The sequence below is a fragment of the Cherax quadricarinatus genome, chromosome 1 (assembly GCF_038502225.1).
Source record: "Cherax quadricarinatus isolate ZL_2023a chromosome 1, ASM3850222v1, whole genome shotgun sequence".
NCBI lineage: Eukaryota > Metazoa > Arthropoda > Malacostraca > Decapoda > Parastacidae > Cherax > Cherax quadricarinatus.
In genome coordinates this window covers 45,200,312-45,272,400 of record NC_091292.1, presented here as the reverse complement: position 1 = coordinate 45,272,400, position 72,089 = coordinate 45,200,312, and the positions used below count along the sequence as shown (strand labels likewise).

The 72,089-nt window shown below is 44.6% G+C and overlaps 1 protein-coding gene across 1 annotated transcript; it reads right to left on the bottom strand.

Moving 5' to 3' along the window:
* Nucleotides 1–63,767: 63,767 nt before the first annotated feature.
* Nucleotides 63,768–69,380, bottom strand: LOC138852264 (uncharacterized). The gene is made up of 2 exons (XM_070082043.1): nucleotides 69,309–69,380; nucleotides 63,768–65,154 (listed from the first exon to the last, which is right to left on the bottom strand). The coding sequence occupies exons 1-2, from the start codon at nucleotides 69,363–69,365 to the stop codon at nucleotides 64,366–64,368; spliced, it is 846 nt and encodes a 281-aa protein (XP_069938144.1). The 5' UTR covers nucleotides 69,366–69,380; the 3' UTR covers nucleotides 63,768–64,365.
* Nucleotides 69,381–72,089: the final 2,709 nt, after the last annotated feature.

Sequence of the window (72,089 nt, the reverse complement as noted above, 5' to 3'; positions counted from 1 at the left end):
AACTAATTTTAAAGATGCAACACATAATAACTCTGAGGTATATGTCAAGTTTCACATGGGGAAAAATTATCCCAATTCAATTCAATTCGATTCAATTCAAGTTTATTCTCTATAAGGGTTACAATGTGGGGTTTACAAGTTATTGGTATTATGTGGTTTACATGTTATAAAATACTAATTACAGAGGGGGCCACTAGGACACCTAGCATGGCTAGGTATTTCGGGCAGACTTAGATTAATTCTTAACATTAAATCCTTACAGATTATGGTATTAAGGCTAAGTGACTACATCATAATTTGTGATTTTAGCAATGTGAATGCTTTTGTTTTGGCACAATACAAAGTGTCTATATTAGAGTATCATAGGCAAACTTATGACTAGTTAGGATTTATTATTTTAAGATTAAGATTAGTATTTCTGGGTTTATAGTCAGTGGGTGAGTGTAATTGTGAACCACCAGGTGGTTATCGTGTAGTTAGTTGTCGGGGTGTATCAGGGAGATAAGATGTTTTTTAACTGTAGTTTTGAAAGTGATGAATGTGTCTGCAGTTCTAGAGTTTTCAGGTAGGGTGTTCCAGATTTTAGGTCCTTTGAAATATATTGAATTTTTGTAAAGGTTTAGTCGAACACTGGGAATGTCATAGAGATGTTTGTGTCTGGTGTTATGCCTGTGGATCCTGTCACAACTATGAAGAAAACGTTTAAGGTTAAGGTTAATATTGAAATTTAAGATCCTGTAGATATAGACTGCACAGTAGTAAGTGTGGATGTTCTGAGTAGGGAGTAAGTTTAGATCTATGAAGAGTGGGGGGGGGGGGTGTTGCCAGGGATGGGATTTAGTGATTATTCTTACTGCAGCTTTTTGTTGGGTTATTATTGGCTTTAGGTGTGTTGCTGCAGTTGAACCCCAAGCACAGATAGCATAGGTGAGGTATGGATATATAAGTGAATGGTATAGTGTGGAGAGGATCCCCACCGTTTTGGATACTTTTTTTGTTATATGTTGGATATGGCTGCTGAAATTTAGGTTGTTGTCGAGGTATAGGCCAAGGAATTTCCCCTCATTATGTCTGGCAATTAGAGTGTTGTCGATCTTAATGTTAAGTTGCGCAACACCTGCTCTGCTACCAAACATAATATAGAAGGTTTTGCCAGTGTTAAGTGTAAGTTTATTGGCTGTCATCCACGTCGATATTTTGAGCAGCTCCTCGTTAACAATGGTGTTGAGGGTGGCAAGATTAGGGTGGGAGATGATATAAGTCGTGTCGTCAGCAAAGAGAATGGGTTTCAGGTGTTGGGATATGTTTGGAAGATCATTGATGTAAATGAGGAAGAACAGGGATCCAAGGACACTTCCCTGCGGAACTCCAGTATCAAGTGGCCGTATTGATGAGGCTGTGTCTTTAATGGTGACATACTGATACCTATTAGAAAGGTAGGATTTAAAATGTGACATACTGATACCTATTAGAAAGGTAGGATTTAAAATGTTAATAATCAAAATCCATTTCCTAAAAAGAGTTGCATAGGTACATATCAAGTAGCAGGAATCAGAAATAATGATTCTCCACAAGGTAAGAAGTATAAGTACCCTCCTAAGAGTAGCCCATTTAATAAGAAACCAGTCAAAGAAAAGAGAGATTGTCTCTTCTGCAAGGGTGCTCATTTTTCTCAGAATTGCAATGCATACAATTCATGGAATGATAAAGTTGAAAGATTGGAAGAACTTGACAGATGTATCAGATGTCTAGGTAATCACATTGTAAAGGATTGTCATGCCAAATTAAACACCTGTTATCAATGTCACAAAGGAAGACACCATATAGTCATGTGTAAGAGTCTATATGATAATGTTGATAATAATGATAATGTTGACAATCCTGACACAACAGTGGCTAATGTAAAAATTGCTGCTAATGTTAATAATGATGGTTTTGCTGAAGTAGCCTTACCTGTGTTACAGGTAAAAATTGATGATAAAAAGCATAAATCAAAAAATGTAACTGCATTATTGGACCAGGGATCCCAGTGTACTTTCATAAGACGTAAATGTCTTGATGGTATGAAAGTACAGATGGGAGATCCTACAACTTTAAAATTATCTGGTTTTCTCTCGGATAAAAGGGCTCAATTGTATGACACTGTTTATGTAACTGTCAGGTTGGACAATGAGAAAAAAACGTGTTAATGCAGTAATTGTAGATAGACTTTCAGAGAAAATATCTACAGTAGGGCTTAGTAAAGCTACAGAAAGACTCTCACATAATGTAAATTTAGCACCTTCTGGTGTAAACGATGATTCTGTAGCCCTGGAGTTTACCTGGAGAGAGTTCCGGGGGTCAACGCCCCCGCGGCCCGGTCCGTGACCAGGCCTCCTGGTGGATCAGAGCCTGATCAACCAGGCTGTTACTGCAGGCTACACGCAATCCAACGTACGAGCCACAGCCCGGCTGATCAGGTACCGACTTTAGGTGCTTGTCCAGTGCCTGCTTGAAGACTGCCAGGGGTCTGTTGGTAATCCCCCTTATGTATGCTGGGAGGCAGTTGAACAGTCTCGGGCCCCTGACACTCATTGTATTGTCTCTTAACGTGCTAGTGACACCCCTGCTTTTCATTGGGGGGATGTTGCTTCGTCTGCCAAGTCTTTTGCTTTCGTTGTGAGTGATTTTCGTGTGCAAGTTCGGTACTGGTCCCTCTAGGATTTTCCAGGTGTATATAATCATGTATCTCTCCCGCCTGCGTTCCAGGGAATACAGGTTCAGGAACTTGAAGAGCTTCCAGTAATTGAGGTGTTTTATCTCCGTTAAGCGCGCTGTGAAGGTTCTCTGTACATTTTCTAGGTCAGCAATTTCACCTGCCTTGAAAGGTGCTGTTAGTGTGCAGCAAAATTCCAGCCTAGATAGAACAAGCGACCTGAAGAGTGTCATCATGGGCTTGGCCTCCCTAGTTTTGAAGGTTCTCATTATCCATCCTGTCATTTTTCTAGCAGCTGCAATTGATATAATGTTATGGTCCTTGAAGGTGAGATCCTCCGACGTGATCACTCCCAGGTCTTTGGCGTTTGTTTTTTCGCTCTATTTTGTGGCCGGAATTTGTTTTGTACTCTGATGAAGTTTTGATTTCCTCGTGTCTACCATATCGGAGTAATTGAAATTTCTCATCGTTGAACTTCATATTGTTTTCTGCAGCCCATTGAAAGATTTGGTTGATGTCCACCTGGAGCCTTGCAGTGTCTGCAATGGAAGACACTGTCATGCAGATTCGGGTGTCATCTGCAAAGGAAGACACGGTGCTGTGGCTGACATCCTTGTCTATGTCAGATATGAGGATGAGAAACAAGATGGGAGCGAGTACTGTGCCTTGTGGAACAGAGCTTTTCACCGTAGCCGCCTCGGACTTTACTCTGCTGACTAGGCCCAATAAATATTTTGATAGGTAGTGACTATTATGCCTCCTTTGTAAAGGGTATGGTAAAGAAATGTGGTGTCACCCTTTTGAAGACTGCAGGAGGCCATGTAATGTATGGTAGGATTCCTCGTAATAATAATTCATGACTAGAAGAAACTACAAATACCATAACTGTGTGTCTTACTCATGAAATCGTACCCCAGTATAATTCTTCCATAGAGGATGTGTTGAGCCAGTGCATAAATTGTGGGAATTAGACGGCATTGGAATAAATGTAAATGAAGAAAGTCCAGACGATTCTTTTACTCGGGAACAGTACCTGAGAGATATAAAATTTGAATCTGGACAATACTGGGTACGACTTCCGTGGAGACTGAACCATTCAGAATTGTCCACTAATTACAGAATGGCATATGGACAATTAAAGGCTCAGCTCCGTGAACTGAGTAAGACACCAGAATTGTTGACTGCCTATAATGATATAATTACTGAACCATTAATTAATAAATTTATAGAAGAGGTACCTCCTGAGCAAGCCAAAATTTATGGTCACTATTTGCCACATCACGGAGTGAAGAAGGATTCTAAGACCACTCCTTTGAGGATTGTGTTTAATTGTAGTGCCAGGAGTAAAAAAAATGTACCTAGTTTAAATGACTGTTTGATGACAGATCCGTCGTTGACGGAAAAATTAGGAGATATCTCACTAAATTTCAGGTTGAAGAATTATGCTTTTTACGGCTGATATAAGTAAAGGTTTCCTAAGAGTGGGTTTACAAGAGGCTGACCGGGATTGTACCCACTTCTTATGGCCTGAGAATCCTAGTGACCTACTTAGCCCTCTGAAAACCTATCGCTTTAGGAGCGTATTATTTGTTGCTACATCCAGTCCGTTCCTACTTCAAGCGACGATAAATGCACACCTTAAACGTACGGGAAATCCATTGAGTAAAGTAATGAGCAAACAATTTTATGTGGACAATTTCCTGGGTGTGACGTCAACTGAAGAGGAACTGTTAATGACTTATGGAGAGACTAATAAAATAATGCAAAGTGCAAATATGCCTCTGAGAGAATGGAATAGTAATTCGTCCAAATTAAAGGACAAAATAAGTAAAGATTACCCTGGAGATGAAGTGCCAAAATGTAGTAATGTATTGGGATTAACTTGGGATACTGAGAGAGATTTGTTAATGTTAAAACCTAATAATTACAGTATGCCCAATAAACTAAGAGAATCTTGCTTGCTGAAGTTTCCAAATGTTTTGATCCACTAGGAATAGTGTCACCCCTTACTATAAGAGGGAAATTATTAATACGAGAAGCATGGAAGCTTAAATGTACTTGGGATGAAATTCTACCTGAGGAATTCATTAACAGGTGGGATGAATTAATCGGTGATTATGAAAAAATTCCAATGTGGGAGTTCCCACGCCAGGTGGCCAATCCAGATGGAAAAAATATACTCCACATTTTTTGTGATGCTTCAAAATTGGCATATGGAGCAGTTGATTACCTTCAATGTAATACTGTTATTTCTCTTATGTCTAAGGCTAAAGTGTCTCCAATTAAATCACGCACCTTACCTCAGTTGGAATTAACAGCCATTTATGTAGGTGTCAAATTAGCTAATTATATAAGAAATAAGTTGGAGATAAATATTAGCGACACTGTAATTTGGTCTGATGATGAGGTATCCTTACAATGGATTCGTAATGGAAACAGTAAAATTGTGTAAGTACAAAACAGTCGCTGAAATTAATCAGATGCAAGAGAAATATAATAGTTTGGGTCAGCATATGTTAACATTTAATCATATACCTGGTGAGGAGAATCCAGCTGATTTCTTGTCTCGAGGTTTACCTTATGCTAAATTTGTAAATGCTGTATCATAGTTAAAAGGACCAAGCTGGTTGGTAAATAAAGCTAATTGGCCTGTACAAAAGGCGCATATTGCTCCTGTTGAAATTACTGTGACCACTGCTCGAATAGTTTGTCCTTCCTTAGCCATTGATATAAATAGGTATTCTTCTTTACCCACACTAATCAATGTAACTAAGTTTGTGTTTAAATTTCTAAACATGATAAATATCTCATATAAGTTTTCACATCCTCTTGAATATTGGATAAAGAGGGTACAAGAAGAAATCTATGGAAATGAGATTAAATTGATGATGGAAAGAAAAATTGTGAAAGGTTCTGTAATAGAGAAATTGGGGCTGTATTTAGAGAACAATGTAATTAGGTGCAGAGGTAGGTTACAAAATGCTGAATTGGGTGAATTGCTAAACACCCTATCTTATTGCCCAAAACTCATCATCTAACATATTTAATTGTTTTAAATGCCCATAAAAATGTAATGCATGGTGGGGTACAAGATACCTTAAATTGTATTAGGGAAACTTTCTGGATTCCACAAGGACGACAGTGTTAAAAGGGTGATTAAATCTTGCGGAATATGTCGCTGTGTGGATGCCAGATCCTATATGTACCCAGGTCCTCCGCCATTGCCAAATAAGCAATTTGAGTCGTTTAGCAACGACCTCCACCCGGCCGCAGTGTGGAAAATAATTTCCCAAAATTATGCCGTGTAAATAAACCTGATTAAGTGTATTTTAAAGAAGTGAACCGACAGGGAAGCTCTGTGCCTGCACTGAGGAGCAGGGAAGAGATGCCATTGTTTTTTGAATGTGCTACAAACACGCTAATGTAATGTGCATAATTTTCATCGCTCTAGGGGTTATATTGGGCTTAAAACCTCTCAAATAGGAGCCAAAATTGTTGGATTTGCAGTCCTGCATAACGTGAGCATTAAACAGATGGGCAGGACAGCTCCAGGAACCCCAGCTAAGTGTATGTTTATGTTTAGAAGTTCTGGCCAGTAAATTCTTCATAAATGTAGACAGGGGTGGTTCTGTATATGATACACAGTAATCTCCAGACAAACTGGTAAGTGTTATGATTATAAATTCTCCTTCTGTTATATAAATGTCAATATGTATTCATTTATTAATTTTAATATACAGTCCACAAATTTATATTAAATTTTACCAGAATTCCTGGTGATGTATATTCATTTGCAATTAATATAGGTCTAGAGCAACTTGTGGATATGACAGTTGTAGGTATCGAAGGGGGACATTTTTTTGTGACATAGGAGTCCCAAAATTCCTACTTGTTCTATGTAACTTTGATAAATAATAATTATCTTTGTTACCATTTACTCGTATGTACCTTATGAGTTACATCCAAGTAAATGTAATTTTCCACAAATATGTCCTAATGTTCGCTAACGTGTTTTTGTAAACCAACATTATATTATTCCATTTCGAGATTAAGAGAAGCAAAATGGCATCAACACACTTAATTAAATATACCAACCTATTTCTAAGTAAGATCAATGACTGTTAACACTTTAGGACGACCATAGAAACCTCTGTCTCCACCTATCACACGAAAACAAAATTTGGGACTGACCTACGTAGCACTGTGCACACGTCACAAACACATGTAAACAGACCGAATAACAGATCGAATAAAGCGATCTTGAGTAATAGATGAACATTCGTGAGAAAAATGAAAACGTTGCTGAGAATGTTCCTGCAAGAAAAAATAAAAATAGGGGTACTGGGCCCAGTTACCGGCGTACTGGACCCCAGTAACCAGGGTACTGGGAAAAGTTACTGGGGTACTAGACCCCAGTAACTGGGGCACTGGACCCCAGTAACCAGGGTACTGGACCCCAGTAACAGGGATACTAGACCCCAGTAACTATGGTTCTGGGCCCAAGCAACTGGAATACAGGAACCTAATAACCAGGGTTTTGACCCACAGTAAATGGGGTACTGGACCTCAGTAACCGGGGTACTGGGCCCCAGTAACTGGGGCACTGGACCCCAGTAACCGGGGTACTGGACCCCAGTAACTGGGGTACTGGACCCAGTAACTGGGGTACTGGACCCCAGTAACAGGGGTATTGGACCCCAGTAGCCGGGGTACTGGGCCTCAGTAACTGGGGTACTGGACCCCAGTAACTGGGGTACAGGGAACCAGTAACAGGGGTACTGGACCCCAGCAACTGGGGTACTGGACCCCAGTAACTGGGGTACTAGACCCCAGTAACTGGGGTACTGGACCCCAGTAACCAGGGTACTGGACCCCAGTAACTGGGGTGCTGGGCCCCAGTAACTGAGGTACTGAACCCCAGTAACTGGGGTGCTGGACCCCAGTAACTGGGGTACTAGACCCCAGTAACTGGGGTACTGGACCCCAGGAACCGGGGTACTGGACCACAGTACCCGGGGTACTGGACCACAGTAACCGAGGTACTGGACCTCAGTAACCGAGGTACTGGACCCCAGTAATTGGGGTACTGGACCCCAGTAATTGGGGTACTGGAACACAGTAACCGAGATACTGGACCCCAGTAACCAGGACACTGGACCACAGTAATCGGGAAACTGGACCCAAGTAACCGGGGTACTGGACCACAGTAACTGGGGTACTGGACCCCAGCAAACGGGGTACTGGACCCCAGTAACTGGAGTACTGGACCCCAGTAAACGGAGTATCTGACCCCAGTAATGGGGGTACTAGACTCCAGTAACCGGGGCATCGGACCCCAGTAATCGGGGAACTGGATCCCAGTAACCGGGGTACTGGACCCAAGTAACCGGGGTACTGGACCCCAGTAACAAAGGTATTGGACCCCAGCAACCGGGGTGCTGGACCCCAGTAACCGGGGTACTGGACCCTAACTGGAGTACTGGACCCCAGTCACTGGGGTACTGAATCCCAGTAACTGGGGTACTGAACCACAGTAACCAAGGTACTGAACCCAGGTAACCTGGGTGCTGGACCCCAGTAACCGGGAAACTGGACCCCAGTAACAGGGGTACTGGACCCCAGTAACTAGGGTACTGAATCCCAGTAACTGGGATACAGGACCCCAGTAACCGGGGAATTGAACACAAGTAAACAGGGTACTGGACCCCAGTAACCAGCGTACTGGACCACAGTAACCGAGGTACTGGACCCAAGTAACCGGGGAACTGGACCCCAGTAACCGGGGAACTGGACCCCAGTACCCAGGGTACTGGACCGCAGGAACCGGGGTACTGGGCCACAGTAACCGGGGAACTGGACCCAAGGAACCGGGGTACTGGACCCCAGTAACCGGGGTAATGGACTCCAGGAACCGGGGTACTGGACCCCAGCAACCGGGGCACTGGACCCCAGTAACCAGGATACTGGACCACTGTAGCCATGGTACTGGACCCCAGTAACCGGGGTACTGGACCCAAACACCCGGGTTACTAGACCCCAGTAACCGGGTCACTGGACCCCAGTAACCGAGGTACTGGACCCCAGTAATCGGGGTACTGGACCCCAGTAACCGGGGTACTGGACCCCATTAACTGGGGTACTGGACCCCAGTAACCTGGGTACTGGACCTCAGTAACCGAGGTACTAGACCACAGTAACTGAGGTACTGGACCCGAATAACCTGGGTACTGAACCCCAGTAACCGGGGTACTGGACCCCAGTAACCGGGGTACTGGACCACAGTAATCGGGGAACTGGAGTGCAGTAACTAGGGTACTGAACCCCAGTAACCAGGGTACTGGACCCCAGTAACCGGGGTACTGGTCCCCAGTAACCGGGGCACTGCACCCCAGTAACCGGGGTACTGGACCCAGTAACCAGGGTACTGGGCCCCAGTAAGTGGGGTACTGAACCCCAGTCACCAGGGTACTGGACCCAGTTACCGGGGTACTGGACCCCAGTAACCGGGGTATTGGACCATAGTAACCGGGGCACTGGACCCAAGTAACCGGGATACTGGAGCCCAATAACCGGGGAACTGGACCCCAGTAACCGTAGCACTGGACCCCAGCAATTGGGGTACTGGACCCCAGTAACCGGGGTACTGGACCCCAGTAACTGGGGTACTGGACTCCAGTAACCGGGGAACTGGACCCCAGTAACCGGGGTACTGAACCCCAGTAACCGGGGTACTGGAACCCAGTAATGGGGGTACTGGACCCCAGTAACTGGGGCACTAGATCACAGAAACCGGGGTACAAAACGCCAGTAACCGGGATACTGGACCCCAGTAACCGGGGTATTGGACCCCAGTAACCGGCATACTGTATCCCAGTAACCGAGGTACTGGACCCCAGTAACTGGGATACTGGACGCCAGAAACCGGGGAACTGAACCCCAGTAGCCAGGGTACTGGACCCCAGTAACCGGGGTACTAGAACCCAGTAACCGGTGTACTGGACCCCAGTAACTGGGGTACGGGACCCCAGGAACTTGGGAACTGTACCCCAGTAACCAGGGTACTGTACCGTTGTAGCCATGGTATTGGACCCCAGTAACCAGGGTACTGGGCCCAAGTAACCGGGGTACTGGACCCCAGTAACTGAAGTACTGGGCCCCAGTAACCGGAGCACTGGACCCCAGTAACCGAGGTACTGGACTACAGTACTCTGGGTACTGAACCCAATAACCGGGGTATTGGGCCCCAGTAACTAGGGTACTGGAACCCAGTAACTGGAGTACTGGACCCCGGCAACCATGGTACTGGACCCCAGAAACCGAGATATTTGACCGAAGTAACCGGAGAACGCCCCAATACCCAATGTACTGGACACCAGTAACCGGGATACTGGACGCCAGTAACCGGGGTACTTGACCCCAATAACCAGGGTACTGGACCCGAGCAACCGGGGCACTGGACCCCAGTAACTGGGGCACTGGACTCCAGTAACCGGGGTACTTGACCCCAGTAACCGGGGTACTGGACCCCAGCAACTCGGGTACTGGACCCCAGTAACTAGGGAACTGGATCCCAGCAACCGGGGTACTGGACCCAAGCAACCGAGGTAATGGACCCCAGCAACCGGGGTACTGGACTCCAGGAACCGGGGAACTGGACCCCAGTAACCAGGGTACTGGACCCCTGTAGCCATGGCACTGGACCCCTGTAACCGGGGTACTGGACCCCAGTACCCGGGATACTAGACCCCAGAAACCGGGGCACTGGACCCCAGTAACCGGGGTAATGGACCCCAGTAACCGGGGAACTGGACCCCAGTAACCGGGGAACTGGACTACAGTAACCGAGGTACTGGACCAGAGTAACCGACGTACTGGACCACAGTAATCGGGGTACTGGACCCCAGTAACCGAGGTACTGGACCCCAGTAACTGGGGTACTGAACCCCAGTAACGAAGGTACTGGACAACAGTAAGCGAGGTACTGGACCACAGTAACCGAGGTACTGGACCCCAGTAACCGGGGTACTGGACCCCAGTAACCGGGGTACTGGACCCCAGTATCAGGGGTACTGGACTACAGTAAACGGGGAACTGGACTGCAGTAACCGGGGTACTGGACCCTAGTAAACGGGGAACTGGACCCCAGTAACCGGGGTACTGGACCCCAGTAACCGGGGTACTGGACCAAAGTAACTGGGGTACGGGAGTCCAGTAACCGGGTACGGGACCCAGAAACCGGGGAACTGGGCCCCAGTAACTGGGGTAATGGACATCAGTAACCTGGGTACTGGACCTCAGTGACCTGGGTGCTTGACCCCAGTAACAGGGGTACTGGACACCAGCAACTGGGGTACTGGACCCCAGTAACCGGGGTACTGGACCCCAGTAACTGGGGTACTGGGCCCCAGTAACCGGGGAACTGGACCCCAGTAACAGGGGTACTGAACCCCAGTAACCGAGGTACTGGACCCCAGTAATGGGGGTAATGGACCCCAGTAACTGGGGCACTGGATCCCAGTAACCAGTTTACAGGATGCCAATAACCGGGGTACTGGACCCCAGTAACCGGGGTATTGGACCCCAGTAACCGGCATACTGGTTCCCAGTAACCGAGGTACTGGACCCCAGTATCCGGGATACTGGACCCCAGTAACCGGGGAACTGAACCCCAGTAACCAGGGAACTGGACCCCAGTAACCGGGGTACTGGAACCCAGTAACAGGGGTATTGGACCCCAGTAACCGGGGTACGGGACCCCAGGAACTGGGATACTGTACCCCAGTAACCAGGGTACTTTACCGTTGCAGCCATGGTACTGGACCCCAGTAACCAGGGTACTGGGCCCAAGTAACCGGGGTACTGGACCCCAGTAACTGGCGTACTGGGCCCCAGTAACCAGACCACTGGACCCCAGTAACCGGGGTACTGGACTCCAGTAACCGGGGTACTGAACCCAGTAACCGGGGTATTTGGCCCCAGTGACTGGGGTACTGGAACCAAGTAACTGGAGTACTGGACCCCGGTAACAGGGGCACTGGACCCCAGCAACCGAGATATTGGACCCCAGTAACCGGAGAACGCCCCAATAACCAATGTACTGGACCCAAGTAACCGGGATACTGGACGCCAGTAACGGGGGTACTGGACCCCAATAACCGGGGTACTGGACCCCAGTAACTAGGACACTGGACCCCAGCAACCGGGGCACTGGACCCAGTAACTGGGGCACTGGACTCCAGTAACCGGGGTACTTGACCCCAGTAACCGGGGTACTGGACCCCAGTAACAGGGGTACTGGACCCCAGTAACTAGGGAACTGGACCCCAGCAACCGGGGTACTGGACCCCAGTAACTGAGGTAATGGACCCCAGGAACCGGGACACAGGACCCTAGGAACTGGGGTACTGGACCACAGTGACCAGGGTACTGGACCCCTGTAGCCATGTCACTGGACCCCAGTAACCGGGGCACTGGACCCCAGTAACCTGGGTACTGGATCCCAGTAACCGGGGTACTGGAACCCATTATCAGGGGTTCTGGACTACAGTAAACGGGGAACTGGACTGCAGTAACCGGGGTAATGAACCCCAGTAACCGGGGAACTTGACCTCAGTAACAGTGGTACTGGACCCCAGTAACCGGGGTACTGGAACCCAGTAACCGGGGAATTGGACCCAAGTAATCAGCGTACTGGATCCCAGTAACCGAGGTACTGGACCCAATAACCGGGGTACTGGGCCCCAGTAACCCTGGAACTGAACCCCAGTAACCAGGGTACTGGACCCCAGTAACCGGGGTACTGGAACCCAGTAACCGGGGTACTGGACCCCAGTAACCGGGGTACTGGACCCCAGTAACCGGGTACTGTACACGTGAAACCGAGGAACTGGACTACAGTAACCGAGGAACTGGACCAGAGTAACCGACGTATTGGACCCTAGTAATCGGGGAACTGGACCCCAGTATACGGGGCACTAAACCCCAGTAACTGGGGTACTGGACCCCAGTAACCAGAGTACTGGACCCCAGTATCAGGGGTACTGGACTACGCTAAACGCGGAACTGGACTGAAGTAACCGAGGTACTGGACCCCAGTAACCGGGGTATTGGACCCCAGTAACCGGGGTACTGAACCCCAGTAACCTGGGTACTGGACCCCAGTAACCGGGGTACTGGACCCAGTACCCGGGGAACTGGACCCCAGTAACCTGGGTACTAAACCCCAGAAACAGGGGAACTGGACCACAGTAACAGGAGTACTGGACCCCAGCTACTGGGGTACTGGACCCCAGTAACCGGGGCACTGGACCCCAGTAACCGGGGCACTGGACCCCAGTAACCAGGGTACTGAACCCCAGCAACGGGGGTACTGGACCCAGTAATCGGGTTACTGGACCCCAGTAACCGGGGTACCTGACCCCAGTAACTGGGGCACTGGAATCCAGTAACCAGGGTACTGGACCCCAGTAACCAACGTACTGGACCCCAGTAATCGGGGTACTGGACCCCAGTAACCGAGGTACTGGACCCCAGTAACTGGGGCACTAGATCCAAGTAACCGGGATACAGGACGCCAGTACCCGGGGTATTGGACCCCAGTAACCGGGGTATTGGACCCCAGTAACCAGCGTACTGGAGCCCAGTAACCGAGGTACTGGACCCTGTAACCGGGGTACTGGACCCCAGTAACCCTGGAACTGATCCCCAGTAACCAGGGTACTGGACCCCAGTAACCAGTGTACTGGAACCCAGTAACCGGGGTACTGGACCTCAGTAACAGGGGAACTGGACCCCAGTAACCGGGGTACGGGACCCTAGGAACCGGAGTACTGTACCTCAGTAACCAGGGCACTGGTTCGTTGTAGCCATGGTCCTGGACCCCAGTAACCAGAGTACTGGGCCCAAGTAACCGGGGTACAGGACCCCAGTAACTGGGGTACTGGGCCCCAGTAACCAGGGCACTGGACCCAGTAACTGGGGTACTGCACCCCAGTAATCGGGGTACTGGGCCCAGTAACTGGGGTATTGGGCCCCAGTAACCGGGGTACTGGAACCCAGCAACCGGGGTACTGGACCCCAATAACCGGGTACTGGTCTCCAGTAACCGGGGCACTGGACCCCAGCAATTGGGGCACTGGACCCCAGCAATTGGGGCACTGGACCCCAGTAACTGGGGCACTAGATCCCAGTAACCGGGTTACTGGACTCAGTAACTGGGGTATTGGGCCTCAGTAACAGGGGTACTGGACCCAGTAACCGGGGTACTGGACCCCAGTAACCCTGGAACTGAACCCCAGTAACCAGGGTACTGGACCCCAGTAACCAGGGTACTGGAACCCAGTAACCGGGGTACTGGACCCCAGTAACCGGGGTACTGGACCCCAGTAACCGGGTACTGTACCCCAGTAACCGAGGAACTGGACTACAGTAACCGAAGTACTGGACCAGAGTAACCGACGTATTGGACCCTAGTAATCGGGGTACTGGACCCCAGTAACCGGGGTACTAAACCCCAGTAACTGGGGTACTGGACCCCAGTAACCAGGGTACTGGACCACAGTAACCGAGGTACTGGACCACAGTAACCGAGGTACTGGACCCCAGTAACCGGGGTACTGGACCCCAGTAACCGGGGTACTGGACCCCAGTATCAGGGGCACTGGACTACACTAAACGCGGAACTGGACTGCAGTAACCGGGGTACTGGACCCCAGTAACCGGAGAACTGGATCCCAGTAACCGGAGTACTAGACCCCAGTAACCTGGGTACTGGACCCCAGTAACCGGGGCACTGGACCCCAGTAACCAGGGTACGGGAGTCCAGTAACCGGGGTACAGGACCCAGTAACCGGGGAACTGGGCCCCAGTAATTGGGGTAATGGACCCCAGTAGCCGGGTTACTGCACCCCAGTAACCTGGGTGCTTGACCCTCGTAACAGGGGTACTGGACCCGATTAACCGGGGTACTGGACCCCAGTAACCTGGGTACTGAACCCCAGAAACCGGGGAACTGGACCTCAGTAACAGGAGTACTGGACCCCAGCTACTGAGGTACTGGACCCCAGTAACCGGGGCACCTGACCCCAGTAACTGGGGCACTGGAATCCAGTAACCAGGGTACTGGACCCTAGTAACCGGGGTACTGGACCCCAGTAACCGGGGTATTGGACCCCAGTAACCGGGGTACTGGACCCCAGTAACCGGGGTACTGGACCCCAGTAACTGGGGCACTAGATCCTAGTAACGGGGATACAGGACGCCAGTACCCGGGGTACTGGACCCCAGTAACCGGTGTATTGGACCCCCGTAACCAGCGTACTGGACCCCAGTAACCGAGGTACAGGACCCTGTAACCGGGGTACTGGACCCCAGTAACCCTGGAACTGATCCCCAGTAACCAGGGTACTGGACCCCAGTAACCAGGGTACTGGAACCCAGTATCCTGGGTACTGGACTCCAGTAACCGGGGTACTGGACCCCAGTAACCGGGGTACGGGATCCCAGGAACCGGAGTACTGGACCCCAGTAACCAGGGCACTGGTCTGTTGTAGCCATGGTCCTGGACCCCAGTAACCAGAGTACTGGGCCCAAGTAATCGGGGTACAGGACCCCAGTAACTGGGGTACTGGGCCCCAGTAACCAGGGCACTGGACCCAGTAACTGGGGTACTGCACCCCAGTAATCGGGGTACTGGGCCCAGTAACTGGGGTATTGGGCCCCTGTAACTCTGGTACTGGAACCCAGCAATTAGAGTACTGGACCCCAGTATCCGGGGCACTGGACCTCAGCAACCGGGGTACTGGACCCCAATAACTGGGGTACTGGACCCCAGTAACCGGGGCACTGGACCCCAGCAACCGGGGCACTGGACCCCAGTAACTGGGGCACTGGATCCCAGTAACCGGGTTACTGGACTCAGTAACTGGGGTATTGGGCCCCAGTATCTGGGGTACTGGAACCCAGTAACTGGAGTACTGGACCCCAATAACTGGGGTACTGGACCCCAGTAACCAGTGTACTGGACCCCAATAACTGGGGTACTGGACCACAATAACCGGGGTACTGGACTCAGTATGTGGGGTATTGGGCCCCAGTAACTGGGGTACTGGAACCCAGTAACTGGAGTACTGGACCCCAGTAACCTGGGCACTGGACCCCAGCAACCGGGGTACTGGACCCCAGTAACCGGAGAACGCTCCTAATAACCTATGTACTGGACCTCAGTAACCGGTGTACTGGACCCCAGTAACCGGGGTACTGGACCCCAGCATAGTTGCTGATCCCTGTGTTATATAGCATAGCATATTAGTATCATCCATGTGCTTTAGATAGGAGATCCCTTGTAGGCCTGTGACTTTGTGTGACGTCACGGGATGCGCATGTGTAGGTTCGTACCTCTGCCTCCCTCTCACTCGGCGGCAGACCATCCAGACAAGAACACGGCAAGGCTGGGCTCCATTTCTCATCACCTCAGTCTGACAATATATGCTACCATCCAACAAGTGTGTCTACCTTCAACCCTCGATATCTCCATTTAAGAACCCCTACGATAAAATGGTGGCATCGGAGGGCCTGTAATTCTGACGATTACATCGATTTCTGGAGATAAATTTCGACCAGCAAGACGGCCTTTTCGTGTCACCAGTAGGCCTTGTGGAAATTTATTTGGTCCCTAAAATTCCACAGGACAGATCCAGCATGGCCATACGGGACGGCTGAGCTGGATGGCCCTTATACCCCACCCAAACAGGGAAGCATTCTCTTGTCGGCGATGGATTCTTGGTAGGCATGTATTTAATTTATAGATTTACTCTTCAGGGAAGGAGTAGGTAGTTTTACTGGTAGTACACTAATATTAGGTTTACTAAGGCATCTGTAGATAATGATAATGTAGACCTAAGACCTTAACATAGGTAGTAATAGGTCAATAATGTAGGCAAACACTAGGATAAGTTAGCTTGGGAGAACTGGTAGCCCTAGTTTGAAGGAAGAGACGAGGGTCTGGAAGAGGGACCAGCTTGTTCTTCTTAAGACAGACACCAACTGGACAAGACGTGCCGTGATCAGCAGACGGCGCCCCCACGTGTCTTCACATTTGAGACCTGGGGAAATCTGGTAGAGGCACCTCGATGTACCGTAGATGACCTCCGTCAGGCCCATACAGTAAGACAAGACCTCCTTTATCTCGTAGATTTCTGGCCAGTGTCTGGGGAGATTGTGAGTGAGTTTATCTGTGGGCCTGTGTTGCAGCTGGCAGAGCATGCCCAGTAAGTACCAGTGTCTCAGAGCAGTCTGGAAGCTAGTGTCTGAGTCTGCATAGTTATACTAGGGGATACATACCCTCTTGGACATAGGAATTTCTGAGGTGCAGGAAGGACACTAAATACGATTGAATATTGCAGGAATTAAGGCTCCCGGTTGCACGTGGTTTCTGAGGGAAAGTCCAAAGGGGCTAAAGCTAAGCTTAGAGAAGTTGAAGATCAGGATATATGCTGCAACACCAAGTAAGTTAGTCCTTTATACGTGCATGCAGGCGAGGTTTCTTGCAATACCAATCATTTGTGAAAATCTGTCCTATAAGCCACTTGTGAGGCTGAGGTACCCACCTCAGAGCTCGGTGTCAACAGAGTTTGCCAGGGTAGGTGACTCACTTGGAGGCAGTCCACACAAATTTTCACAGGCCTACCGAGGTTAATGCCAGCCTGCTACCTCAAGCCAGTTCTCCTGCCCAAGCTCCTACCAGCTTCTACATTATTCACTGGTCAGTCTCTTTGTATTAGTGTATCTGCTTATTTGCATCACTCCCGAGGGGTTGACCCGAGTTTGCAAAATAAGCCAGCTTCCAATCTGTGGTGAGGAAGCCCAGTCGAGCCTAGTCTACCCCATCCAGTTCTTTTGCCTGCCAAGCCAGCTTTCCACCCCTGCTGTGCTCATCGTGTGAAGTTATCAAGCTATTCTGTGTGAAGGGTTAAGATAAGCCAGCTAGCAACTAACCCAGGTGTCTTACCCCAGTACTCAAGCAAGCCACGTGAGTAGTCTTCATCGCTTGTGATTCAAGCTCCAAGCCATTCTGAGTGCTCTTTTTCATCCTTGTGGTGTTGTAGTATTTCGTGGGTTTGTTTTTAAGCCAGTCGGCTTAGAAATATTTTCGCGGCAGTGTGGTTGTTCTCAGTGAGGCTTACGCCGTTCAACCCATATGCCCAACCACTCACGACCACGTGTGTCTCGCCGGTCTTAGCCCTGCTAACCCACAAACCCAACTACACTCACCACGCGGCCTCAGATGCCTCACTCAGCCATTACCCACTCACCTAACTTCTTCAGTGTTTTGGTGAAGTACTAAGGGTTGTAGCACCATATTTTAAGGACCACATAGGGGGTCAAGAGCTAGAGTGTGTCTTCGACAGTGGCGCCACCGTTAAAAGCCTCCTGTGTGAAGTCTATCGCCGATGTAAGCGCAATTCTACGATCACCTGTGCAGAGGACAGCAGCAAGACGACATAAACAATCCTCTACTCTCCACTACCATCAACCTCATTCTTCACCAAGTCGTTACAGCGATAATATTTTTTTTTCATAGGGACATTTGCGAGTGTTGAGACATTTTGTTTTATGTTCCCAGTGATTTTGCTCTTAGTGACATTCAGTGACTCTTGATCAGACTCAGTGTTTATCATGTACTTATTGCAATATTCTTTTTTTCTCTTCTTAATTCAGTGTTAATTTTCGTGCATTATCTTATGTCTGTTGTGTTGTGTATCTTTTTATACACTTAAAGTAAGTACTTAGTGTTTTTGCTTTGTTGTGTGTGCGACATATGAGCAGTATAGAACTTGTATTTACACTTCAGAATCACCTTGTGTTCTCAGTATTCCAGTGAAGTATTTCAGTAATTTTTTCACCTCATATTCTGTATCACAACTCAGTGTTGTCTGTTATATTTTTTTTCCCCAGCTTTTGTGTATTTTTGTTTTGTTCCCTGTGTGTTGAACATTCTTGTGTTCATATTCTTTCATGTAGCCAGTGTCTAATTTGTCTTATTTCCACAGACAATAGTGCCATTATTTTTGTGCAGGCAAGAAATCATTTTTACAAAATTTTTCACACATCAAGTTTCATTGCAAGAAAATTCTAGTACTGTGTTTATGTTGATGTGTTGTGTTCTGCATCACTGTAAGTGTTCAAACTTTTTTTTGTTATGTGTTTTAGCACCTATTATTTTTTATGTTTTCTTGAACAAATTCACTTTTAGTGCAATTTTTAAGTTCTTCTTTTAGAGTAAATTGTTCTTTTGCTTGTTAAGTGTTGCTTGAGTGCAGTTAAGAGTTAAAGTGTTCATTTCTTGATATATTTCTTTTCTTGTGTGTGTAATAATTTTTATTATTGCACATTGACTCATTTTACAATAATTCTTGTGCAGATATTGTGTTGCCACTAAAGTTTTTCTTGCAGAGATTCTAAGCAGTGTTTTTTTTTTTTTGATTAGCAATTATTTGAAATATTGCAACAGTTTATTTCAGTGCAGTTTCATATGCTCTGTTCTGTGCATAATATTTTATTCTGTCTGTGTCATTTTATTTTATTTCAGTGAATTGTGCCTCTGTTTTATTTTTTGCACAAGTTTTATTGAGTCCATTTTATCATTTTGTTGTGTATTTCCCTGTTGCATTGAAAGTAAAGACAACTCACTGTGCCATTCATTCAATTTAAAGTAAAAGTTGAACAAATCAGATTTGAGTAAAGTACAAGTTCTCTTGATTTTCAAAGTGTTGTTCATTCAGTAGCATATTTTTCTTGTGTGAGTTCTTTACTTACTGTGTGACCTGTCAACTTTTAATTACTTATGCAGAATAGTTAAGCATTTTCTTCCCGTTTAAGCTTATTGTGTTATTCTCTCTATTTTCTTGTCTTATGCACTTGAGTAAGTTCACTGAGATGTCCCAGTCACTTTTGAACGTTCACTTAGTGTATCATGCCAGTCCAAGTCAATATGAATCAGTCCACAGTACCAACATTTCCTTACTGACTGAAAGACAATATCTAGCCCTTGAGCAATGTGTTTGTTCTCACAGCTTGTATCTGAGATTTGTCAAAGTGCTGCGAAAAGTGAAGTTCAGATTAAGTTCCTATAGATCCGTGAATTACTTATTAACGTAGCCGAGCGGTCAGGCACTGGTAATTCTGTCACTCCCATCTGTGTTCCACCTATACCTTTAGACTTGCAGGATAGTGTTCCGTTGCCTCAAGTGTCCGAGGACACTCAGACTGCCTTGAGTGCACAGCCTATCCCTGCAATGACTGCTAGTTCGAGTAGTAGTTTCTCCACAGGGGATGCCTTGTCAGAAAACGATTACTTGCAACTAGTAATGCCATCTCTTGTTGATGTGACATGCTGTCTGCAGAAAGACGTCTCTGTTACAGCTAGTGCTCTCACTAGAGTGTCTGTTGTTGTTCCTAATGTTCCAGATGGTGATCCCATCCTAGTTGACAGTAATCAGTGCATTGTAAGAAGTTATTTCTCGAGTAACTTTCACGTTGTTAACGTTTGTAAGTGTAGTTTCTTTATAGCTGATACCTCGTGTCACTGTGTGCGACTCAGATTGAATATCAGCATTGTTGACCGTGTTCATTTATTTTCTCCTGTGCTTGCAGTTTGAGATAGTAGATTCGTTCTCCCTTGCTCATATTGCGTGTTATAGCGTTAATTTTTTTCAACAGGGGGGAGTCATCCACTCCACCGAGTTTGTTCATTCCTCCAGTAAGAAAGAACTGATACCTTTATTCCAGAACAAACAGCCTACTGGAAGGTTAGCCAGATGGACCTCGACTATCCAAGAGTTCAATCCCACTTTTGAACATTTACCTGGCAAGTCGAATGTAGTCGCTGATGCTTTATCGTGACACGTTAGTGTAGTTACTGCAGATCCTCCATTTACTGTCGAGGATGTCAAAACTGCCCAAAGAACAGATCCCATGTGGTCTGGTGTGATTCGATTCCTGCTCCAGGAAGATCTTATTCTTACTGTGAAGCCACCAGCACCCATTAGTGACTTTGTAATGAGTCAAGAATTACTGTATCGAACAGCCGAGTTGGGTACTCCAAGTTTACCAGTTAGTAATTCCACAGTCACTAGTGAACGTAGCTCTACAGCTAGTTCATGATGCACCAGGTGTTGCACACCCTGGTATGGGTTGTTCTGTGAAACAAGCCAGAATGAAATACTTTTGGCCATGTATGGCAACTGACATTTCCGAGTATGTTAAGAAATGTAGTGTCTGTATGCAACATAAAGGAAATGTCAATGGTCCTAACCCAATCCAAGTGTACCCAACCACTAGCGAACCGTGGGAAAGAGTTGCCCTTGACTTGTTAACCAATTTTAAATGTTCCCTCCAAGGCAACAAACATCTGTGTGTTATGGTGGACCATTTCACCAGATATTGTGAGTTAGTTCCTATTGCAGATAAGACTGCAGAGACAGTAGCTAAAGCGTTTAAAGAACGCATTATCTGCAGGCATACCACCCCTAAATCCTTAGTAACAGATAATGGAGGTGAATTCTGTAATGAGATTCTTGAAAATTTGTGTACTTTATACAAGATCTCTAAATCCGCCATTGTTCCTCATCATCCTGCTAGCAATGGGTTAGCCGAAAGAACCAATAAAAAATGTACTTGATGTCCTGAGAGCCACTATCAACCCCAATAGTGAAACTTGGGATGAAGTCATACCAGATGTTCAATGTGCCATAAATTCTGCTTACAATGTTTCCATAGGTGATACTCCACATTATGCATTGTATGGTGTAGACAAGCGTTTACCCTATGAGTTGTTATATTCCACTCCAAAACCTAATTACAACCCTGATGATTTCGTAGCAACTCGTACCAGCATGGCTCAGAGTGTTTTTAGAAGAATCCGTGAAACACTTCATAAATCAACAGCAGAATTTACTAGAGTAACTAATAGCTGTGCTAAGCCATCAAAAGTCAAAGTAGGTTCAAGAGTAATGCTGACAAATTTCAACAAAACATCCGAAATGCCTAAGCTCGATCAAAAGTTTGTCGGACCTTATCGAGTAGTAGAACATATCTCTGGTAATAAGTATAAGGTTAGAGAAATTAGTACTGGTAAGTACAAAGAATCACATTTAGATCATATGAAATTAGTATGCGATGTTGAGGATATTGCTACCCAGACTAATATGACAGATGCTGAAAATCCTCTTGACTCTGTACCCTCTACCTCAGATACTCAGTCAGATACTCAACCTGAATGTCGTTACTCCTTGCGTACTCGACAAGTAATGAGAAACCCACAAGTATCTTTTGTAGATACTCCAGATATGTAAACCTCACCCTCGCAGAATTGGGTTTAAATGTACATAGTCTTTATAACTAGATGTCCCAGATGAAGTAAATTGTCAACTGTTTGTTATTAACTGATTAGTTTTTCAATTTTTTTTTTTTTCGTATTCACGTTCCCTCCGTATTCTGAGAATTTGACAGTAATAGTCTGAGTGCACCAGATGCCTTTGCTGTTAATTTCACCTCATATATATATATATTTATTCTTCCTCAGAATCCGTAGAGTGCTTGAATACAGATTGATCGATCAATTCCATCCATATTGTACAATGATTTGTTCTTATAGTTTGTAACTCATTACGTAAAACTCATGTTGTAATATCCATTATGATACCATCCATTAGTTCTAAGTTATATATGAATTTGTTATTGTATAGAATCAGCCCAGAACCGCCTGACTGTTCAGCCTATAGATAGTAGTGTATGTTGAGACGACATACGTAACATGACCGAGCTGTCAGCATAGTTGCTGATCCCTGTGTTATATAGCATAGCATATTAGTATCATCCATGTGCTTTAGATAGGAGATCCCTTGTAGGCCTGTGACTTTGTGTGACGTCACGGGATGCGCATGTGTAGGCTCGTACCTCTGCCTCCCTCTCACTCGGCGGCAGACCATCCAGACAAGAACACGGCAAGGCTGGGCTCCATTCCTCATCACCTCAGTCTGACAATATATATTACCATCCAACAAATGTGTCTACCTTCAACCCTCGATATCTCCATTTAAGAACCCCTACGATAGGGTACTGGACCCCAGTAACCGGGGTACTGGACCCCAGCAACTGGGGCACTGGACCCCAGTAACTAGGGCACTGGACCCCTGTAACCGGGGTACTTGACCCCAGTAACCAGGGTACTGGACCCCAGTAACCGGGTCACTAGACCCCAGTAACTGGGGCACTGGACCCAATAACCGGGGTACTTGACCCCAGTTACCGGGGTACTGGACCCCAATAACCGGGGTACAGGACCCCAGTAACTGGGGTCCTGGACCCCAGTAACTGGGGTACTGGACGACAGTAACCTTGGTACTGGACCCCAGTAACCGGGTGTTACACTCCAAGGGTCGTAACCACTATTTCCTTCTGGTTAGAGCATAACAACTTTATCAGAGAGGTTTGGGTAATAATAGTAATCCTCCGGAAATTAATTTTAATGTAGTATATTTATAATACAACAAATAGCCAAAAATAATAATATACGAATTATCGTATATAAGTTAAGAATGCTTGTTTGTTCTATATTGTCCAAAATATATAAGGCTTCTATGACACATGATTAGGATGAGATCTTAGATATAACGTATATGTACAGAGATTACTTTAGAGAATAAAGTCTTATTTCCCAATTGGAAGCAGTCAGAATAAAACAGAATATGTCCAGGCCGGATAATCAACCTTGGCCAGTTACCAGAGACGAGCAGGAGTGTTCTCGCTGGCTGCTACTTCTTCACTTCATTGTCCTCATCGCTCTCGGACCATGTGGGCAAGCTGTGCAGTAGCTCCTGAATCAACTGGTTGTCTGTGCAGTTTTTCTGTCAGTCCTTTCACAGTGGCGGAAGGTAGACACAGGCGTGTCAACACTGTCTTGAACTTGTGAATGGCTCTTTCAATAGTCAGAATACCCATCTTTTGCTGACGGCGATATTAAGAGATACGTATGGCATCGCAAATGAGGAGCTCTATGGAGTGTCGTTGAATGGTAATTCAATGCTGGTATAAACCTTGGTAATAAATACCGACAAGTTGATTTAGAAAGACACGTAAGCAAGCACTATAACCGAAACGTTTTCTAATAAATATGTTATAGTGTTTGCTTACGTGTCTTTCTAAACCAATTCAATGCTATTCGTCAAATTCCAGCAGAGCAGTACTTAGGAAAATATGGTGGCCAGGTACCAGGATGTGTTTAAGCCGGTTAACCCAGATGTTAATGTTCACCTTCATGATGTATCACGGTTTTACACCTGGATCAAGGTGCGTAATGTTCCTTTTGAAGCTGACGAGAGTGATTTAAGGAACGTTTTTGGACGTTATGGTACGGTACATTTGGCGACATTGGGACATTGGCGTGATGGACCACTTGTTGATATGCCGGAAGGATCGTTTTCCCTTAAAATGTCCCTTAAGCACCCTATACCATCGTACGTGGTGATGGAGGACTTCCGCACTCAAGTCTTCGTTACCTACATGGATCAGAGGCGTACGTGTTGACTTTGTGGGACATATGACCACATCGCGGCGCAATGTCCTACACGACGAGGAAGATCAACACCTGATACAAGGACTGATGATGTACCGAAGCAGCAAACATACGCTAAGGCAACGCAGCGTGAGTCTCTGGCAAGGGAGACGTGGAGTGAGGAGGTAGAGAGGGAGACAGAGTTGTCTTCTGCGTGTGTGACCCTACCTGGTGTTGTAGAGGACATAGGCCTGGTGTCGGCGACGCCCGAGGATGATTCTGTAATTGCTCAGGATGTAATGGAGGCATCCATTCAGGAGGCTCTGAATGAATTGTTGGACGTTTCAGCGTCTGCGAGGATCCATGCTGGGCTGGAAAATGAGAGTGTAGAGGCAAGGGCAGGAGGCCCAAACGTGCAGGTCGCGTGTGGTGTGGAAGCACAACAGGTTGTAGTAGTGGATGTCCACAGGGATAATAGTCTAGAGGAGGATATGGTTGCAGATCGTAGCTCTCGCAAGAGAGCTGCTGTGATAACCGATAGTGATGACGTTTTGACTCCTGGGCAAAGGTCTGGGAAAAAAGTATGGCAAGATGTGACCCGTAGAGATACGGGTGGAACAAAGTGTGTTCAGCATGTAAAAGGGGAAGGCACAGGGGTGTGTGGGGGGAGGGGTGGGGGTGCTCATAAAGGATTTAAGAGTGTTAAGGTCTCTAAAGGCAAGCCTCCATTGAATCCTTAAAGTGTATTACTTTAAATATTAATGGGTTGAAGTCAGTAGACAAATGTAAAAGACTGCAGGTGTTTTTAAAGAGATATGTACCTGACGTTGTGTTCCTGCAAGAACACAATTACAAATCACTGGGAGAGTTAATGATTGATGGATACGATGTGTACATGGGTTGCTCTGCACGACTGAAAGGTGGTGTGGCATTGTTAATTGAAGAAGCTAGCCCGTTTTCTCTGCAAAGATTTGAGGTAGGGGAGGAGGGGCGGGTGGTCCAGGTGGATGGCGCATGGGGTGGGGTACAAGTGGGTTTCACAGGGGTGTATGGGCCTGCGGAAGGAGACATGGGCGTCAAAAATAAGTTCTTTAGGGACGTCCTTGTTTACCATTTAAGATCACTGCCAGTCGTAACGATTCTAGGTGATTGGAACTGTATTGTTCGATGTAAGGACGTAGAACCTAGAGGAAGGGGTTTTATCTCGGGGTATTTAGGGGATCTGTTGCGAGGTGTGAATGTAGTGGATGTGGGAGGGGAGGAGGTGGGTGGGGTCATGCATACGTTCATTAGGCGTGATTATGCGGCGAGGCTGGATCGAATCTATGTTTCTCGGGGTGTGAGGGTAAGCAGTGTTAGTGCACTGAATGTGAGCTTCTCTGATCATAGAGGGGTTCTGGTGGACTTGGATTGGGAGGGATTGCCAAAGCATTTCAGGGATTATTGGAAGTTGAATGTTGGGTTATTGCACAAAGGGGGTGGGAGAGAATCTTTTGAAAGTGCTTGGAGGAGATGGTGGGTAGACTGTAGGGTGGGGGTAGACGTCCTTGAGTGGTGGGACACGGTCGGTAAGGAAAAGGTGAGGGATTTTTATCAGAAGCGCGGACAGGAAGAGCGGAGATTTCAATATGGTGTTTTACATTACCTTGGAGGTCAACTGCAGGAATGCTATATGGGAGGGGGGGGGTATCCAGTGGCTGAGATTTAGGGTTTAAAACAATTGATTAGGGACATTCAAAATCGTGAATTTGATGCAGCACGAATCGCGAGAGGATTAGATGAGGTTTTATGGGGCGACTGTCCTTTGGCATATGTCTTGAGAGAGCAGGGAAAACGTCGCAGGGTGACGGAATTAATGAGCTTAAGTGTCCAGGAGCAATTGGAGGGGTATCGTCAGGGGCAGGTGCTCATGTAAACAGAGGGTATGGGTTGCTATGTGGATGCATGGTACGAGATGCATGGGGGTTAATAATGAGGTGCTAGGGGAAATGGGCAAATGGGTATGTTGTAATCTCGAGCATAAGGATCGGTTGAATCTGAGTGGACCTATAAGCGAGGAGGAGATTAAGATTGGCAGTGGAGAGTATGAGTGTGGGAAAATCGCCGGGGATTGATGGTATTCCTTGTGATTTTTATAAGGAAAACTGGGAATGTTTGCGTGAATTTTTAGTGGTTTTATTTAATGCTATGAAAACCAAAGGTAGATTGGGGGAACAGCAACGTACGGGTGTGGTGGTCATGGTTCCGAAAAAGAAGTCTTGTGATTACGTACATGATTATCGATCGATATCTTTAATGTGTGGTGATTACAAGATCTTTGCTAAAATGTTAGGGAATAGGATGAAAAGGGTTCTTGGCAAAGTTTTGGATGAGGGTCAATATGGTGTGCCTGGGCAATCAATGTGTGTGGGGCAAGGGATCATTCGTAGGTTTATAGACGAAAGTGGGAGGGGGAAATAAAGGTGGGGTATTAGCACTGGATTGGCATGCGGCATATGACTTTGTGGAGCATGAGGCACTGTGGAAGTTAATGCTGTGGCAAGGGTTTGGGAGGGAAATCGTCAGTTGGGCAAAGGTGTTGTATGAGCAGGCTATGGTACGGGCGCAGGTAAATGGTAGGCTAGGAAAACTAGTTAGGATGGAAAGGGGCTTGAGGCAAGGGTGCCCTGTGTCGCAGCTTCTCTTCACGTTAATTCAGGATCCGTTCTATAGGGCTGTGCGATGGAGTGTGAGGGAGAGAGTGAAGAGAGATGAAGTGGCGGTAGAACCAGGGATCGTGGGTTATGTGGATGATACCACGGTTCTATTTAAGAGGTCACAAGACTTACGAAAGGTGGGTGAATTAGTGGAACATTTCGGAAGGGCAACAGGGATGACGGTTAACAGGGAAAAGTCTATGCTTATGAGGGTGGGGGATGGCGTGGGTGGGGCTCTAGGACAGGAAGAAGGCTGGCCCCTGGTGTGTCAAATTAAGGTGTGTGGGGTTGTTCATATGGGAAACCTTCAGGAGGCGAGGGAGGTGAATTCGAGAGAAGCTGTGGATAGGGTTCTGGGTAGATTGGCAGGATTGCGTACAGGAGGACTGACGTTACATCAGCGTGCTATTGTGGTGAATGTGCTTTTGTATGGTAAGCTGTGGCATGTGGTAGGTATATATCTATTAAATCCGTGCGATGAGAAGCATCTGTTGAAGCGTGTATATCGATGTATTTGGGGTTCGGGATGTGACTGGTTATCGAGAGATGTTGTGTGTCTTCCGGCATGCCGGGGAGGGCTGGGGTTAATGGTGTTGCATCAAAGGATGTTGGGCATGTATGTTAAACACAGTTATTTGAGGGAGGGTAGGGTTGCAGGCACAGGTTTGGCATGGATTCGAAGGGATTTGGAGCGTTGGATGAGGGGTAGAGATGTCCAGATTTGTGAGGGAATGTTGAGGTTATTAATTTATGCACGGGACCCACGCAGGGTCAAGATAGGAAGACTGGCTCAGGTGGGTGGTAGGGAGGTGGTTGTTAAGGTGGAAGGTATATATCCGATGTATGCGTGGAGTGATATATGGGGCCGTTTAAAAGGGTTACGATTGAAGGCAATGGTAAGGGAGATAATGTTTAAATTTCTCCACAATATATTACCGTCTGGAGAAGTGTTGGCAAATAGGCGTGTGCAGGAGGGTGGGGAGTGTTGTGTGTGTGGGAACATTGACACTGTCTTTCATGCAGTATTTTTTGTGCGAGGTTGGAACAAGTGAGGGAGTGGTTTAGTAGGGTTTTACATATGGTGGGTGGAGGTGGGATTACCGTTTTAAGAGCGTTAAGTTTAGATGTGGGGGGGTGGGGTTGCCGGTACAGAACGCAATGGGTTATCTAGTCACGGACTTTGTGTATACGTCATGGGTTTACAGACATGTGTCAGTAAGGGAGAGAATCAGGGCACTGGCAGCGATATTTTATGGGACGCAATGGAGGAATAAGTACATGACTGGGAGCAGGTGGCATTTAACCTTTTCGGAGGGATATCGTAGCTTCTGTGTCAGGGACTTATGGGCGTTGCAATCTTAAGGGGTATAATGAGGCTGGCTTCTTGAGGTATGCGTGGGCGTGAGTGATGCTTTTGATAAGTAAAGGTGTGACGTACGGTGCAATAGTTGTTCGGTAAACTTGATTAGCTGTAATGATATAATAATTAGTTATGTCCAGTTATTTTGTAGTAATGAATATTTCAATGTGAGTATGTTGTGACTTTTCCCCTTCACTGCATAAAGCTTTTAAGGAGACACATTACAAATTCATTATTTGAAAAATGTCTGGATTTCTCCTATTATAAATACTTAACCATTCTGTGGAATCTGCTGTGAGTAATTCGTCTGTGATCAAAAGGTTCCAAGATTATACATATGCTGTATAAATTTTGTAGTTGTTGATGATTTATGTGATCGTGTAATTTGTAATGTTTGTTTTTGTTATGGAGTCATGTTAGAATAAATGCTAGTTTGTTTTTAAGTAAAATCTCATAAACAGTTGCATATCTATATAAAAATTACATAAACTAATGTTTGATCACTGCTGTGATCATTAAGTGTGCGAATGATGTGGATGTATTTATAGATGGGTTTTAATGGGGGGGGCTGCCCCCCAACAGTTTCGTGTGTGTGTCAGATATTTTATCATTGATATAATGTGTCAGTGTATGGTATGTATGTATTTTGCGTGTTTGTTACTTATTTCTATTTTGAATAAGGTTTCAAATTTTTCTTCTGCACTTGTGGTATGATTCTAAGTAATCTTGTACAGATCCTGTATTGTGGTGTTATTTAATATTTTATACAACCTTGTAATTTATAATGTTTTAAATAAAATATAAAAAAAAAACTTCACTCCTCGTTCCTCAACCTTGAGCATACAGGTCAGGTTGGTCACGTGACGTGACTCACCAACACTCAGAGTAGTTGAACATAAAAGGGGGGGCAGGGGGGTATAACCATCGAACATCACGGCTAACCATACACCGGCAGGCATGTTACTATACCTCCAATTAAACTTATCATGGCCATGCTACATAAATAATTATAATTGTTAATAAGAATTAGCCTTAATAATACAAGGACGTTCATTTCCAATTTAGCTATTAAAGGAAATAACCGCATGTAATATTAAAGAAAGGTTAACCATAGGGGCATGACACCGGGGCACTGGATCCCAGTAACCAGGGCACTGGACCCTAGTAACCAGGGTACTGAATCCCAGTAACCGGGTTACTGGACCACAGCAACCGGGGTACTGGACCCATTAACCGAGGTACTGGACCACAGTAACTGGGGCACTGGACCCCAGTAACCGGGGCACTGGAACCCAGTAACCGGTGCACTGGACCCCAGTAACTGGGGCACTGGACCCCAGCAATCAAGGAACTGGATCCCAGTAACAGGGGCACTGGAACCCTGTAACCAAGGAACTGGAACCCAGTAACTGGGGCACTGGACCCCAGTAACTGGGGCACTGGACCCCAGCAATCAAGGCACTGGATCCCAGTAATCGGGGCACTGGACCCCAGTAACCGGGGCACAGGACCCCATTAATCAAGGCACTGGACCCCAGTAACGAGGGCACTGGACCTCAGCAACCGGGGCACTGGACCCCAGTAACAGAGGTACTGGAACTCAGTAAACAGGGTACTGGGCCCAGGAACCGCGGTACTGGGCCTAGTAACAGGGGCACTGGACCCCAGTAACTGTGGCACTGGACCCCAGTAACAGGGGCACTGGACCCCAGTAACTAGGGTACAGAATCCCAGTAACTATACCCCAGTAACTGGGGTACTGGACCCCAGTAACCGGGGTACTGGACCCAAGTAACCGGGGTACTGGACCCCAATAACCGGGGCACTTCACCTCAGCAACAGGGACAATGGACAACAGTAACTGCGGCACTGGACCCCAGAAACTGGGTTACTTGAACCCCAGTAACCGGGGTAGTGGACCACAGTAACCTTGGTACTGGACCCCAGTAACTGGGGTAGTGGACCACAGTAACCTTTGTACTAGATCCCAGTAACCAGGGCACTGGACCCCAGTAACTGGGGTACTGGATCCCAGTAACTGGGGTACTGGAGCACAGTAAACTTGGAACTGGACCCCAGTAACTGGGGCACTGGACCCCAGTAATCAAGGCACTGGATCCAAGTAACAGGGGCACTGGACCCCAGTAACCAGGGCACTGGACCCCAGTAATCAAGGAACTGGACTCCAGTAACTGGGGCACTGAACCTCAGTAACCGGGGCACTGGACCCCAGTAACGGGGATACTGGACACCAGTAACTGGGGTAACGGACCCCAGTAACCAGGGCACGGGACCCCAGTAACCGAGGTACTGGGCCCCAGTCACCGGGATACTGGGCCCAGTAACCGCGGTACTGGGCCTAGTAACCGGGGCAATGGACCCCAGTAACTGGGGCACTGGACTCCAGTAACCGGGGCACTGGACGCCAGTAACCGGGGCACTAGACCCCAGAAACCGGGGAAGTGAACCCCAGTAAGCGAGGCACTGGACCCCAGTAACTGGGACAATGGAACCCAGTAATTGGGGCACTGGACCCCAGTAACCGGGGTACTGGACCCTAGTAACCGGGGTACTGAGTCCCAGTAACCGGGGAACTGGACACCAATAACCGGAGTACTGGACCCCAGACACAGGGGTAATGTACCCCAGTAACCGGGGTACTGGACCCCAGGAGCCAGGGTACTGGACCCCAGTAACGGGGTTGTGGACCCAGTAATCGGGGTACTGGAACCCAGTAACCGGGGTACTGGAAACCTGTAACCGGGGTATTGGACCCCAGTAACCAGCGTACTGCACCCCAGTAACCGAGGTACTGGGCCCAGTAACTGGGGTACTGGACCCCAGTAACCGGGGAACTGAACCCCAGTAACCAGGGTACTGGACCCCAGTAACCGGGGCGCGGGACCCCAGGAACCGGGGTACTGGACCCCAGTAACCAGGGTATTGGACCGTTGTAGCCATGGAACTGGACCCCAGTAACCAGGGTACTGGGCCCAAGTAACCGGGGTACAGGACCCCAGTAATTTTGGGACTGGGCCCCAGAAACCAGGGCACTCGACCCCAGTAACCGGGGAACTGGACCCCAGCAATCGGGGTACTGGACAAAGTAACCGGGGTATTGGGCCCCAGTAACCGGGGTACTGGAACCCAGTAACTGGAGTACTGGACCCCGGAAACCGGGGTACTTGACCCGAGTAACCGGGGTACTTGACCCCAGTAACCGGGGCACTGGACCCCAGTAACTGGGGCACTGGACCACTATAACCGGGGCACAGGACCCCAGTAACTGGGTTACTGGACCCCAGTAACTGGGGTAATATCCCAGTAATGGGTACTGGGCCCAAGTAACTGGGGCACTGGATCCCAGAAACTGGGCCCAGTAACCGGGGCACTGGACTCCTGTAACCGGGGCACTGGACCACAGTAATTGGGGTACTGGACCCAAGCAACTGGGGTACTGGACCACAGTAACCTTGGTACTGGACCCCAGTAACCAGGGCACTGGACACAAGTAACTGGGGCACTGGATCCCAGTAACCAGGGCACTGGACCCCAGTAACCAGGGAACGGGACCCCAGTAACTGGGGTACTGGACCCCAGTAACCGGGTTACCGGACAACAGTAATTGGGGACCTGGGCCCAGTAACCAAGGTACTGGACCCCAGTAACTGGGGCACTGGACCCCAGTAACCGGGGCACTGGACCCAAGTAACTGGGGCACTGGACCCCAGTAATCAATGCACTGGACCACAGTAATCAATGCACTGGACCCCAGTAACCGGGGCACTCTACCCCAGCAACCGGGGCACTAAAACCCAGTAACAGAGGTACTGGGCCCCAGTAAACAGGGTACTGGGCAAAGTATCCGCGGTACTGGGCCTAGTAACCGTCGCACTGGACCCCAGTAACTGGGGCACTGGACCCAAGTAACAGGGGCACTGGACCCAAGTAACCGGGGTACTGGACCACAATGACCGGGGCACTGCACCTCAGCAACCGGGGCACTGGACCCGAGAAACTGGGGTACTTGACCCCAGTACCCGGGGTACTGAACCACAGTAACCTTGGTACTGGACCCCAGTCACTGGGGCAGTGGACCACAGTAACCTTGGTACTGGACCCCAGTAACTGGGGTACTGGACCCCACTAACTGGGGTACTGGACCACAGTAAGCTTGGTACTGGGCCCCAGTAACCAAGGCACTGGACCCCATAACCGGGGCAATGGATCCCAGTAACCAGGGCACTGGATCCCAGTAACTGGGGTATTGGACCCCAGTAACTGGGGTACTGGACCACAGTAAACTTGGAACTGGACCCCAGTAACCAGGGCACTGGACCCCAGTAACCCGGGTACTGGACCCCAGTAACCCGGGTACTGGACCCCAGTAACCGGGTTACTGGACCACAGTAACCGGTGTACTGGACCCCAGTAACCGGGTTACTGGACCACAGTAACCGAAGTACTGGGCCCAATAACCGAGGTACTGAACTCCAGTAACTGGGGCACTGGACCACAGCAGCCGGGACACTGGACCTCAGTAACCGGGTTACTGGACCACAGTAACCGGGGTAAAGGCCCAGTAACCGAGGTACTGGACCCCAGCAACTGGGGCACTGACCCCCAGTAACCGGGGCACTGGACCCCAGTAACTGGAGCACTGGACCCAAGAAACAGGCGCACTGGAACCCAGTAACCAAGGCACTGGACCCCAGTAAAAGGGGCAATGGACACCAGTAATCAAGGCACTGGATCCCTGTAACAAGGGCACAGGACATCAGTAATCGGGGCACTGGACCCCAGTAATCAAGGCACTGGACTCCAGCAACTGGGGCACGGGACCCCAGTAACCGGGGCACTGGGCCCCAGTAACTGGGATACTGGACTCCAGTAACTGGGGTACCGGACCCAAGTAACCAGGGCACCGGACCCCAGTAACCGAGGTACTGGGCCCCAGTCACCGGGGTACTGGGCTCAGTAACCGCGGAACTGGGCCTAGTAACCGGGGCACTGGACCCCAGTAACTGGCACGCTGAACTCCAGTAACCGGGGCACTGCACCCCAGTAACCGAGGCACTAGACCCCAGTAACCGCGGCAGTGAACCCTAGTAACCGAAGCACTGGACCCCAGTAACTGGGACACTGGAACCAAGTAACTGGGGCACTGAACCCCAGTAACCGGGGTACTGGACCCCAGTAACCGGGATACTGGACCCCAGTAACCGGGATACTGGACCCCAGTAACCGGGGTACAGGACTACAGTAACCGAGGTACTGGACTAGAGTAACCGAGGTATTTGACCCCAGTAATCGGGGTACTGGGCCCCAGTAACTGGGGTACTGGACCCCTGTAACCGAGGGACTGTTCCACAGTAACCGAGGTACTGGACAACAGTAACCGAAGTGCTGGACCCCAGTAAAAGTGGTATTGGACCCCAGTAACCGAGGTACTGGACCCTAGTGACAGGGGTACTGGACCACAGTAAACAGGGAACTGGACTGCAGTAACCGGGGTACTGGACCCCAGTAACCGGGGAACTGGACCCCAGTAACCGGGGTACTGGACCCCAGTAACCGAGGTACTGGACCCAGAAACCGGGGTACTGGGCCCCAGTAACTGGGGTACTGGACCCTAGTAACCGAGGTACTGGACAACAGTAACCGGGGTACTGGACCCCAGCAACCGGGGTACTGGACCCCATTAACCGGGGTACTGGACCCCAGTAACCTGGGTACAGAGTCCCAGTAACCGAGGTACTGGACCCCAGTAATCGGGGTAATGAACCCCAGTAACCGGGGTACTGGACCCCAGTAACTGGGGTACTGAACCCCTGTAACCGAGGTACTGGTCCACAGTAACCGAGGTACTGGACCACAGTAACCGAGGTTCTGGACCCCAGTAACCGGGGAACTGGACCCCAGTAACCGGGGTACTGGACCCCAGTAACCGGGGTACTGGACCCCAGTAACCTGGGTACTGAGCCCCAGTAGCCGGGGAACCGGACCCAGGTAACCGGAGTACTGGACCGCTGCTACTGGGGTACTGGACCAGTAGCAGGGGTCCAGTACCCCAGTACTGGACCCCAGTACTTGACCAGTTACTGGGGTCCAGTACCCCAGTAACCGGGGAACTGGACCCCAGTAACCAGGGTACTGGACCCCAGTAACGGTGGTAGTGGACCCAGTAATCGGGGAACTGGAACCCGGTAACCGTGGTACTGGACCCCTGTAACCGGGGTATTGGACCCCAGCAACCAGCATACTGGACCTCAGTAACCAAGGTACTGGACCCAGTAAACGGGGTACTGGACCCCAGTAACCGGGGAACTGGAACCCAGGAACCGGGGTACTGGACCCCAGTAACCGAGGTACTAGACCCGTTACCGGGGTACGGGACCCCAGGAACCGGGGTACTGGACCCCAGTAACCAGGGTACTGGACTGTTATAGCCATGGTACTGGACCCCAGTAATCAGGGTACTGGGCCCAAGTAACTGGGGTACAGCGCTCCAGTAACTGGGGTACGGGACCCCAGTAACCAGGGCACTCGACCCCAGTAACCGGGGTACTGGACCCCAGCAATCGGGGTACTGGACCCAGTAACCGGGATATTGGGCCCCAGTAACCGGGGTACTGGAACCCAGTAACTGGAGTACTGGACCCTGGAAACCGGGGCACTGGACCCGAGCAACCGGGGTACTGGACCCCAGTAACCGGAGAACGCCCCCAATAACCAATGTACTGTACCCCAGTAACCAGGGTACTGGACCCCAGTAACCGGGGTATGCGACCCCAGTAACCAGGGCAATGGACCCCAGCAGCGGGGGCACTGGACCCTAGTAACTGGGGCACTGGACCCCAGTAACCGGGGTACTTGACCCCAGTAACCGGGGGTACTTGACCCCAGTAACCAGGGCACTGAACCCCAGTAACTGGGGCACTGGACTCCAATAACCTGGGTACAGGACCCCAGTAACTGGGATACTGGACCCTAGTAACTGGGGTAATTGGCCCAGTAATGGGTACTGGGCCCCAGTAACTGGGGCACTGGATCCCAGTAACTGGGCCCAGTAACCGGGGCACTGGACCCCAGCAACAGGGGCATGGGACTCCTGTAACCGGGGCACTGGACCAGAGTAACTGGGGTAATGGACCCCAGTAACTGGGGTACTGGACCACGGTAACCTTGGCACTGGACCCCAGTAACCAGGGCACTGGACCCTAGTAACCGGGGCACTGGATCCCAGTACCCAGGGCACTGGACCTCAGTAACCAGGGTGTGGGCCCCTAGTAACTGGGGTACTGGATCCCAGTACCCAGGGCACTGGACCTCAGTAACCAGGGTGTGGGCCCCCAGTAACCGGAGTACTGGATCCCAGTACCCAGGGCACTGGACCTCAGTAACCAGGGTGTGGGCCCCCAGTAACCGGGGCACTGGATCCCAGTACCCAGGGCACTGGACCTCAGTAACCAGGGTGTGGGCCCCCAGTAACTGGGGCACTGGATCCCAGTAACCAGGTTACTGGACCACAGTAACTGGGGTACTGGGCCCAGTAACCGAGGTACTGGACCCCTGTAACTGGGGCACTGGACCCAGTAACCGGGGCACTGGACCCCAGTAACCGGGGCACAGGACCCCAGTAACCAGGGCACTGGAACCCAGTAACTGGGGTACAGGACCCCAGTAACTCAAGCACTGGACCCCAGTAATCAAGGCACTGGATCCAAGTAACAGAGGCACTGGACACAAATAACCGGGTGTTGCAACCCCTGAATGGGTTACAATGTATATGATGTGTATAATGTATATGTATATAATGTATTTTACCTTTTCATATAATTTTATATTGCTCATATTTGCAATAATAGCTAAATCGTAAATATATTGCTTTATATTATTATTTGACTTAGTTACTTTTGTTATGTAGGATGCAACTTTCATATATGTGCTCATAGTTCAAGTCTTGATTGTCTAACTACTGTAATTATCGCTTGTGGCTCGTTACTTTGCCGGCTTCTCGTTGTTGCTGGGCAGCGACTGTCCACGGAGCTATCACGTGATAGGGGGGAGGGGGTGTTCTCACCTCGCCTGAAGTATTCAGTCTGGTCTAGACTCGCTTGGTGGTTGGACGTATTCTAGACAAGACGAGCCTAATCTCCCTTATTGGCCCTTGTTGGAAGATTGTCTCTGTCTTATTATTGTTAGTTCTGGAGACTGTTCACAGAACATTGTATAGACTTAGTGATTTTCGACATTGTACTGAGGTTGTGTGTCGCATAGACACTGAGAAACTCAGGTCCTGAGCTGTAGCTTCTGACCTATCTTGTACTTAGATTCAGTAGTATGGGAGTTTTGTGACTTTTGTGGAGGATCTGCTGATGGTCCCTACTTAGTGTCATTATATTATCTCCTTGATCCTGATTGTGTCGCAGTTGCTTGTTATAAGAACATAAGAACATAAGAAAGGAGGAACACTGCAGAAGGACTGTTGGCCCATACTAGGCAGGTCCTTTACAATTTATCCCACTAACAAAACATTTGCCCATCCCAATTTTCAGTGCCACCCAAGAAACAAGCTCCGATGTGCAAGTCCCACTCAAATCCAACCCCTCCCACTCATGTACTTATCCAACCTAAATTTGAAACTACCCAAAGTCCTAGCCTCAATAACCCAACTAGGTAGACTGTTCCACTCATCAACTACCCTATTTCCAAACCAATACTTTCCTATGTCCTTTCTAAATCTAAACTTATCTAATTTAAATCCATTACTGCGGGTTCTCTCTTGGAGAGATATCCTCAAGACCTTGTTAATATCCCCCCTATTAATACCTATCTTCCACTTATACACTTCGATCAGGTCTCCCCTCATTCTTCGTCTAACAAGTGAATGTAACTTAAGAGTCTTCAATCTTTCTTCATAAGGAAGATTTCTAATGCTATGTATTAATTTAATCATCCTACGCTGAATGTTTTCTAACGAATTTATGTCCATTCTGTAATATGGAGACCAGAATTGAGCTGCATAATCTAGGTGAGGCCTTACTAATGATGTATAAAGCTGCAGTATGACCTCTGGACTTCTGTTGCTTACACTTCTTGATATAAATCCCAGTAATCTATTTGCCTTATTACGTACGCTTAGGCATTGCTGTCTTGGTTTAAAATAAGGTTGCTGCTTACCATAACCCCCAAGTCCTTTTCGCAATCTGTATGGCTAAGTTCTACATTATTTAACTTATAAGTGCTAGGGTTATAGACACTCCCGAGCTTCAGAACCTTGCATTTATCCACATTGAACTGCATCTGCCACTTCTCTGACCAAGAGTAGAGTTTGTCTAAATCCTCCTGAAGTTCCCTAACTGCTAGTGGGCTTAGCATTCTTTTTATTGTCCACGCAGACTGTTCTGACTGCCAGTTGGACAAGAAGTTAGTTTATTTGAGGACTTTGTCAGTCACTTGTTTAAGTCTAGTCGAGTCATGAGACATAGCGAACTACTTATAGTACTTACACACATACACTCAAACTTATTTGTATATTGTATTATTAAATATTAGTGTACCAGACGGTACTTAAGAATTATAAATGTGATACGTGCTATCAGCACAATAAGACTGTACACGAGAGAAGTGATTATTCTTATTTTGTTGATATTGGTTTAATTTAATTTGATATACGCCTAGACAACTTAATTATTAATAAATTAATAAAATTTTAATTTCTCTAGTTAGTAGCCTACCAGTTGTAATCCTGAAGCACTAATAATTCTTACTGAATTCTAATGGATAATTGGACAAGGATACTGACTAATTGTTACAAAAACCCAGTAACAGGCTGGATGCTAGAAGGGCAGTCCTTTCTAGTATTCACTGGAGATCTCTAAGCTTTTAGAATCGCGTTTTTTTGTAACAAATGAGGGCCTGTCCGGGATGCTCTTGATCCAAGGTGTTGGAGAAATTGTCCAGTCTGACCATAGTTACTCTAACACTTTGAGTACTTTCCTAATCTGAAGACTTTGAGTTTAGTCTTGTACAACATACTAGGTGGATGTATGTACCTGAGTCTCTTGATCCAAGGAGACGGAAATACTGTTTATGAGCTCTAGCTCTAAGACAACCAACACTAAAATTCCTATTAGGATTATAGTTTCCCATAATCACTCTCTCGTAGTACATTTAATTTCATGATGTATGCCAAAGTGAAACAGTTAATTGATACTCTGACTTTGTCTGAGTTAAGTACATTAAAACTTCAGACGTGTTGGCGAGTAGCCAAATATCTCGGTGTGACGTATAACAGGAATTACACCGCAGAAACTGTCAGAACGTTAATTAAAGATATATTGTTTCCTGCTCATACAGACATGTCTGATTATGATTCAGATACTGAAAGGCTAGTGTCACAATTAGGAAGTATGACTCTATTTGATTACTTAGAAGAAAGAGCAACTAAGGCAGAAGTGTCTGAGCCTAGTGAAATTTTGTTCTCGCTCACGCTCACGAGTGTAGCTGGTAGTATGACTCAGCCTCATACTAGTACCGTGTATACTACACCTGTATCTACTTATCCTAGACCAGATCTAGACTCTCTAGAGATGCCTGGACTAGGTGTTCGATCTAAGGACCGTCCAGACCAGGTTAGATTCCTTACTCCTCCATTACCCACTGGTCCTATCTCTCAGGAATAGTTTGAGAGGTTGGAATGCCTCATTATGTTGCAGACTGCACAAATAGAGGCACAGAGGAAATTGAACGAAGAAGATTTCCAGAGAGAAAATATTCGTCTTGGAAGACAACAGACTGATAGATCACAGGACACGTTTAATGTGCAGAAAGCTGCCTCAATGGTTCCTAAGTTTTTTGAAAGTGACTTAGACACCTATTTTGATGTGTTTGAGAACTAGGCATGTGCTATGAACTGGCCACGTAAGCACTGGGCTACCTTGTTGCACACAGCTTTGACAGGAAGAGCTCAAACTTGTACTGCTGCTTTACCACTTGCCAAGTACATTAGTTATGACACTGTCAAGCAAACTATTCTAGAGACATATAACTTGTTGCCTGTAAGTTATCAATGTGCATTTCGTACCTTACAATGATGGCAAGATCAAACTTGTGTAGAGTTTGCTCATGAGAAAAAAGTTGCATTTGAGAGGTGGTGTAGGTCTGCCAAGTGTAATAACTATGACAGCCTTGTTCAGTTGTTACTACACGAAGAGTTTAACAACTGTATGTCTGCGGACATACAAGAATATCTGATTGATCATACTACCTCGGATATTCTGGAAACTGCAGCATTAGCAGACAATTACGAGATTTCTCACAAACTTGTACGTACTAAAACACAGAGAAACAAGGTAACTAAAAATTGTCCTAGAAATTGGCAACCTAAATCAGCTGCTCATTGCCGGCCTGATGTATCTGCTACTGTAACTTCTCATACCTTTACCAGGAAAACTCACAATCCTGAATCTGTCTCTGTGGTTAGACAGAAAGCTGATAGCGAGAAGAAGAAAGTTAAATGTACCTATTGTAACAGAAAAGGACATGTTAGAGAGTATTGCTATAAGTTAGATAGAGATACGAGAAGCAGTCGTGCGGCTGGCGCCCCCACTCAAGTCGTATCCTCTTCCGAGCAACAAAGGCACCAAAATCCTAGTAATACCTCTGATCCCACTGTTTTAGATAATATTACTCAGAACAGATGACTAGTGTCAGAAAGTGTATCTGATGAAAAGATTCGTTCAGCGATGAGTCCTTACTTTTCGAGAGGTAAAGTAGGATTTGACGAATCACATCCGAGATAATTACTTTCAGAGACACTGGCAGTTATCTCACGTTATTAAGAGAAGATGTACTGCCCATAACTGATGATACCTATTGCAAGATAGATGTATTGTTAGAAGCCTATGGTGGGGCTGTTATAAAAGTACCTCTGCACAAAGTTTACATTGAAACAAGCTATTATACTGGTTATATTTCAGTGGGTATATCCAGTGGTGTATTTCCCATCAGGTCAGTGGACTTGTTGATAGGGAACGATATCCTTCATGCTGGTATATGTAAAGAACCACTTGTGATTGATAATACCACTGATGATAATTATGCCATTGAAGCTTGTAGAGAGAAGCCTATTTTATTTCCTCTCAGCGCAATTACTAGAGCTATGTCAAAGATTCAACAACCATCCCTGTCTCCTGTTGAGTTAGTGGATGACAATGATTTGGGCTTGAATATGTTGTTTAGTGATGCTCTGCGCCCAGAGTCATTAACACCAACTCCCCCATGTCATCAACCTAGTCAGGACACAACTGATGTTAAATTTCTAACTCATGATGATTTAATCAAGGATCAATTTGTTGATCAGTCACTGGAAAGACTGAGAGATATAGCAGTTATTGAGACTGAAGCAAAGGATCTCGATAATTGTTACTACTATAGTAACGGTGTACTGATGGAGAAAAATTACATGTAAGTTGTCAACTGATAGTGTTTCCACCAAAGTCAAGCATCTCGTAGTGTTACCAGTTACATTTCGTGAACAAGCCATTGATTTTGGGTGTCAAGAAGACACTTGGTAAACTGGCAAAACATTTTACTTGGCCTAAAATGAAGGAAACAGTAGCTGATCATGTGCGACGTTGCCACGTGCGTCAAGTGACAGGCAAGCCAGCACACATACCTCCACCTACACCTCTCACTGTGTTCACTAGTAGCAAAGTTCAGTTCATCTGGACTAGAGATTGTTCAGACTTTTTGAAAAGGTTGAAGCGTTTGCTCTCCTCTGCTCCTGTGTTGAAGAGTCTTAATTTCAATCTTCCCTTTTTTACATATAGATGCGAGAGTTTATGCAGTGGGCGCTGTGCTGCTCCAACAGTCAACATCCACTGACATTCTCCATCCTATATGTTACTATTCATCTAAGCTCAAACGACACCAGAAAAATTATGCCACTATTGAGAAAGAGGCTCTAGCTCTTGTGGTGTCCTTGGAACATTTTGACGTGTATTTGGGCACTTCCCCATTTTAAATTAACATAATTTTAATGCCCAAATACCTTTTGTTACTTGCTATGTCAAATTCAGTAAAGTAACGTAATCTCTCCAGCCCATGCTAATTATATATACTCATGTCTAATTAATCTATTTATATATTCACAGTAGTGATGATGAGTGGGTAGTGTTGTGTGGGCGATGTTACTGCGTGACAGAGCACTGTCCTGCCGAAGACCCCCCCCTCACTACACGCCTTAAGCTGTTTCATACTCGGATGTCCATACTACATAGCATTCCACAACCACTACTTAAGAGTGGAATGCCATCTCCTGTCTATAGCACAAGACTATTGTTTGTATGCAGTCTCTACTACTATGATCGAGCCTCAACATGCCATGCTTGTCTACGCTATCCTGTCTCTACACTGATGTACATAACCACGAGCATGCAGAGATACGCTACTGTGTACTGCCTTAGTACCAGGGGCATAACTTATAGTGACATAGACACTGTGAAATTATAGAAGTGCTTGGAACAAGAGTGAATCTAGATTTCAACATTAAAGTATTATAGTGACATGAGTAATAAGTAATAATGTGAAAGACATTAACGCAACTCCTAGTGCGACCGTTTGTCATGTTGGGGGGTTGTTGCAACCCCTGAATGGGTTACAATGTATATGATGTATATAATGTATATGTATATAATGTATTTTACCTTTTCATATAATTTTATATTACTCATATTTGCAATAATAGCTAAATCGTAAATATATTGCTTTATATTATTATTTGACTTAGTTACTTTTGTTAGGTAGGATGCAACTTTCATATATGTGCTCATAGTTCAAGTCTTGATTGTTTAACTACTGTAATTATCGCTTGTGGCTCGTTACTTTGCCGGCTTCTCATTGTTGCTGGGCAGCGACTGTCCACGGAGCTATCACGTGATAGAGGGGGGGGTTTGTTCTCACCTCGCCTGAAGTATTCAGTCTGGTCTAGATTCGCTTAGTGGTTGGACGTATTCTAGACAAGACCCTAAATCTCCCTTATTGGCCCTTGTTGGAAGATCGTCTCTGTCTTATTATTGTTAGTTCTGGAGACTCTGTTCACAGAACATTGTATAGACTTAGTGATTTTCGATGTTGTACTGAGGTTGTGTCGCAGACACTCTGAGCAACTCAGGTCTTGAGCTGTAGCTTCTGACCTAACTTGTACTGGTTTCTATGTACTATCACAGTCGGGGATTTTCTTATGCTGAACTTAGATTCAGTAGTATGGGAGTTTCGTGACTTTTGTGGAGGATCTGCTGATGGTCCCTACTTAGTGTCGTTATATTATCTCCTTGATCCTGATTGTGTTGCAGTTGCTTGTTATATTGCTAGTGGGCTTAGCATTCTTTTTATTGTTCAAGCAGACTGTTCTGACTGCCAGTTGGACAAGAAGTTAGTTTATTTGAGGACTTTGTCAGTCACTTGTTTAAGTCTAGTCGAGTCGTGAGACATAGCGAACTACTTAGAGCACTTACACACATACACCCAAACTTTTGCATATTGTATTATTAAATATTAATGTACCAGGCAGTACTTAAAAATTATAAATGTGATATGCTATCAACACAATAATACTGTACACGAGAGAAGTGATTATTCTTATTTTGTTGATATTGATATAATTTAATTTAATACACGCCTAGACAACTTAATCATTAATAAATTTATTTAATTTTAATTTCTCTGGTTAGTAGCCTACCAGTTGTAATCCTGAAGCACTAATAATTCTTATTGAATTCTAATGGATAATTGGACAAGGATACTGACTAATTGTTACGAAAACCCAGTAACAGGCTGGATGCTAGAAGGGCAGTCCTTTCTAGTATTCACTGGAGATCTCTAAGCTTTCAGAATCGCGTTTTTTGTAACACCCGGGCACTGGACCCCAGTAATCAAGGCACTGGGCCCCAGTAACTGGGGCACTGGACCCCAGCAACAGGGGCACTGGACCCAAGTAACAGAGGTACTGGGCCCCAGTAAGCAGGGTACTGGGCCCCAGTAAGCAGGGTACTGGGCCCAGTAACCGTGGTACTGGGCCTAGTAAGAGGGGCACTGGACCCCAGTAACTGGGGCACTGGACCCCAGTAACAGGGTCACTGGACCCCAGTAACTGGGGTACTGGATCCCAGTAACAGGGGCACTGGACCCCAGAAACTGGGGTACTGGATCCCAGTAACTAGGCTCAGTAACTGGAGCACTGAACCCCAGTAACCGGGGCATGGGACTCCTGTAATTGGGGTACTGGACCCCAGTAACTAGGGTACTGGACCCCAGTAACCGGGGTACTGGACCCAGTAACAGGGGTACTGGACCCCAACAACTGGGGCAGTGCACCTCAGCAACCGGGGCACTGGACCCCAGGAACTGGGACACTGGACCCCAGTAACTTGGGTACTTGACCACAGTAACCGGGGTACTGGACCACACAATAACCTTGGTACTGGACCCCACTAACTGTGGTACTGGACCACAGTAACCTAGGTACTGAACCCAAGTAACCAGGGCACTGGACCCCAGTAACTGGGGAAGTGGACCCCAGAAACTGGAATACTGGACCACAGTAACCTTGGAACTGGACCCCAGTAATCACGGGGCTGGACCCCAGTAACTGGGGCACTGGATCCCAATAACCAGGGCAATGTACCCCAGAAACCCGGGAACTGGACACCAGTAACCCGGGTACTGGACCCCAGTAACCGGGTTACTGGACCACAGTAACCGGGGTACTGGACCTCAGTAACCAGGTTACAGGACCACAGCAACCGGGGTACTGGGCCCAGTAACCGAGGCACTGGACCCCAGTAACTAAGGCACTGGACCCCAGCATCTGGGGCACTGGACCCCAGTAACCAGGGCACTGGACCCCAGTAACTGGGGCACTGGACCCCAGTAACCGGGGCACTGGACCCCAGTAACCCGGGTACTGGACCCCCAGTAACCGGTTTACTGGGCCACAGTAGCCGGTTTACTGGACCACAGTAACTGGGTTAAAGGGCCCAGTAACCGAGGTACTGGACCCCAGTAAGTGGGGCCCAGTAACCGAGGTACCGGACCCCAGTAAGTGGGGCACTGGACCCCAGTAACCGGGCCACTGGAGCCCAGTAACCGGGGCACTGGACCCCAGTAACCGGGGCACTGAACCCCAGTAACTGGGGCACTGTTCCCCAGTAACTGGGACACTGGAACCCAGTAACTGGGGCACTGGACCCCAGTAACTGTGGCACTGGACCCAAGTAACCGGTGCACTGAACCCCAGTAACTGGGGCATTGGTCCCCAGTAACTGGGACACTGGAACCCAGTATCTGGGGTCCTGGACCCTAGTAACTGGGGTGTTGGAGCCCACTAACCGGGGTACTTGATCCCAGTAACCGGGTTACTGGACCCCAGCAACAGGGGTACTGGACCCAAGTAACTGGGGTACCGGACCCCTGTAATTGGGTACTGGACCACAGTAACCGGGGTACTGGACCCCAGTAACCAGGGTACTGAACACAAGTAATCTGGGTGCTGGACCCCAGTAACCGAGGTACTGGACCCCAGTAACCGGGGTACTGGACCCCAGTAACTGGGGTACTGGACCACAGTAACCGGGGTACTGGACCCCAGTATCCAGGGTACTGGACCCAAGTAACCTGGGTATTGGACCCCAGTAACCAGGGTACTGGACCAAAGTAACCTGGGTACTGGACCCCAGTAACCAGGGTACTGGACCCCAGTAATCGAGGTACTGGACCCCAGTAACTGGGGTACTGGACCCCAGTAACCCGGGTACTGGACCCCAGTAACTGGGGTACAGAACCCCAGTAACCAGGGTACTTGACCCCAGTAACCAGAGTATTGGACCCCAGTAACTGGGGTACTGGTCCCCAGTAACCGTGGTACTGGGCCCCAGTAACCAGGGCACTTGACCCCAGTAACCAGGGTATTGGACCCCAGTAACTGGGGTACTGAATCCAAGTAACAGCGGTACTGGACCCCAGTAACTGGGGTACTGGACCTCAGTAACTATGGTAGTGAACCCCAGTAACTGAGGTACTGGGCCCAGTAACCGGGGTACTGGACCCCAGTAACCCGAGTACTGGACCCCAGTAACTGTGGTACTGGACTCGAGTAACTGGGGTACTGAACCCCAGTAACTGGGGTACTGGTTCCCAGTAACTGGGGTACTGGACCCCAGTAACCAGGGTATTGGACCCCAGTAACTGGGGTACTGGACCCCAGTAACTGGGGTACTGGACCCAAGTAGCCTTGGTACTGGACCCCAGTAACTGGGGTACTGGACCCCAGTAACTATGGTACTGGACCCTAGTACCTGAGGTACTTGGCCCAGTAACCAGGGTACTGGGCCCAGTTACTGGGGTACTGGGGCCCAGTTACTGGCGTGTTGGACCCCAGTAACCAGGGTGTTGGGCCCCAGTAACCAGGGTACAGGACCCAGTAACTGGTACTTGGCCCCAGTAACTGGGGTACTTTGCTCAGTAACTGGGGTACTAGACCCCAGTAACCAGGGTTCTGAGCCCAATATTTGGGGTACTGGACCCCAGTAACTGGGGTACTGGGCCCAGTAACTGGGGTACTGGACGCCTTTAACTGGGGTAATGGATCCAGTAACTAATGTACTGGATCCCAGTAACTGGGGTACTGGACCCCAGTAACTGGGGTACTGGGCCCAGTATCGAGGGTACTGGACCCCAGTAACCTGGCTACTGGATGCCAGTAACTGGGGTAATGGGCCCAGTAACTAGGGTACTGGACCCCAATAACTGGGGTATTGGGCCCAGTAACTTGGGTACTGAATCCCAATAACCGGGGCACTGGGGTACTTGGAAAACTAAACTCGGAATGTTGGAGGATGAAGAAATAGATAAAAAATGAAAATAGGAATTCAAGCAACTTCTTTAAGTCATTCGTCTCTGAACCTGCGGGCTGGAAGGAGAGCTGATTGTGGAACATAGCTACCGTATCTTCTATAATATGCCAATGGTCTTGGAGATTTTCTTGGAAATTTGTTGTACATGTGTTTGAAATTTGAGTCTATTATCAAAGTGGATTCCTAAGAATTTTCCCTCTGTGAGCTTTGTGATAGGTGATCCGTTTATCATTATGTTAAGAGGAACATCTGTAGTTTTGTTCCCAAACTGAATGAAGTAAGTTTTGCCAATATTGAGAGTAAGTTTACACATAAATATACTGTAGTTACATTAATTATACATAACTTGTGAGTAGATTACCTTACAATAACCCAAAAAAGGACAGACAAAGTGACTTATTTCCAATGGGGACCTTTACCAAAACCACTTAAACCTGTAAATATCAGTAGAAAAAATACCATATTTTATCAGCTTACACAAGACTTTTTACTAAATAAATACCAGAAATACCCACCATAATATGAATGCCAGCTATTCAACAAAACATTATAAAATGATGAGAGAAGCTTCTCAAGGCTCAGCTTTTGTTATTACTGGGCTGAGGGTTGTGACAGCCCAAGAGTAGTTGCGTCCATCCCACTGCTGTGAAATTTACTACCAGAATGATTTTGCATATATAAACTATTTAGTATATACAGCAGGTCAGGTTAGGTTCCAGGTTATTGCTGTAAAGTGAAACATAGCCTTTTTTCATTTTAAAATGCATATAAAAGGCTGATAACATATTTACACCATCATATAAGTGAACAATAAATCTTGGCCTAAAAATGCATATAAACACATTACCCACCTTAAAATATTTTTATCCTTAGCTTATTGTGATTGGTGAATATATTTATTGTAGGAAGTCTGAATAAATGATGACTGGATATAACTGGAAACCACTACATTAGCAAAATGCTGTTAAGTGGTGATCTCCTATATTTATAGAACAACAAATTCTAATATTAATCCCGAACTAAAATGCTTTCTAGATAGCTGCAACAGGACCCATGGACATAATACTAGACACAAAAATCTCTATGACATTTCCCATTTCTGGCTAAATCTCTTCAGAGACTCAATGTACATAAAAGAGCCCAAAATCTGGAACTCTCTCCCTGAAATCTCCAGAAGTACTAACTCAGCCAACACTTTCAAAAATACCATTAAAATACACCTTCTCTCCTTAACATATCCCAATATCAGCTAATTATGTAAAAACAACATATGCTTATTTTCCACCGTGTCATCAGAGTCATGAAAACTGAACACAAAATGTGCATCCTCCTGCCACTCCCAGATGCATTCTAATGGTGGATGCTGAATATTTGTGCCTGGTTGTTGTGGTGGTGGTTGTCTTTGTGTTGGACTGGCCAGGTGTGGTTGGGTTGTGGAGTATGGCTGCCTTTCAGGATGATGCTGGTACTGTATCTTAGTGCCACCAGCTGTCACCATATGCATGTCTGGCACTGCCCATTCAAATTCAGATACATTCTTTGTATTTATTTCATATTTTATTATTAATCTTTTTTATTATTAACACATTGGCCATTTCCCACCAAGGTAAGGTGGCCCAAAAAAGAAACACTTTCACCATCATTTACTCCATCACTGTTTTGCCAGAGGTGCACTTACACCAGTTATAAAATTGCAACATTAGCATCCCTCCTTCAGAGTGCAGGCATTACACTTCCCATCTTCAGGACTCAAATCCGGCCTGCCAGTTTCCCCTGAATCCCTTGATAAATGTCACCTTACTCACACTCCAACAGCACGTCAAGTCCTAAAAACCATTTGTCTCCATTTGCTCCTATCTAGCACGCTAATACGTGCTTGCTGGAAGTCCAAGCCCCTCTCACACAAAACTTCCTTTACCACCTCCCTCCAACCTTTCCTAAGCCGACCCCTACCTCACCTTCCCTCCACTACAGATTTATACACTCGTGAAGTCATTCTATTTCGTTCTATCCTCTCTACATGTTCGAACCACCTCAACAACCCCTCCTCAGCCCTCTGGATAATAGGTTTGGTAATCCCACACCACTTCCTAATTTCCTAATTCGCACCACACATTGCTCTCAGACACATCTCCACTGCCTCCAGCCTTCTCCTTGTTGCAACATTCATCACCCATGCTTCACACCCATATAAGTGCATTGGTATAACTATAATCAAAACTTCTAAATAATTTAAGACTGCTCAACTATCTGATAATTCACCTCAAACTTAAAACTGTTTCAATTTCATTGTTATATATTGCTGATGATTGCTCAACCATTTGCTCATAACTTCAAACTTAAAAGTGTTTCAATCTCATTGTTTTAAAATCTACTAAATTGGAAAACTTCATACAGTAAATTGTTTTAACATGTTCTAAATTGCAATACTGTACATTTTGTAAACTATATCAAAACTGGACTTATTCTATACTTAAGGAAGGGAGGAACGTTCTGCGAGACTATCTCTGAAAAAAATCGAAAATTTTTGAAAACATGTTTTCTTACCAAAAAATAGTGCATAATTCTGGCATCATTTTGATGTAATCAGCTTCTTTCTAGAACATTTCTAAGTATCTTTTTCATTTTTTTCTTTTCTTTTTCCTGATGTCATCAAGATGACAGGATGCCAAATCGGGCATCCTGTCATCCTGTTTTACTCCAGAAATTACGATTTTTATGATTGTTTTTATCCAAATATACTTTTTGGCATCTCATGAGTCGACTAGTGATCACTGTGCACACCACCAGTACCTCAGTGACTTATGAGTCGCCGATTAGAGTGGATTATTATTATTATTATTATAATCAAGGGGGAAGCACTAAACCCGTAGGATTATACAGCGCCTATGGGGGGATGGAAGGCATTCAGGCTTAATTCAGGGAACTGGAGCACAGATCCAATTCCCTAGATCAAGAGCCCCTCACCACGATTAGAGTGGAATTATGATGGTCAGTGAAAAGTGGTGCACGACCCCCCTAGACTTTCATGCAAACTATGTACATGTACTATGTGAATAACTCAGGATTATTATTATAATCAAAAAGAAGCGCTAAGCCACAAGGGCTATACAGCTAATAACTCAGGAATAAGTTATTAATTTTATTTTCCTTTGTTGGCAAAGAGTTTTTATAGGAGCATCATGATTTTTTTTCACACGTTATTAAGGAATGATTGTTCTATAATCAAAGAGAGGGGATTTGTGATATGTATTACCGTTTTGTTTTTATGGATTTTTTTCCTCAAAAAAAAAATCAACATTTTGTATAATGCAATCTATTGGCATTTCGCTCATTTCCCTCTCTAAGATGATTATCTAACTCTTTATCTTTCGTCTCATGTCAACTGGAACATTGTACATCTTAGGAAATTTGTTGAAAAAGGATTCTTTTAAGACCTATAGAATATAACAATTTGATTTTTTTCTATCTAACTATAAGGAAAAAATTTAAAAGAAACACATTGTGTAGGTTTCAAATGCTGCTTAATTCACAGGAAAAATTTCAGTAAAATTAGAAAGAAAAAAAAAAAGGCAAAAACGTTCCTCCTCCCCTCAACTGCTCAAATATTATCCTAACTCCACAAGACTTTGAAGAGGCAATAAATGACATGCCCATGCACTCTGCCCCAGGCCCAGACTCATGGAACTCCATGTTCATCAAGAATTGCAAAAAGTCCCTATCGCGTGCCTTTAGCATTTTATGGAAAGGGAGCATGGACATGGGTCATCCAACACTCACTAAAAACAACAGACATAGCCCAACTCCACAAAGGTGGCAGTAAAGCAATTGCAAAGAACTACACACAGATAGCACTAACATCCCATATCATAAAAATCTTTGAGAGGGTTCTAAGAAGCAAGATAGCCAACCACCTAGGTATCCATCAATTACACAACCCAGGGCAACAAGGGTTTAGAGCAGGTCACTCCTGCCTGTCCCAGCTACTGGACCACTATGACAAGGTCCTGGATGCTGTAGAGAATAAACAAAATACAGATGTAGTATACATAGACTTTGCAAAAGCTTTTGACAAGTGTGACCATGGTGTAAAAGTACACTAAATGCATGATAAAGGAATAACAGGAAAAGTTGATAGATGGATCTATAACTTCCTGACAAATAGAACACAAAGAGTAATAGTAAACAGAGTCCCAGGCAGCCACAGTAAAAAGCTCTGTTCCACAAGGCACAGTACTCACTGCCATTCTATTCCTCATCCTCTGTCATAGACAGAGATGTAAGACTTGGCTCCGTGTCTTCCTTTGCGGATGACACCCAGATTACCATGGCAGTGACCTCCATCGAAGACATCACAAGACTCCAAGCAGACATCAACCAAATCTTCGAATGGGCCACTCAATACAATATGAAGTTCAACTAGGAGAATTTTCAACTACTCAGATATGGGAAACTTGAGGAAATTAAAAATTTATCAGGGTATATGACAAATTCTAACCATACAATAGAGCAGAAAAGTAATGTGAAGGACCTGGGAGTGATAATATCAGAGGACCTCACCTTCAAAGATCACAACAGTGTATCTACCTCATCTGCTAGGAAAATGGAAGGATGGATAATGAGAACCTTCAAAACTAGGGATGCCAAGCCCATGATGAATCTCTTCAAATCACTTGTGCTCTCTAGGCTGGAATACTGCTGTACACTAATGGCCCCCTTCAAGGCTGGCGACATTGCAGACCCGGAGAGTGTACAAAGAACTTTCATGGCACATATAAGCACGATAAGGCACATAAATTACTGGGAACGGTTGAAGGTCCTTGATCTGTATTCCCTGGAATGCAGGCGAGAGAGATACATAATAATATACACTTGGAAGGTCCTGGAGGGATTGGTACCAAACCTGCACACAAAAATCACTCCCTATGAAAGCAAAAGACTCAACAAGAGATGCAACATTTCCCCGATGAAAAGCAGGGGTGCAACGAATACATTGAGAGACAACACAGTAAGTGTCTGGGGTCCAAGACTGTTCAACTGCCTCTGAGCCTACATAAGGGGGATTACCAATAGACCTTTGGTCAGTACCTGACCAACCAGGCTGTGGTTTGTACATCAGCTTGCATGTTGCTAGTAGTAACAGCCTGGTTGATCAGACCATGATCCACCATGAGGCCTGGTCTCAGACTTATCTGCAGGGGCATTGACCCTTGAAACCCTCTCCAGGTAAACTCCAGGAAGACTTATTAATGTCATATATCATTACCTAATAGAATACTGCATTCTCTTGTATTCATTGTAACTCATCTAATGGCCATATGAACTCTTATTGCCTTATTAGTCTAAGTTAATTTTAAGTTTGGCCAAAATGCTCTGCATACAAAGGGGCTTTTGTCATGTACACCAACTATGATATTCCTTTGTACAACCATGTATCATGTCAAAATAAAATTATTATTATAATTATTATTTATCTATTTATTAATTTGAACATGATACACAGAAGTACAAGGAAATTAAATACTTTCCTCTCTTTGCTTCCATGGACAAAGTTCTTCGTCTCCACAGACTCCTCAGTGCACCGCTCAACTTTTTCACCTTGTCAGTTCCATGATTCACCTCATCTTTTATAGACCCATCTGCTGACATGTCCACTCCTAAATATTTGAATACATTAAGGTAGAGAGTTGAAAGTGAACATAGAAAAGAGTAAGGTGATGAGGATATCAAATGATTTAGATAAAGAAAAATTGGATATCAAATTGGAAAGGAGAAGTATGGAAGAAGTGAATGTTTTTAGATATTTGGGAGTTGATGTGTCAGCGGATGGATTTATGAAGGATGAGGTTAATCATAGAATTGATGAAGGAAAAGAGGTGAATGGTGCATTGAGGTATATGTAGAGGCAAAAAACGTTATCTATGGAGGCAAAGAAGGGAATGTATGAAAGTATAGTAGTACCAACACTCTTATATGGGTGTGAAGCTTGGGTTGTAAATGCTGCAGCGAGGAGACGGTTGGAGGCAGTGGAGATGTCCTGTCTAAGGGCAATGTGTGTTGTAAATATTATGCAGAAAATTCGGTGTAGAAATTAGGAGAAGGTGTGGAGTTAACAAAAGTATTAGTCTGAGGGCTGAAGAGGGGATGTTGAAGTGGTTTGGTCATTTAGAGAGAATGGATCAAAGTAGAATGACATGGAGAGCTTATAAATCTGTAGGGAAAGGAAGGTGGGGTAGGGGTTGTTCTTGAAAAGGTTGGAGGGAGGGGGGGTGAAGGAGGTTTTGTGGGCGAGGGGCTTGGACTTCCAGCAAATGTGCGTGAGCGTGTTAGATAGGAGTGAATGGACACAACTGGTATTTGGGACCTGACGAGCTGTTGGAGTGTGAGCAGGGTAATATTTAGTGAAGGGATTCAGGTAGTAGGTTGGTAGACAGCAACCACCCAGGGAGGTACTACCGTCCTGCCAAGCGAGTGTAAAACGAAAGCCTGTAATTGTTTTATATGATGGTAGGATTGCTGGTGTCTTTTGTCTGTCTCATAAATATGCAAGAATACAGGTATGTCTTGCTACTTCTACTTACACTTAGGTCACACTACACATGCATGTACACGTTTATTTATACACACTCATCTGAGTTTTCTTTGATTTTATCTTAATAGTTCTTGGTCTTATTACTTTTCCTTTTATATCCATGGGGAAGTGGAATAAAAATCTTTCTTCCGTAAGCCATGCGTGTTGTAAAAGTTGAACTAAAATGCCGGGAACAATGGGCTAGTAACCCCTTTTCCTGCAAAGATTACTAAAAAGAATAAGAAAAAGAAAACTGTCAAAATGGGAAGTCTGAATGTGCATGGATGTTGTGCAAATGATAAGAAAGAGATGATTGTGGATGTTATGAATGAGAAGAAGCTGGTTGTCCTGGCTTTAAGTGAAACAAAGCTGAAGGGGGTGGGAGAGTTTTAATGGAGAGGAATATATGGGATTAGGTCAGGGGTTTCAAATAGAGTTAGAGCTAAAGAAGGAGAAGCAATAATGTTGAAGGATAAGCTATGGCAGGAAAAGAGGAACTATAAATGTATTAATTCAAGGATTATGTGGAGTAAAATAAAGATTGGATGTGAAAAGTGGGTTATAATAAGCGTGTATGCACCTGGAGAAGAGAGAAGTGTAGAGGAGAGAGAGAGAGATTTTGGGAAATGTTGAGTGAATGCGTGGGGAGTTTTGAATCAAGTGTGAGAGTAATGGTGGTTGGGGATTTCAATGCTAAAGTGGGTAAAAATGTTATGGAGGGAGTAGTAGGTAAATTTGGGGTGCCAGGGGTAAATGTAAATGGGAAGCCTTTAATTGAGCTAAGTGTAGAAAGAGATTTGGTAATAAGTAATACATATTTTATGAAAAAGAGGATAAATAAATATACAAGGTATGATGTAGCACGTAATGAAAGTAGTTTATTAGATTATGTTTTGGTGGATAAAAGGTTGGTGGGTAGGCTCCAGGATGTACATGTTTATAGAGGGGCAACTGATATATCAGATCATTATTTAGCTGTAGCTACAGTTAGAGTAAGAGGTAGATGGGAAAAGAGGAAGGTGGCAACAACAAGTAAGAGGGAGGTGAAAGTGTATAAACTAAGGGAGGAGGAAGTTCGGGTGAGATATAAGCGACTATTGGCAGAAAGGTGGGCTAGTGCAAAGATGAGTAGTGGGGATGTTGAAGAGGATTGGAATAGTTTTAAAAATGCAGTATTAGAATGTGGGGCAGAAGTTTGTGGTTATAGGAGGGTGGGGGCAGGAGGAAAGAGGAGTGATTGGTGGAATGATGAAGTAAAGGGTGTGATAAAAGAGAAAAAGGTAGCTTATGAGAGGTTTTTACAAAGCAGAAGTGTTATAAGAAGACCTGAGTATATGGAGAGTAAAAGAAAGGTGAAGAGAGTGGTCAGAGTGTGCAAAAGGAGAGCAGATGATAGAGTGGGAGAGGCACTGACAAGAAATTTTAATGAAAATAAGAAAAAATTTTGGAGTTAAACAAGTTAAGAAAGCCTAGGGAAAGCATGGATTTGTCAGTTAAAAACAGAGGGGAGCTAGTAGATGGGGAGATGGAGGTATTAGGTAGATGGCGAGAATAATTTGAGGAACTTTTAAATGTTAAGGAAGAAAGAGAGGCAGTAATTTCATGCACAGGTCAGGGAGGTATAACTTCTTTTAGGAGTGAAGAAGAGCAGAAAGTGTGGGGGAGGTACGTGAGGCATTACATAGAATGAAAGGGGGTAAAGCAGCTGGAACTGATGGGATCATGACAGAAATGTTAAAAGCAGGGGGGGATATAGTGTTGGAGTGGTTGGTACTTTTGTTTAATAAATGTATGAAAGAGGAGAAGGTACCTAGGGATTGGCAGAGAGCATGTATAGTCCCTTTATATAAAGGGAAAGGGGACAAAAGAGATTGTAAAAATTATAGAGGAATAAGTTTACTGAGTATACCAGGAAAAGTGTACGGTAGGGTTATAATTGAAAGAATTAGAGGTAAGACAGAATGTAGGATTGCGGATGAGCAAGGAGGTTTCAGAGTGGGTAGGGGATGTGTAGATCAAGTGTTTACATTGAAGCATATATGTGAACAGTATTTAGATAAAGGTAGGGAAGTTTTTATTGAATTTATGAATTTAGAAAAGGCATATGATAGAGTGGATAGAGGAGCAATGTGGCAGATGTTGCAAGTATATGGAATAAGTGGTAAGTTATTAAATGCTGTAAAGAGTTTTTATGAGGATAGTGAGGCTCAGGTTAGGGTGTGTAGAAGAGAGGGAGACTACTTCCCGGTAAAAGTAGGTCTTTGACAGGGATGTGTAATGTCACCATGGTTGTTTAATATATTTATAGATGGGGTTGTAAAGGAAGTAAATGCTAGAGTGTTCGGGAGAGGGGTGGGATTAAATTTTGGGGAATCAAATTCAAAATGAGAATTGACAGTTACTTTTTGCTGATGATACTATGCTTATGGGAGATTCTAAAGAAAAATTGCAAAGGTTAGTGGAAGAGTTTGGGAATGTGTGTAAAGGTAGAAAGTTGAAAGAGAACATAGAAAAGAGTAAGGCAATGAGGGTATCAAATGATTTAGATAAAGAAAAATTGGATATCAAATTGTGGAGGAGGAGTATGGAAGAAGTGAATGTTTTCAGATACTTGGGAGTTGACGTGTCGGCGGATGGATTTATGAAGGACGAGGTTAATCATAGAATTGATGAGGGAAAAAAGGCGAGTGGTGCCTTGAGGTGTATGTGGAGTCAAAAAGCGTTATCTGTGGAGGCAAAGAAGGGAATGTATGAAAGTATAGTAGTACCAACACTCTTATATGGGTGTGAAGCTTGGGTGGTAAATGCAGCAGCGAGGAGACGGTTGGAGGCAGTAGAGATGTCCTGTTTAAGGGCAATGTGTGATGTAAATATTATGCAAAAAATTCGGAGTGTGGAAATTAGGAAAAGGTGTGGAGTTAATAAAAGTATTAGTCAGAGGGCAGAAGAGGGGTTGTTGAGGTGGTTTGGTCATTTAGAGAGAATGGATCAAAGTAGAATGACATGGAAAGCATATAAATCTATAGAGGAAGGAAGGCGGGGTAAGGGTCGTCCTCGAAAGGGTTAGAGAGAGGGGGTAAAGGAGGTTTTGTGGGCGAGGGGCTTGGACTTCCAGCAAGCATGCGTGAGCATGTTAGATAGGAGTGAATGGAGACGAATGGTACTTGGGACCTGACGATCTGTTGGAGTGTGAGCAGGGTAATATTTAGTGAGGGATTCAGGGAAACTGGTTATTTTCATATAGTTGGACTTGAGTCCTGGCAATGGGAAGTACAATGCCTGCACTTTAAAGGAGGGGTTTGGGATATTGGCAGTTTGGAGGGATATGTTGTGTATCTTTATATGTATATGCTTCTAAACTGTTGTATTCTGAGCACCTCTGCAAAAATAGTGATAATGTGTGAGTGTGGTGAAAGTGTTGAATGATGATGAAAGTATTTTCTTTTTGGGGATTTTCTTTCTTTTTTGGGTCACCCTGCCTCGGTGGGAGACGGCCGACTTGTTGAAAAAAAAAAAAAAAAAAATCAGGGAAACCGGTTATTTTTATAAAGTCGGACTTAAGTCCTGGAAATGGAAAGTACAATGCCTGCACTTTAAAGGAGGGGTTTGGGATATTGACAGTTTGGAGGGATATGTTGTGAATCTTTATATGTACGTATATACTTCTAAGCTGTTGTATTCTGAGCATCTCTGCAAAAACAGTGATTATGTGTGAGTGAGGTTAAAGTGTTGAATGATGCTGAAAGTATTTTCCTTTTGAGGATTTTTCTTTCATTTTGGGTCAGCCTGCCTCAGTGGGAGACAGCCGGCTTGTTAAAAAAAAAAAAAAAAAAAAAAATCTTACATCCAATCTTTCATTTCCTAATTTTTTTATCCTCATCACAGCATTCTGCAAAGAGAAATTGTGACAACTCTCACTTTGTGTTAGATTCTTTATCTTTTAACCTCACACCTCATGCCAACACCCGAGCATTTACTTCTCTTATAACCTCATCTATAAATATAATGAACCACCATGGTGATAACACACATCCTTGTCTAAGGCCTACTTTTACTGGGAAATAATCTCCCTCTCTCTTACATACTCTAACCTGAACCTTACTCTCCTCGTAAGAACTCTTCACTGCTTTCAATAACCTACCTCCTTTTCCATACATCTGCAACATCTGCCACATTGCCCCCCTATCCACCCTGTCATGAGCCTTTTCCAAATCCATAAATGCTACAAAAACCTCTTTAGCCTTATCTAAATACTGTTCACCTATATGTTTCACTGTAAACACTTTGTCTACCCATCCCCTAACCTTCCTAAAGCTTTCTCGTTCATCTGCTATCCTACTCTCCGTCTTACTCTTAATACTTTCAATAATAACTCTACCATACACTTTACCAGGTATACTCAACAGACTAATTCCCCTATAATTTTTGAACTCTCTTTTGTCCCCTTTACCTTTATACAAAGGAACTATGCATGCTCTCTGCCAATCCTTAGGTACCTTACTTTCTTCCATACATTTATTAAATGACACCACCCACCACTCCAAAACTATATCCTCACCTGCTTTTAACATTTCTATCTTAATTCCATCAATCCCAGTTGCCTTAACCCCTCTCATTCTACCCATTGCTTTACGAGCTTCCCCCACACTCACAACTGGGGCTCTTCCTCACTCCTACAAGATGTTATTCCTCCTTGCCCTATACACAAAATCAAAGTTTCTCCATCTTCATCAACACACAATATACATATGTAAATAAGGACAGTAATTAAGGTATGTATATACAATAAAATTGTGTATACCTTAATGTATACACATTGCACATGATGTATATCATTGTACTACATGATTTTAAGAAAAAATATTTGAGTCATAGTCTAGTATGTTTAAAGGTACAATATTTTACATTAGGTGACATTCAATGCAAGAACTGGTATTCTAAAAGCAGCAACTATTGCACGTAACAGTCTTATATTCTAATTTCTAAAAATCAATTTCATCTGCAAAAATAACACAATTAACTAGGAGGAAATAGGAGTTGCCCATGTGGGGCAGAAGTTTGTGGTTATAGGAGGGTGGGGGCAGGAGGAAAGAGGAGTGATTGGTGGAATGATGAAGTAAAGGGTGTGATAAATAGAGAAAAAGGTAGTTTATGAGAGGTTTTTACAAAGCAGAAGTGTTATAAGAAGAGCAGAGTATATGGAGAGTAAAAGAAAGGTGAAGAGTGGTGAGAGAGTGCAAAAGGAGAGCAGATGATAGAGTGGGAGAGGCACTGTCAAGAAATTTTAATGAAAATAAGAAAAAAATTTGGAGTTTGTTAAACAAGTTAAGAAAGCCTAGGGAAAGTATGGATTTGTCAGTTAAAAACAGAGGGGAGCTAGTAGATGGGGAGATGGAGGTATTAGGTAGATGGCGAGAATATTTTGAGGAACTTTTAAATGTTAAGGAAGAAAGAGTCAGTAATTTCATGCACTGGTCAGGGAGGTATACCTTCTTTAAGGAGTGAAGAAGAGCAGAATGTAAGTGTGGGGGAGGTACGTGAGGCATTACGTAGAATGAAAGGGGGTAAAGCAGCTGGAACTGATGGGATCATGACAGAAATGTTAAAAGCAGGGGGGGATATAGTGTTGGAGTGGTTGGTACTTTTGTTTAATAAATGTATGAAAGAGAAGGTACCTAGGGATTGGCGGAGAGCATGTATAGTCCCTTTATATAAAGGGAAAGGGGACAAAAAAGATTGTAAAAATTATAGAGGAATAAGTTTACTGAGTATACCAGGAAAAGTATACGGTAGGGTTATAATTGAAAGAATTAGAGGTAAGACAGAATGTAGGATTGCGGATGAGCAAGGAGGTTTCAGAGTGGGTAGGGGATGTGTAGATCAAGTGTTTACATTGAAGCATATATGTGAACAGTATTTAGATAAAGGTAGGGAAGTTTTTATTGCATTTATGGATTTGGAAAAGACATATGATAGAGTGGATAGAGGAGCAATGTGGCAGATGTTGCAAGTATATGGAATAAGTGGTAAGTTATTAAATGCTGTAAAGAATTTTTATGAGGATAGTGAGGCTCAGGTTAGGGTGTGTAGAAGAGAGAGAGACTACTTCCCAGTAAAAGTAGGTCTTAGACAGGGATGTGTAATGTCACCATGGTTGTTTAATATATTTATAGATGGGGTTGTAAAGGAAGTAAATGCTAGTGTTCAGGAGAGGGGTGGGATTAAATTTTGGGGAATCAAATTTAAAATGGGAATTGACACAGTTACTTTTTGCTGATGATACTGTGCTTATGGGAGATTCTAAAGAAAAATTGCAAAAGGTTAGTGGATGAGTTTGGGAATGTGTGTAAAGGTAGAAGGTTGAAATAGAACATAGAAAAGAGTAAGGTGATGAGGGTATCAAATGATTTAGATAAAGAAAAATTGGATATCAAATTGGGGAGGAGGAGTATCGAAGAAGTGAATGTTTTCAGATACTTGGGAGTTGACGTGTCGGCGGATGGATTTATGAAGGATGAGGTTAATCATAGAATTGATGAGGGAAAAAAGGTGAGTGGTGCGTTGAGGTATATGTGGAGTCAAAAAGCGTTATCTATGGAGGCAAAGAAGGGAATGTATGAAAGTATAGTAGTACCAACACTCTTATATGGGTGTGAAGCTTGGGTGGTAAATGCAGCAGCGAGGAGATGGTTGGAGGCAGTGGATATGTCCTGTTTAAGGGCAATGTGTGATGTAAATATTATGCAGAAAATTCGGAGTGTGGAAATTAGGAAAAGGTGTGGAGTTAATAAAAGTATTAGTCAGAGGGCAGAAGAGGGGTTGTTGAGGTGGTTTGGTCATTTAGAGAGAATGGATCAGAGTAGAATGACATGGAAAGCATATAAATCTATAGGGGAAGGAAGGTGGGGTAGGGGTCGTCCTCGAAAGGGAGGTTTTGTGGGCGAGGGGCTTGGACTTCCAGCAAGCGTGCGTGAGCGTGTTAGATAGGAGTGAATGGAGACGAATGGTACTTGGGACCTGACGATCTGTTGGAGTGTGAGCAGGGTAATATTTAGTGAAGGGATTCAGGGAAACTGGTTATTTTCATATAGTCTGACTTGAGTCCTGGAAATGGGAAGTACAATGCCTTCACTTTAAAGGAGGGGTTTGGGATATTGGCAATTTGGAGGCATATGTTGTGTATCTTTATATGTATATACTTCTAAACTGTTGTATTCTGAGCACCTCTGCAAAAACAGTGATAATGTGTGAGTGTGGTGAAAGTGTTGAATGATGATGAAAGTATTTTCTTTTTGGGGATTTTCTTTCCTTTTTGGGTCACCCTGCCTCGGTGGGAGACGGTCGACTTGTTGAAAAAAAAAAATCAGGGAAACCGGTGATTTTTATATAGTCGGACTCATGTCCTGGAAATGGAAAGTACAATGCCTGCACTTTAAAGGAGGGGTTTGGGATATTGACAGTTTGGAGGGATATGTTGTGTATCTTTATATGTACGTATATACTTCTAAGCTGTTGTATTCTGAGCATCTCTGCAAAAACAGTGATTATGTGTGAGTGAGGTTAAAGTGTTGAATGATGCTGAAAGTATTTTCCTTTTGAGGATTTTTCTTTCATTTTGGGTCAGCCTGCCTCAGTGGGAGACAGCCGGCTTGTTAAAAAAAAAAAAAAAAAAAAAAAACTCTTACCCTCAAATCTGATATCCAATCTTTCATTTCCTAATTTTTTTATCCTCTGCAAAGAGAAACTGTGACAACTCTCACTTTGTGTTAGATTCTTCATATTTTAACCTCACACCTCTTGCCAACACCCGAGCATTCACTTCTCTTATAACCTCATCTATAAATATAATGAACCACCATGGTGATAACACACATCCTTGTCTAAGGCCTACTTTTACTGGGAAATAATCTCCCTCTCTCTTACATACTCTAACCTGAACCTTACTCTCCTCGTAAAAACTCTTCACTGCTTTCAATAACCTACCTCCTTTTCCATACATCTGCAACATCTGCCACATTGCCCCCCTAACCACCCTGTGATAAGCCTTTTCCAAATCCATAAATGCTACAAAAACCTCTTTAGCCTTATCTAAATACTGTTCACCTATATGTTTCACTGTAAACACTTTGTCTACCCATCCTCTAACCTTCCTAAAGCTTCCTCGTTCATCTGCTATCCTACTCTCCGTCTTACTCTTAATACTTTCAATAATAACTCTACCATACACTTTACCAGGTATACTCAACAGACTAATTCCCCTATAATTTTTGCACTCTCTTTTGTCCCCTTTACCTTTATACAAAGGAACTATGCATGCTCTCTGCCAATCCTTAGGTACCTTACTTTCTTCCATACATTTATTAAATGACACCACCCACCACTCCAAAACTATATCCTCACCTGCTTTTAACATTTCTATTTTAATTCCATCAATCCCAGTTGCCTTACCCCCTCTCATTCTACCCATTGCTTCACGAGCTTCCCCCACACTCACAACTGGGGCTCTTCCTCACTCCTACAAGATGTTATTCCTCCTTGCCCTATACACAAAATCAAAGTTTCTCCATCTTCATCAACACAAAATATACATATGTAAATAAGGACAGTAATTAAGGTATGTATATACTATAAAATTGTGTATACCTTATGTATACACATTGTACATGATGTATATCATTGTACTACATGATTTTAAGAAAAATTATTTGAGTCATAGTCTAGTATGTTTAAAGGTACAATATTTTACATTAGGTGACATTCAATGCAAGAACTGGTATTCTAAAAGCAGCAACTATTGCACGTAACAGTCTTATATTCTAATTTCTAAAAGTCAATTTCATCTGCAAAAATAACACAACTAAATAGGAGGAAATGGGAGTTGCCCATGGTCCACTTTCCACGCCAATAGAAGCACAGCCATCATCACTCTCACATGTTGACGATGAATCTTGCACTCTATCATGTCCCTTAGGGATAGTCTTAAGTGCACTACCAGACCTTGTGCTGCAATGTATAAAGTGACACTTCCCAGGTTAATAATCATCCCCACTGTTTATCAATTCCTAGGAAATCAAAGTCATCCTCACTGTCATCAATGCTAATCACAATTGCGTTTAAACCACGGAAGAATATTAGATTTTTCTAACAGGGTGTCTGCGTTGAGGATGTGTTTATGCCTGAGAATGGTTGGAGTCATCAGGGTTTTCAACATTATTCTTGGCATTTCCCATCATTTTTGGTCACTTTGTCTTCAAAATCATGGAATTGTCATGGGTGAACACGAAATACGTACTTTATTTGCCCCGGAGTCAGAGTATTCTGTTGGTGTACCATGACCAGAGATGGCATTCCCATGATGCATTACAATGGCCATGTATACTGAGCACACACCAACCTTGCACAACCATTCTCTCATACCTAGGTCTCCCAGGCCTATCACACCAAATCTGAAGGCACTAGAATTTATGTGACTAGATACACAAGTCCTAGGTAGTAGGTTGGTAGACAGCAACCACCCAGGGAGGTACTAACGTCCTGCCAAGTGAGTGTAAAACGAAAGCCTGTAATTGTTTTACATGATGGTAGGATTACTGGTGTCCTTTTTTCTGTCTCATAAACATGCAAAATTTCAGGTACGTCTTGCTACTTCTACTTACACTTAGGTCACACTACACATACATATACAAGCGTATATATACACACCCCTCTGGGTTTTCTATTTTCTTTCTAGTTCTTTTTTTTGTTTATTTCCTCTTATCTCCATGGGGAAGTGGAACAGAATTCTTCCTCCGTAAGCCATGCGTGTTGTAAGAGGCAACTAAAATGCCAGGAGCAAGGGCCTAGTAACCCCTTCTCCTGTATACATTACTAAATTTAAAAAGAGAAACTTTTGTTTTTCTTTTTGGGCCACCCTGCCTTGGTGGGATACGGCCGCTTTGTTAAAAAAAAAAAAAAAAAGTCCTAGGTAGTAGGTTGGTAGACAGCAACCACCCAGGGAGGTACTACCGTCCTGCCAAGTGAGTGTAAAACAAAAGCCTGTAATTGTTTTACATGATGGTAGGATTGCTGGTGTCCTTTTTTCTGTCTCATAAACATGCAAGATTTCAGGTACGTCTTGCTACTTCTACTTACATTTAGGTCAAACTACACATACATATACAAGCATATACACACCTCTCTGGGTTTTCTGCTATTTTCTTTCTAGTTCTTGTTCTCGTTTATTTCCTCTTATCTCCATGGGGAAGTGGAACAGAATTCTTCCTCCGTAAGCCATGCGTGTTGTAAGAGGCAACTAAAATACCGGGAGCAAAGGCCCAGTAACCCCTTCTTCTGTATAAATTACTAAATTTAAAAAGAGAAACTTTCGTTTTTCTTTTTGGGCCACCCTGCTTTGGTGGGATATGGCTGGGTTGTTGAAAAAAAAAAAAATACACAAGTCCTAAGTAGTAGGTTGGTAGACAGCAACCATCCAGGGAGGTACTACCGTCCTGCCAGGTGAGTGTAAAATGGAAGCCTGTAATTATTTTACATGATGGTAGAATTGCTGGTGTCTTTCTTTCCTGTCTCATAAACATGCAAGAGTTCAGGCATGTCTTGCTACTTCTACTTACATTTAGGTCAAACTACACATGCATGTACAAGCACATATATACACACCCTTCTGAGTTTTCTATTTTTCTTACTAGATCTCGTTCTTATTTATTTCCACCTAGCTCCATGGGGAAGTGGAACAGAATTCTTCCTCTAAGCCATGCATGTCATAAGAGGCGAATAAAATGCCAGGAGCAAGGGGCTAGTAACCCCTTTTCCTTTATACATTACTAAAGTCAAAAAGAGAAACTTTTTCTTTTTGAAGAACCCTGCCTCAGTGGGATATGGCCGGTTTGTTGAAAGTAGAAGATGTACTTAAGTGCCACTGGCATTTATAATGTACAGCATTTATGTGGGAGACAGTTAAAGGACTAAAACAAAAACTAGTATTTTTGGATGTATTTAAGAACGTATCGTGTTTTGCAGCTTATCAGACACGTTTTTTTTACATAAAATGTCTCCAAAAACCACCCTGCATCCTATAAACTGAAGGTCAGTGATGGGTGCTATAAGTCTGGGGTGTGGGGTAGGCTGCAGCTCTCCCAGTTATGTCCGATGCAGAGCCACTGATACTAAAACAAGTCTTATAAGCCGCGAAAGATGGTAAGTATTTTTCCCACATGTTCTTCACTTTACATGCTTTTCTTTCATAAAACAAATGATTTTCAGGAACATATACCCCACATAATAAGAAAAATGTGTATAGAGCATAGTGTTTCATTATACCAAGTTTCATGTATACACTCAGCATAATACTTGACTCCAGTGGTTGGTGATACCTAGACACCTAGACTGTATGAAAGAAATTAGCTCTCACATCCAATGTGGCCAGAGGCAGCACACTGCACCATGGCATAAGAGTAAGTTAAAATATTCAAATACATACTATAATTTAACATTTGAATACAAATAAAATACTGTAGAAATATATTCTGATGGATGAAGAGCACTCTTTAGCCTCCCTGTTGCTATTTAATCTAAGTTATAAACAAAGAAGTTTACCCTTCTCAGATAAGGCAATTTGTAGGAGTTTTTCAGCATCTTCAAATCTTTCGTCTGTTGCTACTTGCCGGGCTCTGCTCAGAAGACCATACGTGAAAGTATTTGAATGTTTTTCAAATAAACGTGTCAATATTTCTAAGTTACCATTCATGGAGGCTATGAGAAGACAATATTTACATATTTTTTCTGCAGTGGTGTAGTAAGAGTAATAGAGGTGGTAGGCTACCTCATCACTGGTCCCACAGGCTGCCACAACTAGCCGGGTACCATCTAAACTGTGTTTGTCAACCTTCTTGATCATACTTTTAACCTCTTGGGCATCTTCTGCAAGTGCAGCTTCAACCAAATCTAAATCAAAATTTATCTCCTTGTTCACTAAAATGAGGAGATTCATTATCTTGTTCCAACACCTCCTTTTCACCATCTTAGACAGTATTTCACAAAGTCTTTCATCTTTATACCTAAAATTTTGCTTCAGAATTGTGCACACAATGTCCAGCATCTCTTGGTTGTAGGCTCTATGAATCAAATGCTTGAAAGTTTCAGTTGGTAATGGAAAATGTCCTTCAACAATATCTTGTACAATGTCCCATTGATTATTATCACATGCTTTGACGATAACAAAGTCAGCTTCATCACAAATCATGTTAAGGTGAGCATCAAGGATCATTCTAACAATCTTCCAGTGACCCTTCGCAGCAGCAGCCATGACAGCAGTCCAACTTTCATTATTGTGCATTACTGCAGGAGCCGACAGGTCAATGCTACACTGAAAATATATTGTGTTTAGAAGGATGAAGAGCAAGGTATGCGATATTCTTGTACAGTATATGTTCTCAGTAATGTACACAATAATTTACATTATTTTATGAGAATATTTTACTAGCTTTCATGCTCTAGGAGCTATTATTATACTAATATTTAAGATAAATATTTTTTTTAGTAAGCTTTGCAGAAATAAAATATAATAAAACAATTTTAACAATCTGAACCTGCTACAGAAATAGGCATATTTCCTTGGGAGAATTTTAATGTGGAGGATAAAACTGGATTAAATTAGGTTATCTGACATAACTAGAACTAATATATAGTGGTGTTAATATTAAATGATCAACTATGGAAGAAGAGGGGTACATGTTTTAAATTCAGTTAATACGTGGATTACAATAAAGGTGAGATGTAACAAATGGCATATAATAAGTGTTGATGAACCTAGGAAAGAGAGGAGTGAAAAACAGAGTGAGACAGAGAGCGAGAGTGAGAGTGAGAGAGCGAGAGTGAGAGCGAGAGTGAGAGAGAGTGAGAGGGAGAAAATTTGTAATATATTATCCCTTTCACTAATGGTGCCATAGCACTATGGCTTATGAGCCAGTGTTGGTGCTGTAGTACCATGCCAAAATTCTAGTGGCTTCAAATCTAGCGGGAGAAAGCTGGTAGGTCTACATGTGAGAGAATGGGTCTTTATGGTCAGTGTATGCAGTATAAAAAAAATTGGGGAGATGGTAGTGCATTGTGGAAATGCCATTTCAGCAGTCCTTGTTCAGCATGCCTAGCAGTAAGAAATATCTGACTCCCCAGCGAATCTGGAACTCTTCTCTTCCCAAATGATAGTTCTAACACAGATGGAAGTGTCAGTGAAGATGAATTTCATGGTTTTGAGGAGTTTCTGGCCGAAAGCAATGCCCAGGATACCAGAAGGAAGGAAGGAAGAAAGAAAGGAAGGAAGGAAGGAAGGAAGAGATGAGAAGAAAGAAAGAAAGAAGGAAGGAAGGAAGGATAACCCAGATGATCATCAACCTAGCATAACCCAAAAAAGTCAGACAAAGTGACTTATTTCCATGTGGGTGGTGGGGAAGATTGTATGGATAATGATTAGTGGTAATGCGTCATTGTGACACAAGCCATGCTGCTCTCAGCACATCCACACAAAGAAAGAACCCACACACAACAAGAAGCTTCTCAAGTTGTAGCAGTTCTAGGAACATGTCCAGTCAGTCTATATCTGGAGTTTATCTGGAGAGAGTTCCGGGGGTCAACGCCCCCGCGGCCCGGTCTGTGACCAGGCCTCCTTAGGTCAGTGTCCCAGGATGCGACCCACACCAGTCGACTAACACCCAGGTACCCATTTTACTGATGGGGAACATAGACAACAGGTGGAAAGAAACACGTCCAATGTTTCTACTCTGGCTGGGAATCGAACCCAGGCCCTCACCGTGTGAAGCGAGAGCGTTAACCACCAGGCCACCAGAAAAATAGTAATAAACATAATTTTTTATTGTTGGCTTGTGTAAACATGTTCTGTCAACAATATAATGATAACAATGTGTGGTTATTGTGTTGTATACAACCAGTGAATATATGCACAGTATGTCTTATATTGGTCTCATTAACCATAAAAGTTACTTATTTTTTTTTTTTATTATCACACTGGCCGATTCCCACCAAGGCAGGGTGCCCCGAAAAAGAAAAACTGTCACCATCATTCACTCCATCACTGTCTTGCCAGAAGGGTGCTTTACACTACAGTTTTTAAACTGCAACATTAACACCCCTCCTTCAGAGTGCATGCACTGTACTTCCCATCTCCAGGACTCAAGTCCGGCCTGCCGGTTTCCCTGAATCCCTTCATAAATGTTACTTTGCTCACACTCCAACAGCACGTCAAGTATTAAAAACCATTTGTCTCCATTCACTCCTATCAAACACGCTCATGCATGCCTGCTGGAAGTCCAAGCCCCTCGCACACAAAACCTCCTTTACCCCTTCCCTCCAACCTTTCCTAGGCCGACCCCTACCCCGCCTTCCTTCCACTACAGACTGATACACTCTTGAAGTCATTCTGTTTCTCTCCATTCTCTCTACATGTCTGAACCACCTCAACAACCCTTCCTCAGCCCTCTGGACAACAGTTTTGGTAATCCCGCACCTCCTCCTAACTTCCAAACTACGAATTCTCTGCATTATATTCACACCACACATTGCCCTCAGACATGACATCTCCACTGTCTCCAGCCTTCTCCTCGCTGCAACATTCATCACCCACGCTTCACACCCATATAAGAGCGTTGGTAAAACTATACTCTCACACATTCCCCTCTTTGCCTCCAAGGACAAAGTTCTTTGTCTCCACAGACTCCTAAGTGCACCACTCACTCTTTTTCCCTCATCAATTCTATGATTCACCTCATCTTTCATAGACCCATCCGCTGACACGTCCACTCCCAAATATCTGAATACGTTCACCTCCTCCATACTCTCTCCCTCCAATCTGATATTCAATCTTTCATCACCTAATCTTTTTGTTATCCTCATAACCTTACTCTTTCCTGTATTCACCTTTAATTTTCTTCTTTTGCACACCCTACCAAATTCATCCACCAATCTCTGCAACTTCTCTTCAGAATCTCCCAAGAGCACAGTGTCATCAGCAAAGAGCAGCTGTGACAACTCCCACTTTGTGTGTGATACTTTATCTTTTAACTCCACGCCTCTTGCCAAGACCCTCGCATTTACTTCTCTTACAACCCCATCTATAAATATATTAAACAACCACGGTGACATCACACATCCTTGTCTAAGGCCTACTTTTACTGGGAAAAAATTTCCCTCTTTCCTACATACTCTAACTTGAGCCTCACTATCCTCGTAAAAACTCTTCATTGCTTTCAGTAACCTACCTCCTACACCATACACTTGCAACATCTGCCACATTGCCCCCCTATCCACCCTGTCATACGCCTTTTCCAAATCCATAAATGCCACAAAGACCTCTTTAGCCTTATCTAAATACTGTTCACTTATATGTTTCACTGTAAACACCTGGTCCACACACCCCCTACCTTTCCTAAAGCCTCCTTGTTCATCTGCTATCCTATTCTCCGTCTTACTCTTAATTCTTTCAATTATAACTCTACCATACACTTTACCAGGTACACTCAACAGACTTATCCCCCTATAATTTTTGCACTCTCTTTTATCCCCTTTGCCTTTATACAAAGGAACTATGCATGCTCTCTGCCAATCCCAAGGTACCTTACCCTCTTCCATACATTTATTAAATAATTGCACCAACCACTCCAAAACTATATCCCCACCTGCTTTTAACATTTCAATCTTTATCCCATCAATCCCGGCTGCCTTACCCCCTTTCATTTTACCTACTGCCTCACGAACTTCCCCCACACTCACAACTGGCTCTTCCTCACTCCTACAAGATGTTATTCCTCCTTGCCCTATACATGAAATCACAGCTTCCCTATCTTCATCAACATTTAACAATTCCTCAAAATATTCCCTCCATCTTCCCAATACCTCTAACTCTCCATTTAATAACTCTCCTCTCCTATTTTTAACTGACAAATCCATTTGTTCTCTAGGCTTTCTTAACTTGTTAATCTCACTCCAAAACTTTTTCTTATTTTCAACAAAATTTGTTGATAACATCTCACCCACTCTCTCATTTGCTCTCTTTTTACATTGCTTCACCACTCTCTTAACCTCTCTCTTTTTCTCCATATACTCTTCCCTCCTTGCATCACTTCTACTTTGTAAAAACTTCTCATATGCTAACTTTTTCTCCCTTACTACTCTCTTTACATCATCATTCCACCAATCGCTCCTCTTCCCTCCTGCACCCACTTTCCTGTAACCACAAACTTCTGCTGAACACTCTAACACTACATTTTTAAACCTACCCCATACCTCTTCGACCCAATTGCCTATGCTCTCATTAGCCCATCTATCCTCCAATAGCTGTTTATATCTTACCCTAACTGCCTCCTCTTTTAGTTTATAAACCTTCACCTCTCTCTTCCCTGATGCTTCTATTCTCCTTGTATCCCATCTACCTTTTACTCTCAGTGTTACATATAAAATATTAAAACTAAAAGAAAAAAAGTAAAATAAAAGTAAATACAATATTACCAAGTGAGCAGGAGTCGCTGATGTTGCCGTAAGCAGTTCACTTCCTGTCAAATTCATGCCTTTACATCTCGGTAAGTAATGATCACAAATTTTTTTTTTTTTTTTTTTTGCTTAAAAGCACTTCAAAAAATATTCTTAGGATTTTGGAAAGAAAAAATAATTTTTTTTGGAATATTTTTTGACACAGAATGAGACTTTAGAATCAGAGGTCCTGACAGTGAAAGGGGGTAAAGTGGGGAAAATGGCCAGTGCATAAATTGTGCCAATGCAATTCCATAAGTTTTCCCCCAAAATTTGTCTTTTTGGCATCAATACTTTTGGAAAAAAGATTCTCTAAGATTTCTTATTTTTTTTCTTTTTTTTTTGGGGGGGGGGGGGCATTTTTGGACCCTGAACACAAGTATTCAATCGAGGGTCAGGAATCTCGAAGGATTAAATGAATATTTATTGAGTTTTGAACCATATAAAAATATATATCTTGTAGGGGGATCTATATGGTAGTGGGAGAAAATGTTGTAGAGGTGTTGTAAGGAAGTCTGGGGTGCCAGGGTAAATGATAATTAAAGACTTTAATTGAGTTATATATACAGTGGACCCCCGCATAACGATGGCATCGCATAGCGATTTTTCCGCATAACGATTACTTTTATCGCAAAATTTTTGCCCCGCATACCGATTAAAAACCCGCATACCGATTTTCGTCCGAGACGCGTCCAATGTGCCCTCACATGTGCCGGCCGTCCCATTGTTTACCAGCCAGCCTCCGCGGTAACATCCAAGCATACACTCGGAATATTTCGTATTATTACAGTGTTTTCGGTGGTGTTTCTGGAAAATAAGTGACCATGGGCCCCAAGAAAGCTTCTAGTGCCAACCCTGTGGTAAAAAGGGTGAGAATTAGTATGGAAATTAAGAAAGATTTTGAAGGGTTTGGGGCTAACCCTGAGAAGCCTATGCCAGTTGTGGAATCCATTGTGCCTACTTCAAAGATTAAGGAAATGTGTGCAGAGTGGTTTGAACTGCAAACCTTTATAGATGAAAATCACCCTGACACAGCTGTTGCAAGCCGTGCTTGTGACTATTTCAATGACAATGTTATGGCCCATTTTAGGAAAGTCTTGAAGAAACGGGAGGTACAGAGCTCTATGGACAGATTTGTTGTGCGACAGAGGTCCAGTGACTCTGAAGCTGGTCCTAGTGGCATTAAAAGAAGAAGGGAAGTAACCCCAGAAAAGGACTTGCTACCTCAAGTCCTAATGGAAGGGGATTCCCCTTCTAAACAGTAAGAAGATAATGCTCTCCCCTCCTCCCATCCCATCAATCATCACCAGATCTCAATAAAAGTAAGTGTCATGTAATTGTGCATGCCTTTTTCAGTTTGTGTGTATTAAAATTAACATTTCATGTGGTAAAAAAAATTTTTTTTCATACTTTTGGGCGTCTTGCACGGATTAATTTTATTTCCATTATTTCTTATGGGGAAAATTAATTCGCATAACGATTATTTCGCATAACGATGAGCCCTCTTGCACGGATTAAAATCGTTAACCGGGGGTCCACTGTACAATGATGTTTGGTAATATTATTTTAAGAAAGACACTAAGCACTGAGATTAGTTTGGAAGAATGTAATAATACATAAAAGGGATAAAAGGGTGGTGGGTAGACTTCTGCATGTGAATGTATTTTTAACATTTTCACTATCCAGACCCCCTGTCTGAAATTTCTTCTCAGTATCCAAAAATTACCCACCCCCCTTCCTCTCTCCCTCAAAAAAAAAAAAAATCTTAAGAAATCGTACAGAATCTATTTCCAAAGGTAATAACATCAAAAGTATGAAATTTGATAGAAAGCTTATGGAATTATGCAGGCGCAAAGTTAGTGGTCTGACGCAATTAGCACAATGGCAATTTTGCCCACTCTGAGTCCTATTTTAGGCCAATTCCATTGTTCCAGACCACAAAATTCTTAGCAATTTTACTAGCATGCCTTCCATTTCATTGTCTAAGCACAAGAAACTGCCCATTCAACTATTTCAACTACCAATAAAGTGATCAGAATTCAGTAATTTAGCGAATTTCAGACAAAATTAAAAAATGCCAATTTAAAAAGAGTCCATAAACAATGTAAACATTCCTGGGGGCACTAAAACAACATTTCCTGTCTTCATTAGTCACATCTCCAGACCTCTCCTATATTATACTTACTTTCCATTTTGAATTCTTATTCACACAAAAATAAAAGATTTACATACTCTAGTTCTCGGATAATAATATATAACCAGGAAAGATTGTTCATGATTCACAGCATCTCAATAACTGAATCAGACCTATATAAAATCCATGTAACAGATTTCTGGGGTAATTTTGTTTGTTTATGTGTGTACTCATGAATACTTACCTATATGTGGTTGCAGACACTGAGTCAGTTCCTGGCTGCACCTCTTCGCTATTCACTACGAAGTCTACTCTCTTCTAGCTCCAAGAGCTACTAGGTCCTCTCTCTCCCTACTCCATGAGCTTTATCATACCTTGTCTTAAAGCCATGTATGGTTCCTGCCTCTACTACATCACTTGTTTGACTATTCCACTTCCTGACAACTCTATGACTGAAGAAATATTTCCTAACATCCCTTTGACTCATCTTAGTCTTCAACTTCCAACTGTGATCCCTTGTTTCTGTGTCCCCTCTCTGGAACATCCTGTCACTGTCCGTCTTATCTATTCCACGCAGTATTTTGTATGTCGTTATCATGTCTCCCTTAACTTCCTGTCCTCCAGTG

What these genes read in the sequence shown, in the direction of transcription:
- LOC138852264 (XM_070082043.1), bottom strand. Translation starts at nt 69,365, where the DNA reads ATGAATTTGACAGGAAGTGAACTGCTTACGGCAACATCAGCGACTCCT. An exon ending in CAGCGACTCCTGCTCACTTG is followed by an intron (nt 65,155 to 69,308) that starts GTAATATTGTAT and finishes ATATATTTTCAG; the next exon opens with TGTAGCATTGACCTGTCGGC.